The 70,041-nt window shown below is 44.3% G+C and overlaps 6 protein-coding genes across 9 annotated transcripts; all 6 read left to right on the forward strand.

The window, feature by feature from the left end:
- The first annotated feature begins 1,201 nt into the window (after positions 1–1,201).
- On the forward strand, positions 1,202–7,109 carry acaa2 (acetyl-CoA acyltransferase 2). Its single transcript, XM_018728661.2, has 11 exons — positions 1,202–1,296; positions 1,888–1,988; positions 2,604–2,770; positions 3,243–3,371; positions 3,616–3,732; positions 4,117–4,264; positions 4,379–4,554; positions 5,171–5,300; positions 5,533–5,603; positions 6,326–6,480; positions 6,718–7,109. Coding segments are annotated over exons 1-11 (1,281 nt in total). The 5' UTR covers positions 1,202–1,294; the 3' UTR covers positions 6,803–7,109.
- A 5,919-nt stretch (positions 7,110–13,028) lies between these two features.
- On the forward strand, positions 13,029–16,866 carry rpl6 (ribosomal protein L6). The gene is made up of 6 exons (XM_029247587.1): positions 13,029–13,407; positions 13,790–13,888; positions 14,031–14,174; positions 14,699–14,747; positions 15,807–15,991; positions 16,682–16,866. Exons 1-6 carry the CDS (start codon positions 13,045–13,047, stop codon positions 16,832–16,834), a joined length of 993 nt encoding a protein of 330 aa, XP_029103420.1. The 5' UTR covers positions 13,029–13,044; the 3' UTR covers positions 16,835–16,866.
- A 2,686-nt stretch (positions 16,867–19,552) lies between these two features.
- On the forward strand, positions 19,553–33,750 carry wdr31 (WD repeat domain 31). 2 transcript variants are annotated; one of them, XM_018728761.2, is made up of 10 exons: positions 19,553–19,743; positions 23,089–23,239; positions 26,023–26,155; positions 26,257–26,331; positions 26,613–26,757; positions 27,012–27,112; positions 27,379–27,446; positions 30,906–31,047; positions 31,197–31,359; positions 32,749–33,750. In XM_018728761.2, exons 2-10 carry the CDS (start codon positions 23,193–23,195, stop codon positions 32,907–32,909), a joined length of 1,035 nt encoding a protein of 344 aa, XP_018584277.1. In that variant the 5' UTR covers positions 19,553–19,743; positions 23,089–23,192; the 3' UTR covers positions 32,910–33,750. The 2 variants fall into 2 exon arrangements, with proteins under 2 accessions (XP_018584277.1, XP_018584278.1); XM_018728762.2 differs by lacking the exon at positions 19,553–19,743 and having other exon boundaries at positions 22,859–23,239.
- Positions 33,751–35,674: 1,924 nt separating this feature from the next.
- Positions 35,675–38,513, forward strand: LOC108920152 (RING finger protein 225). The gene is made up of 2 exons (XM_018728688.2): positions 35,675–36,368; positions 37,578–38,513. The coding sequence occupies exon 2, from the start codon at positions 37,689–37,691 to the stop codon at positions 38,238–38,240; it is 552 nt and encodes a 183-aa protein (XP_018584204.1). The 5' UTR covers positions 35,675–36,368; positions 37,578–37,688; the 3' UTR covers positions 38,241–38,513.
- A 15,239-nt stretch (positions 38,514–53,752) lies between these two features.
- Positions 53,753–60,873, forward strand: tor4ab (torsin family 4, member Ab). 3 transcript variants are annotated; one of them, XM_018728662.2, is made up of 4 exons: positions 53,753–54,314; positions 54,949–55,179; positions 55,309–55,495; positions 58,030–60,873. In XM_018728662.2, the coding sequence occupies exon 4, from the start codon at positions 58,030–58,032 to the stop codon at positions 59,263–59,265; it is 1,236 nt and encodes a 411-aa protein (XP_018584178.2). In that variant the 5' UTR covers positions 53,753–54,314; positions 54,949–55,179; positions 55,309–55,495; the 3' UTR covers positions 59,266–60,873. The 3 variants fall into 3 exon arrangements, with proteins under 3 accessions (XP_018584178.2, XP_018584180.2, XP_018584179.2); XM_018728664.2 differs by lacking the exon at positions 55,309–55,495 and having other exon boundaries at positions 54,949–55,133; XM_018728663.2 differs by lacking the exons at positions 54,949–55,179; positions 55,309–55,495.
- Positions 60,874–68,532: 7,659 nt separating this feature from the next.
- On the forward strand, positions 68,533–69,830 carry ier3 (immediate early response 3). Its single transcript, XM_029247413.1, has one exon. It carries the CDS (start codon positions 68,612–68,614, stop codon positions 69,266–69,268), a length of 657 nt encoding a protein of 218 aa, XP_029103246.1. The 5' UTR covers positions 68,533–68,611; the 3' UTR covers positions 69,269–69,830.
- Positions 69,831–70,041: the final 211 nt, after the last annotated feature.

The following is a 70,041-nucleotide window of genomic DNA, read 5'->3' on the forward strand; positions in this document are numbered from 1 at the left end:
AGCAACAGCCCCTGAATAATTTTTAGGACTTATGCAGGGAAATGGGATGCTAAGGATGAAGTCTTGAGTGTTATTCTGCGACTGTAGAGACATGCCTGATTTTGTTCTGATTTTGTTAAACCAACCACAGTCAGCTTTAAATTCAGTGTCTTTTCCTTTCTTATCACGTTCTTCTACGGCCTTTTTCTTCAAGTGCTCAGAAATGACTGTTGGATAAGAAGAAAACTTTACACAAACAAATGTTTTCGTTGGGTCTGGTCCTATAGCCACTACAGTGTTTGTCAGTTTCTTTAAAAAGATACCTCAGTTGTGTGTTGCACCTCAAAATAAAGATGAGTTGCTGTTGTCGTCGTCGTTTTTTTCCCCTGTTCTTGAAGACACCTTGAGCGTAAGACTGGTAAGACCTTCCTCCTCCTTTTGGGTTCGCTCTCCGCTTGAAAACTGCTCCAACAACACAGATGAGCGAGAACATGCACAGCAACACTCAACACAAATCTAGAGCGTACAGAAGACTCGCGTGTTCGATAACGGTAATATCGGCGAAAGATGCTGTTGTGTCTGTTCTGACATAACACTCAGCAGCGTCACTGTGTATTCCTGTTTTATGAAGGAGTGTGTTTTTCTCGGTCGTTTCTTGTTTTCTCTAACTTCAGGGTACTCACCTTGTTTAATACATTACATTTACAGCACAGATGCTTTTCTCCAAAGCGACTTCCAGCGGATACTATCGTAGCGTTATGAGCCCACACGCCTTATTCACCGCGGTGACTTACGCTGCTAGATACACTACTTACACTCACTGGGTCACTCATCCGTACATCAGTGGAACACACACATTCGATTCTCTCTCGCTCTACTGATATATTGCTTATTATAACGCCATGCCTTGTTGTGTCCTCCAAGAGAACTTACTTGGAATGATTTACCCATTTAGAAGGCAGGGTACTTCACTGGACCAACTGAGCGCAACACAGCCAGGGTCCAGCCAGCCAGGGAAGGAAAAGCGCACACTGACTACCTGCCGCTGCAGTATGAACACTGTTCAACTGGAATTACAATTAGTCACTAGAATAGTAGAAAGTGCGCTTCAGTTCGTCAGTTGTTCGTCAGTTGTTCGTCAGTTGTTCGTCAGATGTTCGTCAGTCAGTCCGACGCCGGCGCGAGGCGACGATTGGATTGGCGCGCGAGAGCGTCAGCTTCTCCGCTTCTCCGCGAGCGCGCGCACCGATCATTGATTGATGGCTGCTTCGTGATCATGGAGCGCGACGCGATCCTACTGACACTCTGTCACTGAATGTATCTGCTACAGGTCTAATCTTACGCAGTTTGTAGTTATGAAAATAATGAAATGTGTTGGGCTAAGAAAAAACACGAACATATTTAATTTATTTAGCGAAGTTACAGACTAGCGAACCGAACGTGAGGTGATATCTAGTTTGCTGTAGAAAAAAAATCAACATGATGATAAGAATGTGCATGAAGGCTGCAGAGTAGCTCACGATCACCTCATTTTTCTAGTCACTTTGGAGACAAGATGAAAACGGGAAAAGCCCCAGTCCAGTCATGTAAGGAAAATAAATACGAGATCACGTCGGGACAGGAAGTTCAACACAGCACTTTCGACAATATCGTAAATTCGCAGAAATACGAGCTGAATTGGCGTCTGACAGCCTGAACTTTTCCTTTAGTATTTTTTAGGACATATTATAATTATAATATGTGTAAAAACGGAGGGTACAGCACTTTGCTGATGTCTCTCTCTCTCTCTCTCTCTCTCTCTCTCTCTCTCTCTCTCTCTCTCTTCCTTGACGAATGTTCGACTCCCAATGACGAGCTGCTGTGGAATGAATGTAGGTGAAAGGTGGCGCTTGTTGTGTCGGTCAATAGGCGCGAGGACACGGCCGCCCGGCGCTGCACTCCACTCGGACCTCGGACTTCGGCCACCGCTGGAACCTGCAGCTTCGTCGTCGTCATGTCTTTCCTCCGAGGTGAATAAAGCGACGTCGTGTTGCATTTTTTTAAAATAATTTATTAATTATGGGAAACGAATGCGACACACAGAGGACACACAATGACACATAGTTGTGTCATTCATGCAGGAGAAGAAGTGTAACACTTCTTAGTGTTGATGATGAAACGTGAAGCTGTTTGTTACGAACTAAAAAAAAGTGTAGCACCAACAGCCTCGGCTCTTTTTTAAGAAAAAAAAGTACAATTTCCAGGCTGTGTCTCTCTCTCTGTGACTTGTTCTAGTAGTAATGAGGGACCTGCCTGCTGAACTTTCTCGCTGTGTTGTTTGCCCTCCTGACTGGAGTTCGAGCAGAAGATTATTTGAGGCGCGCGCTCCTTGGTGTTTCTCACTCAACGTCGTTTAGGGTCACCTGGCCCGTGCAGCTTTGTGCTCCCTTTACAGAAGGAGAGGGGAAAAAGTGAGGGTAAGGGCCTCGATGATCGATCAGGAGTACTGCGGCACAAGCTGCGTTTCAACCAGGGACCTTCAGATTGCGGGAGAGCGGCGCGACGCACGGCGCGAAGCACCACCACGCACCGCCACTCCACTTGTTACCCCTGTAAGTCTTCCGTCTCGTGTGCCAATGCTCCAGGTGTGTTCATCGTGTCTGCGAAGCGCACTCCCTTTGGCACCTATGGGGGTCTCCTGAAGGACCGCAGCGCCACCGACCTGGCGGAGCATGCTGCCAAAGCCGCGCTTGCCGCAGGAAATGTGGCTCCCGAGCTGGTCAACAGTGTCATCGTGGGCAACGTTATGCAGGTGAGACCCAAGCGCTGCTGGTGTGGACACCGTGGTAAAGCTGTGTGCTGGTCAAGAATGAAGGCAATATTTCTTTGTGTTTTCTTTGTAGTCTCATAGCGTCTGTCTGTATTGCCCACCTCTGTGTTTGCTATTATTTTCATATGGAAGCAAGACTAAACTCTAGTAAATATCGGTATTGCTTTCGTTGCCCCTACAGAATGGTGTGTATAGCAAGACCTTCACTCAGGAGTGTGGCTTCTAAAGCAGTAACTTATTCAAATTCTCTCCTTTGAACTTGGTCAGAATTACACAGGACCCAGTGGGATGGTTCCACTCTAAATGAAAGGTAGTGATTCAGTTCATGGCGGTGTTGATGTCAGTGAATCGCTCAGGTGTTGTACGCAGCTGCTGGTTTGTCCTGCCGTTTCACTGGGACTGTTGTTATTGCACCAGCAGTTACCAGTTCACTACTCTCTCTTTCCCATCTCAGAGCTCTGCTGATGCTCCCTACATTGCCCGCCATGTGGGCCTGCGGTGTGGGGTGCCCATTTCTGTCCCAGCTCTCACCGTTAACCGGCTCTGTGGTTCCGGATTCCAGTCCATTGTCAATGGTGCTCAGGTAATGGAGAAACAACGTACTTGCATCCCTTCTCATTCTAGAGCACAAGCTGAACCATACTGCACCATGTTTTTGCGTAAGTGTCCATTTTTCTTTCCCCCTCACCCTCCATAACCTTTACTGCTATGAAACTACAAAAACCTGGCTTTTTTTTTTTTTTAATGGAAGTAAGGGAGGTTTTGAAATGTGTCTTGTTGTGTAAGTGCACTGTCTTAATAGAGGTTGACCATCTATCCGTCCTCAGGAGATCTGCTTGAAGGAGTCAGAGGTGGTTCTTTGTGGTGGGTCAGAGAGTATGAGTCAGGCACCATATGCTGTACGCAATATCCGCTTTGGGACGACGTTTGGGCTGGATCTTAAGGTGTGTGATGCTGAGCCCTAACCCTAAAAAGAGAAAATGCTGTATAGGCCAAGCTTGGTTATGTAAAACATAGAGCATATTTTCACTTTGTATAATCACTTGTAATGGGTGGAAAACAATGAGAATGGAATTGAATTACGGTACAGTGGAGCCCATCAAAGAAATTTGACCTAAAAAAACAACTAAATGTAAAATACCAAATATGACAGGCAGTGTCTGTCACTTCTGTTATCTTTTTCGTGACCTATAGTGTTCTGAATGTTTATAGGTATTTTGAAAAGTAATGATAAATATGGACCTGGGTCCATATTTTATGTAATTGATATTTAAATATGTCTTTTATTATTGACTGAATGACTGTCACATGAGATCTGTGTTTTCTAGCTGGAGGACACCCTTTGGGCAGGGCTTACAGACTTGCATGTGAAGACCCCCATGGGGATAACAGCTGAGAACCTGGCTGAAAAGTATGAGATAACCAGGGAAGAATGTGATGCGTATGCCTGCCAGACTCAGCAGAGGTGGAAGGCGGGTGGGTCTCCTTGTTTAGCCAAGCGGATGTAAATGGCTTTGGAGAAAAGCGTCAGCTAAATGAATTAAGGTAGACTGTATACAAAGCTGAGTTATCCTTGTGTTTTGTCCTCAGCACATGATGCCGGGTGCTTCAATGCAGAGATCGAGCCCGTTGAAGTGAAGACGAAGAAAAGCAAGGTGTCCATGACCCAAGATGAACACCCCCGCCCCCAGACCACCCTGGAGCAGATGGCTAAGCTGCCGCCTGTCTTCAAGAAAGGTGGCACTGTTACAGCTGCCAACGCTTCTGTGAGTGAGCCAGAATGGTGGCATTGCACTCCTTGGAGGGACCTTTCAAACTCTCTTCCTGAAGTGCCCGTTTGATTTGCTGGTTCTTGCTCCAGCCAGCTGCTTTATTTGAATACGGTTGTACTTATTCTCCAGTACGTGTCAATGATGATATTTGCCAATGGGGGAGGGGGGCAAGGAAAACGAACCCATTGTGAAAGTACTTGGTGAGAATGTTTTTGTAGAAGCACAAACATGGCAGCAAATAACTCATGCAGGGGTTTCCAAAAAATAACGAAAAGGGAAATCTGCATGAAAGACACAGTAGCAGCAGTTTGAAAGTCTGTTAAGTATCGCTTAGGTACTTGATATTTACATGTGGTTTAATCTTTCTGTTTTCCCTTTCTCCCTGTATGTGAACAGCTTGGACCAACTAAAGCAAGTTAACTGTAGGAAATCTATGTATTTAGCAATAAATTCTCCCTATAATCTGAAAATTAACTAAAATGTATCCTTTATAGTTTTCATAACAAATGATTGTGTACTGTTGTGCTGTGCAAATAGTAAAAATGTGAAACTGCTGTGAGGTCTTCTGAGTTGTGGCTTACTGTGTTAACTGCAAGTTCTGCCTTCCCAGGGTGTCTCTGATGGTGCTGCTGCTGTAGTGATAGCCAGTGAAGATGCCCTGAAGCAGCACAAATTGACTCCACTGGCCAGGATTGTAGCTTATCATGTGTGTGGCTGTGATCCCAGCATAATGGGAATTGGTAAGTTGCCTGTTGCAACATCTGCATATTTATTTTCCTTTGTATATTAGTAAAATATTGGTATAAAAAAGAACCATGCTGTGTGTGTGTATTTGAATGATTAATGTACTTGTGTGTCCATGTAACCGTAGCTCACTTTGGCAGAGTCTTCTGAAACATTCATAAATGTAAATGACTCTGGCAGCATACCAGGCTTCAGCCTCTCCAAAAATTAAAAATGATTTTGCCCCAGGTCCTGTACCAGCAATCACTGAAGCCCTTAAAAAAGCAGGCCTCTCTCTAAAGGATATGGATCTCGTGGAGGTAAGGAGACAGTATAGAGCCAGTCAGTGCACATCTTTTCTCCTTTGACCAGCCTCATGCTGCTTTGCTTCTCAGGGCATCACCTACTGCTGTTGGCATAGCTTTACTTGCTTATCTGCACTACTGAATTATGTAGGAACTGTACATATTGTCATTTGTGTTTCATTTTTCACTTTAATACAGTTAATTATTGTTTGAGGAAAGTGGAAAGATAAAGAAATTAGTTCTTTCAGATGAACAAAAACTTGAAGCCTCACAGACACTAGTGAAAGGCTTGTCACTTTCCAACATGTTCAGTTTTCCAAACACCTGTAGGTCCCTTTTAGGTTGAATAATAGAAGCTATACTGTATTAGTAATAGTATTTCATTTTGATGCTGAGGTGTCAATCCCAATCCCTACTGTCTTTGGATCCAAAGGTTGTGGGTTCAAGCCCCACTTCTGCCCATAGCACTCTTGAGCAAGGTACTTACTCTAAATTGCTCCAGTAAAATTATCCAGCTGCATGAATGGGCGAATAATTGTAACCTTAACATTGTAAGTCGCTTTGGAGAAAAGCATCAGCTAAATGGATAATTTTAGACTTTTAAGTAGTAATATTTAGGTTTAATGTCTTTGTTGTTTTGTTACCCTTATACTACCTTACATAGATCATAAATAATAAGTAATTTGGAGCCTTGGGGACTTGTTTAAATCCTGAGTCTGTTCCCAACTGTCCACCAGGTGAACGAGGCCTTTGCCCCTCAATACCTGTCCGTAGCCAAGAGTTTAGGATTGGACCCTGAGAAGAGCAACGTGAATGGTGGGGCCATCGCCTTGGGTCACCCTCTTGGGGCCTCTGGCACACGCATCACCGCACACCTGGTTCATGAACTTCGGTAACTCTCCCGCCGTAGTTTTCCTTCACAGAATCTTTTTGATCAATTGCTCTGCACTTCTCTCGTGACAGAGTGCACAAAGTCTGCTGAAAAATATCAGAGGTGAGATGTTCAGAGGTGTATGGCTTAAAATTATTACAACACACAGGGAGAAACACACCCTGAAATTGTGTCCCTTATATTTTCTTTGTGCGGTTCACTGCCGCTTTAAAGTAAGCTTGTGTTTGTTTTTCACAGACGCCGCAGTGGGAAGTATGCTGTTGGGTCTGCCTGTATAGGCGGAGGTCAGGGAATCGCTCTAATCCTGGAAAACACGCAATGAAGAGACAGACCCTCTCCTTGCTGACTGGATTGTCAGACAACTGTTTTTCCTTAAATTGTGAGAACATCTGACACCATGTCATTTAATTTTTCTTTGCAATGTTTTCTGTTGATAATTTTGAATTACGATCTGTGCCTTAAGGATGTACTGATTTCAAAAAGGGGGTGAATTTCAGTTTACAATAGTCAGTATGCAGTTGTCCTGTTCTGTGCCTCACTGAACTGTATACATTATAATTTACACATCAGTACTTGCTTGGAAACATGACAATCATAACTAGTATATTAAAATTGTAATGTAGAATTTTTTCCTCTGTTAAATTTGTTTTGTTAAAGAAAAATTCAGCGTTGCACTATTATGAGATAGCTGTATGGTGCAAAGACAAAGTTTCATTGTTTTAAATGTTACGGTGTAAAAAATTTTCAGGTGCATAGCTTTACTATGCTGCATATCTTTACGTAGAACTATGTGTGGGTGGTGCGAGAAATGAAACCAGGTTGTGTATGCAATCATCATTTATTGGGCGACAAATCACGGCACTCTGCAGATTCAATGGAATCATACAAGGCAAGAATAGGGCGATGATATGAGAAGTATATCATCTGGTTGCTGCATCGCAAGCTGTCCAAACTTCTTATGAAGACTGCGTCGATGCACGAGCCACTCAGTGTCGCATGCTGCTCACGCTTTCGCAGAGCCGGTGTCTTGGCTGGTGTCTTTCGAATCCCAGAGGCCTCGGCTTGCTCCCTAAGTACAGTTTGTCGGTCGCGATAGTACTTTGCGTCATGTTTCTTGGGCATCTTTAAAATTTTTAATTCGATGATCTGCCTTCAGGCGCTCTACCTCAGTCTAAATTTAGGGTTTCCTAATGGCACAATACGTGTCTGATAGCGTGGCTCTCTAGCTACAAACTGAGGTGCTGACGTCAGCGCTATGACATGTGGTGACATCTAACGCAACGCACGGCAACTTGATAACAATCCAAATGTGGGACATTTTTTGCAACATTGCCAGCTCGCTCAGGCTCAGCTGGCAGTGGCTGTTCATATATCGTTTGATGCGGTGTTCCTTCCTCTGTCCAATGGTATATGCACTATCTCTCTGTGTCTTTTCATTTGCGAGCAGTAGTGGCGAGAGGGGGTTGCATTTTTATGTGACGGTCAATTCCCAAGTTACCCCCCCATACCTAGTGAGGTGAAAACGTAGTTCTGTGTCAAAATTTGTCAACCAAGAGGCACTTAGAGAAAGACCAAGCCAAAGATGATCATATCATCTTAAAGTGACATTGTGTCAGCTGTTACACTCCATCCATTTCTTGTTCCTGTTGGCTGGTCAAACCTCATGCAGCTATGAGGATGTGCAGATGAACAGGGTGCGGTAGACTGTCTCTTTATATTGGGGACCAGTACTTTGGAAAAGCTGATCCACCTTTGGGAAAAGTATACCCTTTTTTATGAGATACGTTCATTCTTCAGCACAATGGCATTTTTGCTCATTAAGTGGTCATTTTACTCAGTAGCAGCTGTTTTATTTTGTGCAGCAGTCTATTGGATGGTTCGGGGACAAAGGGACATGCGTGGTGTCCCAAACTTAAAGGGACTCTATCATTAATGTAGCTGTAGTTCAAAACAAGTTTGGCTAAACCTGTCAGTTCAGGGGTTTAGCACACAGTGGTGTGTTAAATTAAACACAATTGCTCTGTCTGATCCACAGCTAATTCACAGCTAAACTTCCAAGTGCTAGCATGTTGGGGACAGGTGGTTGTGTAGTAGTTGGAGCTGCTGTCTGTGAACCCAAAGGTTCCAGAGTCAATTCCCACCTCCAGTTGTAGTGCCCTTGAGCAAGGTATTTACCATAAATTGCTCCAGTAAAATTATCCAGCTTTATAAATGGGTAAATACTTATAGGTAGCTTAACATTGTATGTTGCTTTGGAGAAAAGCATCAGTTAAATGAATGTAAGACGACACTGCATAATATTGGCATTTTATTCACAGGCTACCTCAGTGTACCTTCCGTTTTGCAAATTTGTTGTGTATATATTAATATGTTGATTAATTAGCAGTTTTATTGATATTTTAATTTAATCATATAAATTATATGAATATATTAGTCTATTGATATACTAATTTTAATCCAAATTAGCTTTGCTTTCTTGTATGATTGTGAGATTTCTCTACACTAAAATTCAATTAAATTTATTTTTATAGAGCACTCTTCTCACAGAGAGCTTTAACACAGGCATAATGCAAGAAAAACGGATACAAACAGACAGTTGACTAATGACTACCATAATACAGTACTTTTATAGAGCTATAAATATGCTTACTGACCACCGGAGAAAGGAACAAAAACTCCCAACTGAAGGCTGAGGGAGAAAAAAACCTCTGGGGGTCCACGGGCCAGTGGTTGCCCACCCCTCCTGGACTAAGTGCATTATTTTCGTGCGTTTGTGTCAATACCCGTCACTGTGCCAGTGTTCCAACAAATGATTAATCTTAAGTAACAATTGTAAGCCAGTTTAACAAGTAATAATGATATTGTCGCCAAATGGTATCTTGGATCCCCAGCTCAGCATGGAACATCTCGTTCATCATGTCAGTTGGTCATCATCCTTAGTTAACGTGGGATTTGTCTGTCATCACCGGCCGGCCTCCTTAAGTCTTATGTAGCAAGGCAATGCTCAACAAGAAGAAAGAACAGAGTTAGTAATTTGTTACTTAATTTATTATGCATTTTTATAATGGTGGTAAAAAACAACCAAGACAAGTGGAATTACATTTCAAGGTGGAATACCTGAATGAACATGTAAGTCTTTAATCGGGATTTGAAAACAGAAACAGACGGGGCATTTCTGACAGTAACTGGTCGCCTATTCCACAGTTTAGGTGCTCTATAACTAAAGATGTAGTCTCCTGCTGAGGTCTTATTGATGACAGGTACTTTAAGGTAACCTGCATCCAATGAATGAAGATATCATCCTGGGATACACAAATCAAAAATCTCACAAAGGTAAGCTGGAGTAATGCCATGTACTGCCTTATAGGTCAAAAGAATGATTTTATAGTCAACTCTAAATGTGACTGGGAGCCAATGTAATGATTTAAGTACTGGTGTTATATGGTCATACTTCCTACTTCTAGTGACAGTTCTTGCAGCAGCATTTTGTACCAACTTGTTTTGTACAAAACAGAAGACGGTCTTCTGAGGAAGGGACTTGCAACAGAGTGCTTCTCAGTGAGCGTGGCTACCCCCTGCTGTAAGGCAGATACCTCATGTAACCCCTGCAAAGGCCCCTTTGACACACGGAGGTTTGGTTTATAAAAGCTACTTCACTGAGAAGACATTTGGGGTGTTGAAGAGCGAGTTTACTATCTGTCCACCTCACAGAGCACAAGCAGCACCACTGTAGCTTGTGCAGTCCTCCATAATTTAGCCATCAGTTGGGAAGGGCCCTGTCTCCTTTACCAGTGAGGATCTCCACAACTGGCCAGCAGCTGGTGGATTTCATCATTGCAGCCTGACCTGATGCTGGTCACATTGTGGGTAATGTATTCCTCTTGGCAATCGTTTGTACTAGGTTGCGTCTGATAATATTCTTAGTTAACTTAAGGGCACATGGGGCTCAATGGATTGGTTGGGTCTCAACACCACTCAGCCCCATATGCACTTTACGGTTAATTTAGGCTTCCAGGGTTAATTGGTATGTATGCAGATTTATGTCATGTCATTTTATTTTAGGGGGTATTCCACTCAGTAGAGAACACCCATGATATCTGGATTAGCTATCTGATGGCTGCTGTACAGGCCTATTTGGTTTCTCCAAACTCTGCACACAGAGCTTAAAGAACAAGAATCAACAACAGTACAATATAGTAGCATGCTTTGCTGTAGTGTGGATGGGGCAAAGAAAGTTGCACAGACAGCTTTCATTACAAACATTTGTTGAAACGCCGGCACACAGTGACAGGTATTGACACCAACGCACGAAAATAACGCACTTAGTCCAAGGACCCCTTTTCCTCACAGACCTGCACCTCAAGCCACCCTCAGGCTTTCCTTTTTTATACTGCCCAACCAACACACTCACCCCCTTATCTTCCCCGTAAGTCCCCCAGCGGGTGAACAATTAATTCCATTTTCTCCATAATTCAACTGTTTCCAATAAGCCCATTTTCCTGCTCGAAGTCCCAGTAATGCGGGTCGTTACAAATTTCACAGCACCTGCCTCAATTTTTCAAGCCAAACAATGTGTCATATTGTAATACAGGTATAGTACCCTGCTATATGGACTCCCGGGTCAGAGATGGAGGTTGAGCGCTGTGCTGTCCGTATGATGAGGCACACTTTCCCCCATGACATGAAGGTCATGAGCCAATCAGGCACAGAGTGACAGACAATTCAACAACATATGAGAACCTTTTCTTAATTTTGCCTTCTTTTTCAGAAATGTTTTCCTTTGTTTCAGTGTTTTTTCAGTCACGTATCACTTTACATTGTAGAGGGGTCTCAAAAGTCACCTCTTTCTGACTCACTTCTGCCCTGATCCGGTAAATCCTCGATAAACATGAAGGCCTACGTGTTTGTTATGCTTCATCAGTTTTAAGAATCTCTTCTGTGATGGAAAAGCCCGTATCATATGCAGCTCCTCGTGCAATATACGCTGGGTCATAGTGTGGTAGGCCATGTGACAAATTCACCGTACTCCATCCAAATGTCTGCTTCTGTCAGTGTTGCACTTTAATGCACTTTTTATACTCTTTTCGTAGATATACGTCGCTTGGGAGGAAAGCATCTGTTAAATGAATACGTGCAAAATGTGAATAAATGCAAACCTCACAGTATCTCTCTGGAATATTTTCAGGAAAGAACTAGGTTTGTATCACGAGGGATACCTGCATTCCCTTTGTTTCGAAGAAATCACAGCTGTCTACTCAGCACCAAACAAAACATGCTAAAGTTTCAAATGTATTACATGTATTTGAGCTAGAGACCTGTTTAAGTTACTTACTGTAAACTTCAGCTAAACTGCATTCATCAGGTTTAGGATAAACCTCAGGAAAAACTAAGTGCCTCTAGTAGCAATTGGGAGACTTCTGAATGATACTAAATGACATTTGGGATTAATTGAAAACGTAGTTCACAGTCTCGGCCAATCACAACCATTAATTAATGATTAATGTAGGTATTTTTTGTCCCTAGCAGGGTGTACACACACGGCAATTCGGTGTTATCAATCCACCTGAACTGCCTCTCTTTGGGTGGATTATTTTAATAACACAAGGGAAAAAGGAATTCAGCATTTCCTGGAATGATTAGACTATAGTTATGTTTAGTAAAATTGTTAACGAAAAGCTCAACACTAACTCATCCGTACCGAAGTACGGGTGTTTTGCTAAAAAACTACACTTCCCAGCAGGCGCGAGTGCGTGTGACGTTGCCTGTGACTTTATATACGTCACTGACCCGTATGTCTGTCTTTTTTTCTGAGTGAAGGTAAGAATGGAGGTCTTTGGCTTACATTTAAGAAGGAACATCGCCTGTCATCCTTACGAAATCATAAAAATATACTCACAGTTTTAGATATAGAGACGGTTCAGTGTTGTTACTCTCATTTAATATGCGGTTTGTTACGTTTTCCGTAAATTGGTACTGGATAAATGTGTACGGTTTTTACGAGTAGGCCTGGTACTTTGTTGAAACCACGACGTTCACAAGTTGATGGCTCACAGTTGAGACCGTAAGCGTCGGCCCTTCAGTTTATGTTTCATTCAGTTTTTTTTTTTTATTCATTTTTTTTTTTTGCCGAACTGTGGTATTTACTGTATTATGGGGGGAAATGGTTGTTAGTGCTTGCTCTTCCTTTGTCGGAGGTGGGGCTATAACTTCAAACTTGTACAGTTTTGGTGTCCAAAGTTACTCTGTTACGTTTTGCTGAGACGAGACGGTGATCCGCTGTAGTCGTGGCGGATCCTGACGACACTTCACTTGTGCTCCTCGCTCGTGCATATCGGCGATAACTGTGTTCCTTCGTGAGAAAATGGAGCTCGACTTGTGCCGCGCCGCACCGCATGCGTGTCGCTTCCTAAACTTGCGTGATCATGTCTGAGGCCGGCGGCGAGTGCCGTTGCGTTGCCAAGGCTTGGACGGCTGGAAGAAGCGGCCTTGTTTCCCCACTCTGTCTGTGCTGCGGTTCGCGTGGCCGTCATTCATTGTGTCCCTGGCCTGTTTCTCGTGTGTTAGATGGCAGAGGGCGACAAGAAGACGGCGCCGGCGAAGCCGGGGAAGGCGGCTGCGAAGGCGGCGGCGGCGGCGGCGGTGAAGGCTGCGAAGCCGGGGAAGGCGACCGCGAAGGCGCCTACGAAGGCTACAAAGCCAAAGGCTGCGAAGCCGGGGAAGGCGACCGCGAAGGCGGCGGTGAAGGCTGCGAAGCCGGGGAAGGCGCCGGCGGCGGCTGCGGCGGCGAAGCTGAAGAAGAAGGCGGTGAAGAGGAGGCACACGAGCCGCAACCCCATGCTCGCCCGGGGGCTCGGGCGCTACTCCCGCTCCGCCATGTACGCCCGCAAGGCCCTCTACAAGAGGAAGAGCAAGACCACGGTGACAAAGGTGCCTTTTCTCTCCCAGTGCGGCCTGCTTGTGATCCACGCCCCCGGTGTTGGCAAAAAGGCTTTAGTTCAGCTTTGGTCCTTTGCTTTGCTTCGGCGCATTTTCCCTACACTGAACAAGAACAAGTTATTTTTTGTTTAAAAGTTACTGCTCGCTGAGATTAGGAATAGTGAGCAGATGACTGACGGAGGCTGTCCGTCCTGCAGTACATGTGAAAGTTCTGCACTTAAGCCTGTCCTTATTCACTAGAGCTCTGATTTAGTCAAAACTGCACTTTTGAGGTCTGTTTGTGTTCATTATAGTCATGCTTGTGATTCCTCACATGGCTTCAGTAATACTCTGTGTAGCACTGTGCTTAAAAATTATATTCCTTGCTTTGCAGGTTGAAAAGAAGCTGAAAGAGAAAGTGCCGGCAACAGTTACAAAGACTGTTGGGGGAGACAAGAATGGTGGCACTCGTGTGGTCAAACTCCGCAAGATGGTGAGGGCTGATGATATTCTTAGTTAACTTAAATGCATGTGGGGCTCAATGTTTTACTTTTTTGCACTGTTCTGAATTCTGATTTATATCCAATACATATATGCAAGTTTAACTCGGTATTCTGTCCCCATCACCCCCAAAGCCCCGCTACTACCCCACAGAAGATGTTCCTCGCAAGCTTCTGAGTCATGGCAAGAAGCCCTTCAGTCAGCACAAGAGGAACCTTCGTGCCACCATCACCCCAGGGACTGTCCTGATCCTGCTTACAGGCAGGCACCGTGGCAAGGTGAGGTGGCAAACCCAATACCAGCAAGTTCTTTTCCAAACATACTGTAGCATGTCTTTTTTTCCCTTTTCTTTTTTTAAAAAGTGTCTTGGTTAAAGCTCTGGTCTGACAGCCAAATGTTTTTGCTTGTAAACTATAAAACCTGTTTTGGGTTATGAGGTGGAAATTTAGCTTGGACTGGAAGCGCTTTTCTTAAAAAAAAAAAAAAAAAAAAAAAAAAACTAGAAATGACTGAGGTTAAAGTGCAAAAACTCATCATGGTAATCCAGATGTCTGTAGCTATGCTGAGATGCTTATTGATTTTGACTCATTAGTAAAGCTTAGCATCCACTTTTGGTACCACATGTTTTACTGGCAAAGCGTATTGGTAGGCATCAAGACCATGAAGTCAAGGTATGCAAAACTTGTTAAACTGGAAAAGAATGTTCAGTTCTCACATGTAATATCACATGTTGATGCTTCAGATCCTGAAAGGTAGTATTAGAGCATTGCCAGGATGAATAATTGTATGTTTTCATTTTCAGCGTGTAGTGTTCCTGAAGCAGCTGTCCAGTGGTCTTCTGCTTGTTACTGGTAAGAACATGACTTGTGGGAAAGCCAGCGTCTGTCTTCTGCAATGTTTGTGGTTACTTTGGCAAGATAGTTGGATGAGAACATAACCAAGGCTAAACCAACCATTTACCTAGATCAAGTTCATAATGTCCACTCTGGTAATTAGATTGAAATTAAGTGGTGCACACGCTGTAGTGCTGGACGTTGACACTGGAGGCCGATCTCTCTTTACTCACAGAACCTGAGGTAGGCAGTATAATCGATGCTTTAATATTCTCCAGTTTATTTTTGTAAAAGATCGGTTATTTTTAAGAGTAGTATGAAATGTCCTTTCCAAAATTCTGCTGCTCAAACTCATGACTATTTCATTAAAAAGTATGTAAATTATTAGCACTTAGCTGTAAAGTTATAGTTAACTATAAGTTGACAAGTTGTCTTAATCTAGAATACCCAGGAGGGGGGTGGGCAACTACTGGTATTTGGACCCCCAGTTTTTTAAAACCCCCATCCCTTTTGCCTGGGAGTTTTTGTTCCTTCAGTGGCCAGTAGGCTTCCTTTCAGCTTTAATAATTACATAGTTATTGTAGTGTAATGTATAGCCAGCTGTTTAATTGTATTGTCTTTAATTCTTTGTTCAATGCTTTGTGTCACTGAGAACAGCGCTCTACAAAAATTGAATTATACCAGTGAAAACACCTCCATTAGTGGGTAAATTAATTTTTAGTATACAAACATTGTATGTAACTGGAGAAAAGCTTCCACTACATGATGACATTAAGTTTTTAGTTGAATCAGATGAGTAAACCTAATTTTGGAAACTAATGTAGTTAAGGACAGAACTTGATTGATCAATGTTTTGAGGTAAGGTTTTTATAGTACCCTTGAGCAGGGTGTTGAAAATGAATTGCCCCAGTGAAATATGGCTGTATTGCCTGGTAAAAAGTAGTGGTTTTGGATTGATCATTTGTGCAGAAATCGCAGCAATTTGCTTCTGCATTTGTGTTTTACACGCTGCCCTTCTCAGTTGGCTACTTGGGTGTTTTCTAATATTTTTCGAAATCTCACTCCGTTTTCCCATAGGCCCTCTGTGTCTCAACCGTGTGCCTCTTCGTAGAGCACACCAGAAGTTTGTCATTGCCACCAACACCAAGGTTGACATCTCTGGTGTGAAAATTCCCAAGAACCTGACGGATGCCTACTTCAAGAAGAAAAGGCTGAGGAAACCTAGACATCAGGAGGGAGAGATCTTTGACGTAGAGAAAGAGGTGATGTCCTTGACTGCAAAGAGTCCTTGTCCAGTGGCGATGGGGCATGAGGGATTTCAGTTCATCACAATGCAGTCAGTCACTCACTCAATTCTCTCACTACCAGCAATTTAGTCACCAGTTTATTTGAAACAAGTCTTTGGATTGTGGGAGGAAATTGGAGAAAAACAAAACTTCACGCACACTGAGTGTAAATGGAGCACACTCCAGGGGCTCTGAAGAGCCAGCACTACTTGGATACTGTGATTCCTTTGTACAGGCAGTGTTACATTTCATCCTCCAAGCTTACTTTTTCATGTGAAATGTAAACTAACACAGTTGATGTTGGTAGCTCAAAAGGCAAAACACTTGAAGCAATAAAAGAAAACGGATGATTTGACAAACAAGGTCAACATGACAGACTGCTTTCACAGTAATTACCTCTTTTTAGGGAGATCTTTCAGCCAGCTCATACACAAAATGCAGAGATCATGGCCTGTGAGAATGGGGTGTTTAAAACAGACACGTTTCTGTTTTTATTTTTCATTAAACTGAGTTAACCAAGTTTGAGGTTCACATAGTTTATGGAAATCCGTTGTTCTAAAGTTTGTGTAAAGTGTTTTAACTGTAGTGCTAATTGATATCTTGTAATAAACTTAAAATCAGTGTGGGTCCATGCATTTAATGTAGTTCTGTTTTGTTTTTGTGTAGAAATACCAGTTGACTGAGCAGCGGAAAGCAGACCAGAAGGCAGTTGACTCTCAGCTAATGCCTCTTATCAAGAAGGTTCCACAGCTGAAGGGCTACCTGCATGCCACTTTCAGCCTTTCCAATGGCATGTACCCACACAAGCTTGTCTTCTAAACAAATTATAATAAATTACCATGATTTGTCAATCACGTTTGTTTTCATCCTGTTTCCAACAGATTTTGGTAACAGTTGTTTCATTGTTGCAAGGTTTATTCCCACATCGATGCTGCAGGCTTTGGTTAGTTGGCACAGTGATAAGCACCTGAGCATTCCATAACCTTGATGCAGTCATGCACTGCAGGAGCCAGGTGCCTCCACCCCTATAGGTACTTGTCCGAAGCCCATGTAGTAGTCATTTAGCAGGGTCTTGGATTTTCTGTCAGTCTAGAACCTTCCATCAGGTATTCTCTCCAGCCAAGGGCATCAAATACAGGCACACAGCCAGCATTTGTAGTATAATGCATTTTTTAATCCATTAATGTAACATTCCACATCTCTGCATGTTTTAACATTTATAAGTTTATACTTTTTGTCATTTCTTGTAACTGAAGTGTTGAAGCATACTTCACAACTCAGAAGCTAGAAAGAACAGAATCTATACTCTGAGGTTTTAGTTTTGAGACGATGGTAGTTGTCATTTCCACAAACTTCAGGCCTGCTATAATGACAAAGGATGTCTGAAGATAATCCATTTAAATCGAAGTACCATATCTGCAATAATGCTTAACTTTTTAAGGTTAAAATGGATGCTTTGTCACTTAAGATTTCTTTTAAAATGTTAGTGATGCACATGCTGCAAATCTAGTTTTGTTTTACTGGCTGTAAATTTTTAAATCAGTTCCAACTAAAAGCAGGTATCTTTTTTCAGTTTGTTACCTTCTGCCTAGTTATGTTTCTATGAATAGTTAAGGGAATGTGCACAAACCGATTATATACAGTGCCTTCAGAAACTAGATGTTTTACTCACTTTACTGACACTTCTCCAAAGTGACATTTTACAAGTATTTCATCCATTTATACAGGTAGGTACCTTGCTTAAGGGTACTACAGCTGTAGATGGGGTTTGAACCTGTGAGTCTAAAATGGTAACTCTCGCCACTGCACTACCAACTGTCCCAGTAGACCCACCTCCCTTTGTGTTGTAGACTTACTCAGAATGGACTGACTTTTACAATCAAGGGACATGCTACTACATAATGACAGAAGTAAAAAATGTTTTTAGGAAATTTTGGAAGCACATTTAAGAATAAACTGAAATCTCCAGTTTACATAAATATTCAGAGCCTTTACTACTTATGAAACCATGTGGGGAAAAAGTAGAGGGTGCAGTCCTTTCTGCAGGGACTGTACATTCAACCCTCAATAATACTTCCACATGGACTTCATTTACTGGTTGTCTCCAGTTGCGTAACTAAGCTGCAGGTTCTCGGGTGAAGTCACAAAACGGCACACTGAAGCCCAAGCATCCCTATTGTTTGGCTGGAAAGGGTACCACGGTGATGTACTACAAATCTAGGGTAGTACACAGTGAAACAATAAGGCTGATTTCCCACAGTCAAAACTCTTGCTTGTAGAGGAGCCAAAATTGGAAGTCGGAGGTATGTTCTAATTAAATATAAAATGTCTGGCGCAAAACTTAGCTTGAGTATTAAAAAAAAAAAATTGGAGTGTTGCAGCATGTTTCTCTTTCTTCCTCCAGCCTTCCTGATGGAGGGCCAGTGTCTCCGCACCAAGGTGAATGACAACCCTGAGCTCATCAACTGAGCTCAGCAGGTCAACAGGTCCAACTCCACAATGCAGGGATCCTGGATGTCAGTGATCTGAAATTCATGCATTGCTTCTTTCCTGCTGGCGCCCCCATGCAGGAGCTCCTCTCTTCTCATCTCGATTTTCTCACCTCTCACCATCTCAACCTGTACCGTAGTAAGCGTCCAGCCAGCTCCGTCGTCAACAGGTGCTGGGGCCAGGTAGGAGCAGCTGTGGGGGTCGACGTAATGGACTATTTAGCAGCGCCAGCGTTGGAGGGTCCCGCTCGGCTTGCGCTTCTGCTCAAAGAGGATTCTCGCTCCTGAGGTCACGAGGACACGGATTGGACTTTTCAAGAGTCTGGAGGAAGAAGAGGCACAGTCAGCCGTACTACATTGGGGATACCTTTTTTCTCAGAAGAGTCAATAAGACTGACCTTCCTCTTTGGGGGGTGCAAGTCACCCAGGTGTGTTGCTTAGTGATTTAGCCCAGGTGAGGGTCTTCTCCCACATCCTGTTTGCACTTTCAGTTTTTCACTCTCTAGTGATGAGTGGAGGGGGACTGTTGTTTGGAAAAATTGTTTAACTTGGTTTTCATCGGATTTTACTCTGAATTTAACACGTTGATATGTAATACTTTTACAGTGTTGTTCGTTTTCAGATTTTGTTCTTACTTTTACTTAATTTAAATCTGTCTTTGGTTTTAGTGTATGTGGTACCACGGTAATGTAGCATCGTTGGAAGATAAATAAAACATGTGAACTAGTCTGACAGTGTTCATTTACACTCATCATATGGTTTGTGATTTTATAGTCTGTCAGACCATTGTTGAGTGCATGAGTGGTGTCTTTTCTTCTTTTGACGTGTCTATCATTTCTTTGTTTTAACTTAAGCGTGTTGCGGTTGGTTTTGTGGTGCTTAATTTTTTTTGAGACATTGATTGGAGTGTGTAATCACTGCTGAATACGTGCCGAAAAAAGCGACGGAACGCGCGCTGCTCGCTGGAGGCGGAGCGCAGTCGCCAGTCACGTGACGCGAAGCCCGCGCGCGCGGCCTTGTGGGACGCGTCGCCAAGGAAACGCGGAGGCTCAACGCGCGGAGCTCAGCGCTTTTCCGGCGAGCAGCAACACTTGGCTTTTTGGGAACATTTCAGGGTTTTGGACGGGCCCCCCCGGAGCATCGCCTGATTCCGGCTCGTCACGAACGTTGTGCGGTTTCGAGGTCATGATTCAGTGACTTTTATTCGCTTCGGGAGACAAACTAGTGTCCAGGTTTTGGGTGAGTCGTGTGAGTGAGTGAGTGAGTGAGTGAGTGAGTGAGCAGTCTGTGTCTGTGTGTTATGATTGATCATCATCATGATGATCATGCTGTGCTGCGTTTATTTCTCTCCATACCAATTATTATAGACTAGCTGCTCAGAGTCTATTATTTGACAAACAAGCATCGCTCACACTTGTCTTGCGTTGCGGTTGAAATTAATTAACTTAAGTGCGCGCGCGCTGTCTGACTTTTTTTCAACGACGGACGGATCGTCCGAAAAGAGTACTATTTTTTTTTTCACTTGTTCACTTGGTTGAGAAACAAACGCGAACTTCTTCTGTGCGAATCGATGTGTAGCTGCCGCTTAATTCCGCTCTAAAGTCTAATGATGATGATGATGATCGTGTGGCCCAGCAGCGCTGTCGATCCTCCTAGTTGTGTGAAGTGAACTAACTAACTAAGCAGGTTAACCTGACTTATCTCGAGGTGACTCACGTGCTGTAGGACCTTTTTCCACGAGACTCTCTTGATGCAATGTGGATTGATTGAATTCTCTCCAAATGATGATGTGTGTCCTATTTATTCTATTATCACCATCTTTTTATTCTTACAGAAAGCAGGCAGCAAAAATGCCAGAAATGAGCGGTGCCCTTTGCCTCGGCTCTTCGAATGACCGCAGATTTACTCATCATCGTGCGTGTTCCAATGAGAAGAGTTAACGCTTCCTATTGGAATGGCATTCGGCAACCTCAAATATGGACTAAAATACTATATTTTGCTGTATAACGTGATTCGTATACAGCAGTAAATGCTCAAGCACCACATGCTGTCTTTCTCTATCCTGTCTAATGTGCTGTGGCACTAATTCACCTTAATAGGATTCCGGGGCCCGGTTGTGTTGACCAGAATCCCATAGCTTGGTCCTGTGCTTATATTGAGTAATGACCAGAACCCCATGGCTTTGTTGTCTAATTTTATTGCTAATAACGAGAAACCTGTCGCCCTTGTTCTCTACTTTTGAATATAGAACAATTCAATTGTCTAGTTATTTTGTCAGAGCAGCAGCAGGCCTTTGGTAGTCATCTTTCATACATCTCCCACCGCCTGCCCAGGGTTAGGCCTTCCACTAGCTCGAAACTTTTATTGTCTCTAGTTCTTGGAACCCCATAGCTTTTTTTCTGTACTTTTATTGACCCAAATGCATAGAATCCCATGGCATTGTTTTATTCTTTTATTAAGGTTCATTTGATTTTGTAGATGATAAAGATGGTTCAAGGTTGCCAAAAACTGACAAAACACGGGAATGCTTTTTTGAAATCCCTGGAATTGAATGGTATATTGTGGAGATGATAATTTTAAAAATTATTCATTTTCAGTTTTCAGTAATTTTAAATTGGTGTTGATGTTTAATTTGAAGTAAATTGAGGCATTACACTCCCATGTAAGTGTTGTCCCAAATGTGTTTGGAAGTTGGGAACCCATTGTATCTTTCTTCGTTATGGTAGAGCACTTTGTTCCAGTAACATAATTATTGTCATTTCTTTCAATGCTTGTAACCCCTGTTTGCTGAACTGTTCCTAAAGAATCATAGTACTAAAGTAAATCTCATGAAGTTCAAGAGAATGTAGTGTGTTTTATCACTTCAAGTGATGGGTAAGGCTTTACTTTGCATTTTTAACTTGTTGTTTTAGTGTTTTCCTTAACATTTTTTTTGCTGCTGGGTCACATGATCTCTGCTGGTTAAATAGTGATAAAATTTTGTAATATATCAGAGTTGCTTTCAACTGAACTGGTCACACATCTGCAAGACAGCTGAAATACATGGGGGTAGAAGCCGTTTGCCTTTTGTGGTGCTTGGCATCACCAAAGGTGCTTTGGATTTTGATATTTTATGTGGTTTTCTTTGGGGCACAATTTTTTTGGCACTAACTACATGCGCTACTAATAGAAGCGCTCGTTATTTGAGGGAAGCCGGCCCTTATTACTGCTTATGTGTGGAACTTTATGGCATTGCAACATACTCCTGTTGGTTCTCATCTAGATGTCCGTGGCTTTATGCCGTATTCTTGTTACCTCTGATACCTGGAATTCCATGGCTTCACACAGTGCTCCACCTATCTGTTGTCCTGCCCCGAAACCCATAGCCTTGTGCAATGCTTGCTTTGCCTCTTGTGCCTGAAATCCCATAGGATTGTGCATTTTTCCTGTTGCCTCTTGTGTGATGCTGCTATCATCTGCCATACCTGGGACTTGTTCACAGTTATTCATATCAGTTCTCTTGCTGGAACCCTATGGTCTTGCACAGTGCTTCTGTTCATTCTCATACCTGGAATCCCATCCCTTTAAGCAGTGCTTATGTTGGTTCTCGTGCCCAGAATCAAATGGCTTTATGCAGTAGCCCTGTCACTTTCTGGGCACTGAATCCCATGGCTGAATGCATTACTCTGTTTCTAATCCCATGGCCTTATGCTGTGCTCCTATCTGTTCTCTTGCCTGGAACTCCATAGTCTTGCATGATACTGCTAAATCCTGTCGTGCCTGCATGGGATTGTGCAGCATACCTATCACCTGTTGTGCCTGGAAGCCAGAAGCCTTGTGAAATGATTTCTTTTGCTTGAATTTTCAGGGCCTTGTACAATACTCATATTGCCTCTTGCACCTGGGAGCCCATGGCCATACACAGGACCTCGGGTGGTTCTCATACCTGGAACCCCAGAGCCCTGCACAAGGGGTCTTATAGGTCATCATGCATGTAACTCATAGCACTCTGCAATACTCTGTTTCTCATGCCTGAGATCCAGTGGTGTTGTATGCATCACCTCTCATACTAGGAACCTCACAAACTTTGGATTCCTCCAGTGCTCACTGGTCCCATGAACTTCTTTGCATTGTTGATGTTACCTAATGCAGCCATAGGGGTTGTTTACCTTTTGGACGGACGGACGGACGCACACACACATTTTCTGAACTGCTTGTCCCAAACGGGGTCGCGGGGAACCGGAGCCTACCCGGCAACGCAGGGCGCAGGGCCGGAGGGGGAGGGGACACACCCAGGACAGGACGCCAGTCCACCGCAAGGCATCCCAAGCGGGACTTGAACCCCAGACCCACTAGAGAGCAGGACCCGGTTCAATCCACTGCACCACCACATCCCCCTCCTTTTGGGCATCATTTTCTTTCTTATCCATGATGCATGTATGATATTTTTTTTGTTGAAATGGAAGCCCCTGTACTGTATGTATTGCTACAAAGTGGTCATCGTTTCGTAATTGGTCAATATCGGGCTCTCTGAGGGCTGAGGCATTCATGGGTGTTGGTTTCCTGGCCTGTATGGTGTTTCCTCTCATGTATTTCTGTTCGCAGTGAGTTGCCTCCGCTGGAGAGAATGTTGAAAAGTGCGTCAGAGGCTCCGGGATGTGTCCTCTAGCGGCAGTTCCATGTCTTGCCAGGATCAGTGAGAAGGAAACATGGGGAAGTTGCAGAGTAAGATCCGGCGTCGTTCCGACTTGTACAGGTGAGAAACCCGTCCCTCTTGGCTGTGATGTTCTAGATGGCCACGTGTGTATTGGCCAAGCGATGGATAATGTGCAGGAACGTTGGTTTGTCAGCATAATATATTTATCTGCAATTTCTTGTTTGGGGGAAAAATATTTCACCTGTAAATTTTAACGGGTGACACTCGTACATCCGATGCCTCACAATTGTTACATTTCATGCAAAAAGGTTGATATTGTGATGTTCTGAAGGAACTGATACTCTAATTTTAATATGTGAAACCATGAAGATCGGTGGAAAGATGATCTTATACAACAATTTGTTTTAAACTCCATTCTAATTAAATTTTTTTCATACATTTACATATTTAGTAGACATTTTTGTTCAAAGCAACTCCTAATGAACTCTATGTAGTGTTACTAGCCCACACACCCTATTCACCGTGGTGACTTGCACTGCTAGATAACTACTTACAATGGGTCACTCATCCATACATCAGTGGAACACGCTCTATGGGAGAACCTGAACAGCAGGACTTTGGACTGCGAGAGGAAACCGGAGCACACCAATAGAGACACGGAGAACATGCAAACTCCACACAGACTGAGTGGGGATTGAACCCATGTCCTCTCACAGCTACGTTAGTCGTTGTGCCACCATACTGCCTGTATATCCAAAATACCTGAAGTCTCAAATTTTTCAACACAGTGGGAAACACACAAGAAAATAATTCCAGAAAGGCTCTGAATTGTTCTGATGCCCTTTGATAGTTTCCCGTGTATTTTCATGAGGGCAACGCTCGAAGAGTGAGTTAGGTGGCGTCCAAGAGCTGCACACCTACTGTATGCTTTTGCACTTCCGGCAGTGACGTCATTCTAAAGAGGTGCCACTAGTATGCAGCTTTTTAAATTTAAAAAAAAAAAAAAGCTAGATGGTTTTTTTTTTTTTTTTTTTTTTTCTGGAAAAGGCAGGGATGAGTGGAATTTTTTTAAAAAAAAAATTAGCCTTAATTTTTCTGATCCCTTTAGTCCCATTCTGTTGACCATGTTAACTAATCATTTGTACAATAATTTTCTATTTTCAATGGGTGCAGTTTGGGGGCAGGTATTACAGCAAGAGAAGGAGGTAAAGCGGCGACCTTCACACAGGGAGGCAATGACCCCAAGTGCTGTACTTGCCTGGGTACAATAAAAACCTGTAAATCTTGTGGATTCTATAGGGCAGCAGTGGGCGGAGAAACCTGGAATATTCCAGCACTGTATACAGCCTTTAAAATCCACGGAAATTGATACTTATCCATATGATCACACTCGTACGCTAATTATTTCACTGTATACACACTGTATTCGAGGTTGTTTGGTACATGTTGGGGCAACAAACTTCACTGGTAACGCATCTAAAATACATCATCTGGCACAAATACTTTTGCATAGTGCATGTCTGACATATGGTGAGAAAATGTGTAAAAAGCTATCCGTTTAACTAAATGTTCAGTGAAAAAGACTTGATCCTTGTTCGCTGTTAAACTGATATTGTGTGCAAAGCAGTCCATCCAGTTTCAGCTGCACCCAAATGCAAAGGAAAGTCTGTGTGTGGGCTCTGCTGTCCAGTTCATTTTTTAAGTGTGAACATCTCGAGAGTCACTATGGCGCATTTGGACGCAATAAATAGTTGTTTGAAAGGGATTACGTTTGACCCCCACCGGCACCAGCCGCCACTGTTCTGTCAATGCGACACACTCTGCTTTTTGCGATACTTGCAGGAAATGGATGTGGTGTTTTTCAATGCATTTTTTACTCAGTATTTCATTATTATATGACCCATGATGATGTGTAAAGTAATTTGATACAAATTAACACAAAATTTGTGAAGTTATATGCTTGAAATCATAGTAATTTTCCTACAGTAAAGATTCTCAAATGTGAGAATTGCTTTTCAGTCTACAGTGTTTTTCGTTCCAGCTGAGCTCTTAATTACATTTTGCTGAGTTGATGATTTGAATTAAAATAATAGAAAAATTACATTGAGTTCTGTAGCTGATTACTATAAATTTTAGTTTTATCAAACCAAATGTTTTTTGGGAATAAAAGTTAACTCATCCACAATTTTTAAAATGATCAAACTGATTTAATGTAAAAGAGGTTAAGCACTGCTTTTATTTTACTGCTCTAGAATTCCAGGATTGATTAAATAAATATTTCGACACGAGTTCCCCTCATACAATTTTTGTAATCGCAGATGTCATAAGAATGAAAATACTGGCGACGGCTGATCAGGAAGCCCAGAGTCCAACTGTAGACGTCCGACACCCCATCTGCCGACATCCGGTTTTTCCCCACATGTTCGGTCCAACATATAAATACCTCTCATCTTTAATCGGTCCACATTTTCATTTACCCGCTCCAAGATGCGATGTATGCAGTCTCATCATTCTTTGCAATCAAACCATTGACTGTGGTTTCATCTGCGAACTTCACGATGGTGTTCGTTGCGTGGGCAGGCAGACAGTCATGGGCGAAGAGAGCACAGAGCTGAGGGCTCGACGCACGTTGCTGCGGGACGCCAGTGTTCAGGGTGAGAGTGGAGCAGAGTAACTTGCACCATTAAGCTGCTTGTAGTGACTTACCCTTTTATACAGATGGGCAGTTTTTGCAAGAGCAGTTTAGGGTTAGTACGTTGTGCAGACCCCTGTCAAAGATAAGAGCTCAGCTGCAACAGAAAAACAGGAGACTGGTTTTAAAAAAAAAAAAAAATAAAAAAATAAATGCTGTGGAGGGTTGCACTGGGTCATTTCCACTACAGGGCCACCAAGGGGGAAGCTTTGGAATGTGGCCCTGTCACTCAAGTCATTGAGTACGATCCCGCCCACACCGATGCCATCAACTGCGTTACCACCTTGAACTCTGACCTCTGCGTCTCCGGGGGAAGTGACCAGGTGAGTGTGTTCGCTAGGTGACCGGTCGGCGCTGCGAACATCGGGGCTCCGGGGCTCTCTGCCACTGCCACTGAGGCTACTGTGCTCTCTGACACGCGCAGGCTGTGGTCGTGTACGACTGGAGAGCTGGCAAGCTGGCCCAAGCTTTCCACGGTCACAACAGAGAAGTGACGAAGGTAAAGTTTTGCACGGGACTCTATGGGTGTGCGGGACGTTAGGTAGCGAGAGAGTCGAGTGGCCTCGGGAAGCTCTGGGTTTACAGCGAGCGTCGAGTGGTCAGAATCGTAGTACGTTACGCCGAGTTCTCGTTTCAATGGGCTCTTTCCCAGCGAGATAACGGGTGTAGCACGAATACAGTCCGGTCGATGTAACGAGTGTCGCTCCCAGCGTTTTCGTGAATAATGGCGAAGCGGTTAGTCGAGGTGACGTGTCCTTGCGCGTTCTGTCTCCTCTCTAGGTGAAGTGTATCCCTGGCGGCACTCGGATATTAAGCGCATCCAGAGATAAGACTGTGCTGATGTGGGACGTGAACCGTGGTGCTGAAGCCGTGCAGGAGTTCTGTGGGCACGAGCTGGTTGTCAATGGACTTGCCATTAGTCCAGGTGAGCTCCGGAACCCACTGACGCCCTCTCGCTTGTGCCCCGGCCTTTGGACTCTTGCAGAGTTTATAAATGCACTTCCTTGTATTGCCACCATTCTTCTGCTCAAATTGGTCTGAGCCCTCGCGTACGGAAAGCTTGAGTACTGGTCACGTGACTTGCGGCCTCACGTAATTCTGAGCAATCGAGTCCCCTCAGAGCTGACGGTGTGTGGATGGTAGGATGGTGCCATGCGACTGACCCGCTCCCTGCTGCAGATGGTTTGCAGGTGTGCACAGGTTCCCGGGACAACTCCATGTGCTTGTGGGACATCGAGTCTGGGGAATGCCTTCAGAGGAAGACCATCTCGCGTAACCTGGTGAGAGACTGCATAGAGTCTGTGGGCAAAGGTCTTCACCCTGAAGGTGAGAGGCTCCACGGATGCTCCACGGATGCTCCACGGATGCTCCACGGATGCTCCACGGATGCTCCACGTTTCCATAGAGGGGCCAAATGGCTGTTTCTGACAATGAGACTTTGAGTAATTGTTAACTGTTGCTTATACAACAGGCAAGATTATCCTGAGATGTTCTACCTGAGCACTGTATTCACGTACTGTGTGGCCTGATCTACCTTTTCCCTCAGGTCACTCATGTTTGTTGGGTACCAGGGACTCACTCTATTGTCCAGACATCCGAAGACAAAGCCATCAGGTGAGATAATTAACATAAGTGATTAAATTTAATTTTCACTGGCACTTAATGAACTAATTGTGACTTGGTAGTTATTAGAAAACATGTGAAGAAGAGGAACAGGCAGTGTTGTACAAGAAGCGAGACCCTGTAAGGAAGATGTTAGCTTTGAGTGAATAGACACACACATTGGAGAGCTATGGAAAAGGCAGGAATTGGTCCCAAAGCAGGAACTTGGAGCACTTTGTACCGTTGTGGCACTACAGAGTGACAGGAGGGGACAGGAGATTTGGATCTTGTTTCTCTGAGGGGTGTCGATCTGATGATCGAGGAAGAGTCTCTTCCACAGACATCTCTCATAGTCCCATAGACGCAGAGGCTGAGATTGATGACTTTGCCTCCGTGCTTCATGAAACACGTCTTGATGGCTCATCTGTCCCACATTGTGTGGAAGATGAATGTCACCATGCTGATGGTGTGGGAGATGCTGACAGCTTTGATACAGTCCCCACACACACACACACACACACACACGTTCTGGGACATTCGTTCCTATGTCACTGACTCGCATTCGTAAGAAACCGTCCAAAATGTAGGCTGTGGCACATGGGGGGGGGTGCCAGGCTTAAGGACTACCCAGGCAGGGAAGGGTGGTGGCTGGATTTTTGTCAATGTTTATTTTTCTTCATAATTTATATTCACTAAACGCACAACCAAAACTGTGTACTCAAAATTATGGTAAAATGGAAGTGGCCCTTTGGCTCAAAGTGGGCAACAAACTAAACTCCCAGTAAATTTGCAGTAAAGTCCTTAAAGTACAGTAAGAATCAACTCAAAGTTGAGCTTCAAAATTGTTTGAACACAGCTATGTTCATACTCAGCAGGCCCTCTAAAAACACTACAAGGTTGAGTCTCTGACTGAAGTTGTTTGCCTTTTGTCCAGTTTTTCATACCTGTCACTTGTGTTTGTAAACAAGGCCTTCCCAGGGGTGGCTGTCACTTTGACCGTGACGAAACCACTGTGACGAAACCACGGCCTGCCGCACTCCTCCTATCGCAGACAGGGACCCGGGCTTCTCCGGGCTGCTTTCTGGCCCCCTCGCCCTCAGCCCGGGTGACGGCAGGTAGCCAGGGTGGCGGCTAGCGGGGAGACCCCAGCCCCTCACGAACAGCCGTAGTTCAGGAATGGCACAAGGGCGGCAGAGGAGGCAGCTGAAGCCGAGGGAGGCATCACCTGCTCGGGTGCAGCAGCAGAAGCCCAGGGTGGCATCTTGTAGGACCCAGGCAGGGTGATGCAGGCAGGAGCACCAGGGACCCTCGTAGTGTCGAGAAGGTCAGTAATGTCACCGCACTCAGGGGCAGCAAGGAATGTTGAAGGATTGGGGAAGAATGACTGGCCCAGTTTGAGCCAAAAGGCCTCTTTGGCAGGAGACCAGTTCCTATCCATCCAACAGTATTAGTGAAACTGCAGGAGCAATAATGGCTTCGCTACGACACCGTGGATATTGTCCTGGAGAGATGTGCAAAGAATTTAAATGTCTGTAGCGCTTTTCATTCCATCAGCAGTGATGATATACCGTCATTCTCTTGGGTCTTTTATGTAACTGCATGGTTTGAAATTTATGGGTCTACATTTGTCAGTGTGTTGAAAGATTTTATTCTACTGTTAAGGTTTGTGGGGGACTGTTTGTGCAACTGGACTTGTGGAGGAATCAAGTTTTTTTTTTTAAACATTCTGTTTGACTGCTTCTTCTACTACAATTTCTATGTTTATCAGAACATTTTAAAAACTCAAGTTACTAAAATGACTTTTTTTTAAAAAAAAAAAAAAAAATAAAATCAGTGTATAAAATGTGCCCTACCCTACATAGAAGCTACTGCAGTACCAGACTGCTTTGAGTGAGGTGTCACTGCGCTGTAGCTGTATTGCAATATTATTATTGTTGTTGTTGTTATGAAATGCCAGATGTCAAAGGCAGCTGAAGCATTTTGCTTGCTTTTCAAAGTGATTCAGTAGCACAGATCACGGCCTTTTATTAGCTCCTTCCATTTTGTAAATGTTGTTGTAACGACATGGGACAAAAAAGTCGGATCCAGCAGCACAGCGCTAATCCAAAGTCAAGGTCGGTGTTCTGGTAGCGGTAGCAGGAGCTACTGGAGTACAGACAGCCCTCGACTTACGCAAATAGACCGTCCTTCAACCCCTTACGTAAGTCAAAAGTTACGTATGTCAGATTCCCCCTCCTCCCCACCATTCAACATAATAACATTAATAATTTCTCCATCTCAGTTGTTGCACCTTGACCTTTCTTTATTGTTGTTTTCGTGCCGCATGTTCTTTTTACGTGCTCCTTTATACGTGCAGCATCCTTCCCTGTTGTGTTCAGTCGATACGGATAAGCCTGGTTCCCGCACTATAGACCATAATTTTTGTCCACCTTCATACTTCGTTATTTTAATTTCATCTCCAAATTGACCGCTGTACGTTAGCGAGACGCTTCTCGTTTTCCATCAAGTGCGCGTTTAGCATCAGGAACTGCGAGTATTGAAAAGGGTAAAAAAATATGGGGAAAAAAGCACTACGCCAACGAGAGAAGATGAGTTCACGGCTCAAAATGCACAGGAACTGGGAAGATGCAGCTTCTACGCTGACTTGCGCTTAACGCATCTCAGATGTTTTGCGTAAAATAAAAGTGCTTTCCGTAAATAATGTGCATGCCGGGAATTTTTTCCGTAAGTAGGGGGGTGTCTGTATTGTGCAGTAGGGAGGCTTGGCGTCAAAGACAGAAATAATGATGATAACAAGACTTTATTAGTCCCAGTGGGCAAATCGAACTAGTTGGATGCAGGAAATGAGGCTTCCAGCAAAACACGACTCGGCGCGTGCACGTAGCCCCTCGCCGATCCTGCTGAGGCTCCAAAAGCCTCAGCTCCTCCGGGATCGCCCTGGGCGACTTCCGGAAGCGCCTCCCCAACTCTGTTCCGATGCCGTCTTCGGGCCCGGTTGCAAATGCGGCGAATGCCAATGGACTGAAAGAAAATTCCAAACGCCGTCCGTTTCTCGGGAAGCGGTTTAGGAGGCCTCCCTTATTCATGACTGTTCGCTATAAGCAACACCTTCTGTAAGCAAGGTGACACAAATGAGAGGAATGGAAATGGCCGTTTGTTTGGTTGAAATGAAGCAACAAGGAACGCAGCCAAGAATGTAACAGTAAAATGCAACAGTGAACTTCTCTGAGCACAGAAGAAAAAAAAAAAAATTAACCCCAGTCTCTTGTTCTTCTCAAGTCAGCTGCATCTGTTGTCCGTTTCTTGTTAATGAATCTTTACCAGGTGTTCATGCGAGTTCGGCTCTGGGCTGGGCCAGAAATGTGTTCTTTTCTGTGGCTAAAGCAATTTTTATTGGTCACGAGGAACTGGTTAAAAGTGGATAGTCCACGTGGACATGAGCTGTCGATAAAGGATTCTGGTTCTTCGCAGGGTTTGGGACAGTCGCACCTGGCAGGTCACCAACACCTTCCCTGCAAAGCAGTACATTCAGACCTACTGCGACGTGAGCGCCAGCTCCAACTACCTCCTGTCTAGCAGCAATGGCTTTGGAGGCCAGGGCTGCGAAGCCACGGTACGGTAAAGCAGCACGCTTCTCCGCATCTTCTTCGCCGTTCTACTAAGAGAAGTTTGCGAAAAACATCGCGCCCATTCGCACGCGGTAGTTGCGTTTGTACCGTTCTTTCGTTCTGTTCTTGTCTTGGTCCGGTTCTGCGGATGCAGCTGTGGGACCTCAGGCAGCCAGGCTGTAAGGTGGTTGAATATCGGGGTCACCTGCAGACCACGGCCTGCTGCGTTTTCCTGCCTCCCTCACCTGGGGCTCAGCCTACGGTGGCCACCTCGTCTCATGACGGTTCCGTCAAGATCTGGGACCAGAACACCGCAGGTACTGGAGCGTATTGGCGCTCCTGTTCCGACTCGTCTCGGTGCCCCTGCTGCGTGTTCAGCGCCGCAGGCTCTCCGGACGCCCTCTTGTGCGCGCGCGCACACACACACACACACACACACACACACACACACACTGGGACGTGTTTAGCGGCGTTAACGTTGACACTGCGTTGTATTTGCCTTCTAGTAAATCAGGAAGTGTACTGTTGCAAATTTATAAGAAGAATTTACGTTTGCATTCCAAAGAAAGAAAACGAATGCATCGGTACGTGTCGCTGTACATCCGTAGGCAAATTAGCAGCCGAGAGAAATAAATGGTCTTTGTTACCGATCCTCATTCTGTTCCCAGTGCCGTTGAGACATTTGTTGAGGGCATGACTTCAAGTTAATGCCTGAAATGCTTGTGGAGCGTGAATCACTCTTCGGGTACCTGCCTCTTTGAGGGGGTAGAGAACCTGCCTTTGTCCTGGTTAAAACTCGGAAACGGTGACTAGGGCGAAAGATATCGGCTGCGTTTCGAGGCGTGCCTTCGTTCGCCGCGTTTCGTATCCGGCTGACTCGTAGACAACCGTCCCCACCCCGACTTTATTCTTTCAGCAACCCAATAGCTCGCATGCCATACAGTTTGTCAGCAACGTGCCGAATTTCGTAACGACGCAGCGGAAAGTCAACATCGCCGTAGCGCACGTGAAAATGCCGGCGATGCAATCGCAGTCTCGCTAATTTTAACTTCTGTGGCCGCAGTGCAGAAGGAAAGACTTGTTATGCTGGTTTTCGTGCACTTTCCCGCTCCAGCGATACAATGACGCTTTCTTGACAGCATCGCAACGAGGGCCCCGAGTCTTCACGTCTTTGACCGGATGCTACCCGCATGGACGGAGAGGACGGTGCAGCTCGTTATTTACCAGAGAACTCGACTTCTTTCAGTTTCTGCCACCCCCTCCCCCCCCCCTTTTTTTTTCTGATGCCGCTTAAATAGGTTCTTTAGACTTGTCAAGTGTTCAGCTCTACCTGTTGTCAACCTCAGCCACTGCGAACATGAACCAAAGAAGTGCCTTTGTTTGATGTTCAGATCTGCTCAACATAGTTTTGTATTGAAAATAGCTTCAAATAGTGCTTTTTAATGGGGTTCGAGAGTGTTCAAGCATTGAACTGCATCTGGGTTGTGTGTGTGTGTATATAATATATATAAAATTTATTTATTTTATTTTTTTTTTTAACGTGTCATTTTATTACGTTTCGTTCTACAAATTTATTTGGGGATTTCAGTCTAAACACGAGCATAATGAGTGAATGAGTAGGATTTAATAAGTAGGGTCACAGTGGGACACTCTCGTAGAAAATGTTTCCGCAACCTAGAGGCTGACCGTTTTGTGTCTGTTTGCAGCTTGCTTGTGTACGCTGACTCTGGACGGCTCAGGACCACTGGTTTCGCTGGCCCCGTGTGATGTCGACAGTCTGCTGTGTGCCAGCTTCAAAACGGGGATGCATGTGCTGAATTTGGCCCACGGAGCTCAAGTAGAGCTCAAAGAGGTGGCTAGATTCTGAAACGCTGCAAAAAAGCTTCATCTGCATCAGGGTAGGCCAAGATTGCAGGATGAACTCGCTGGGCAATAATCCTCCAACAGGTTTGGACTTGACCCGCATGGGACTTCAGCAGTTGCTGCAAACGTGACCAGAGGCAACCACTGTGCTTTCAGTATAGCTGTGCACTCGGTCCCTGTCGGCACCGCCAGGAAGTTCCGACCTCACGCTTTAGGCAAGAACAGCAAGATCGCTCTGGACAATGCATGAGCTGCACTTGGGTGGTGCAGCGTCGACTATGCAAAGCTGTTGTGCGAAGACACATGAACAACATCCAAAGAAACGATTTAGATTTTGCAGGGACTGGTGTGGGAGTTGTCCATACATGGATGTGATAAAGTAAATAAACAAGGAATGAATTACTCACTCAGGGATACCCCAAGAAGCTGTATTCTGTCTGAGCAAAGTCATCTTGTCAGTTAGCAGAGCACTAATTGTCTGAGGTCAGTATGAAAATAACGATTAATAACGATTGGCTTTTTACAGAAAAGAACTTGAAGAAATCATTTCAGCGGATGCTTTCTGAAGCAGTTTTGCATCGCCCCCTCTACTTGTGAATTTGCAAAACTTCAGATTCTGTACCTTTCTTGGGGGTGAAGCAGCACAACTCAGCCTAGGCTTTATTTCATAAGTGTAGATGTTTAACCACCGTCCTATGCGGTACGTCTGGAGTGAGGTTAATTTTGAAAGTCCACATACTGTTGTGAATACCGCTGTAAGGCAGTTTTCATGTTTCACACACAATTTATTATGTAGCAAGTAATGTGGTTTGTTTATTCATTTAGCATCAGCTAAAGTATGCAAGTACTTTTCTCAGGGGTACTAGAGCAGGACCCCTCCATTACATTTACATTTATTCAGTTAGCAGACGCTTTTGTCCAAAGCGACATGTATCTCAGCAAAAGTACAACTTATGCATTACATTAAGAGAAAGAGACATAGCTGTAGATGTGATTCTTAAGTAAACCTAGTTTCTTACCTTTTACTTGATGCACTGATGTTCCTCGCTCGAGTAGATGCATAAAACGCAGGATAGATGAATCCTGATAACTTCCTACGGATTATTATTACAATTTTATATAAGCTACACAAACATTTACATACAATGCAGGAGTAGTGGCTGTTTAAAGGGTTATCTGGGGATGATCATGAACTTACCATACATGAACATTTACACCATACATGAGCTTGAGAGGTCTTGGGTGAATTGAATCTGAATAAGGTGAGTTTTCAGTCCCTTCTTGAATGTACACAAAGTTTCAGCAGTTCTGAGTGAGAGGGGAAGGTCGTTCCACCACACCGGAACCGAGAACCTACGTGCTTTACCATTGTCGCTGCAGATACAAAAGTCACTCTTTTAATTGGTTTTGTGAATAGTTATGCAGCTTACTGGAAGTGACTGTTTGACCTCTGCTTTGGAGGAGATGGATGAAGCACAAACTGAATCGTCACTACCTGTACTTGAGCAAAAAGTTGTTGGCATATCATGCAAAACTGAACAAAAGTGGAATATAAAAACCATTTTAACAATCTGAAGATTATAGGAAGCGTCGCTCTCACTGCCTGGCTTCGCACCTCACCTCGATGACGCTCTCTCTGGCAACATCGAAATAGCTGCAGTGATGAAATTAAACGTAATATTTAAAGATTCCTGTCTGATTCGACACTAGTCTGCAGCCTCAAGTCATACAGAGAAGACAGGAGTTCGCAGAGGTTGCCAGAGCTGTAAAATTGTAGACGACGTGCCGGGATTTCTCTTGCTGGCCCAGTTGATGTGTTTGGGCGAAGAGGGGATCCTCTGCTTTCTCCACTGCGTTTCTGGCTAATTGGGAAGTCTGAGGCTGACTGATACGAGTGTTTTGTAGAACTCCGTTCTTTGTGCTCTGTTTCGCTTTGGATTGGGACGTCATGGTCACTACTACTGCCCTTGGACTCAAAGGATGTAGGTTTGAATCGGACCCCCAAGTATGGTACCCTTGAGCAAGGTGCTTCCCCCAAATTGTTCCGGGGGAAAAAAAAAATGGGGTGACCTAGTGGGTTTTTTTTTTTTTCTTTGCTCTCTGTTTACGGCTTGGGTTTGGATTTCAGGTTTAGGATTCGCTCTGTCTCTCTCTGCTTTCTTCACTGAGTCATGCTTTTTAGTTTTTGTTTTGATGGTATAATAGACTATATTACTGAGATCACATTCTTGTTTTACCATTTTACGGTTAAATTATTTGCATTCCGTATATTCGTTTAGCAGATGCTTTTCTCCGGAGCACAACGTGCATTTCGGCAAACGGTACAAAAATACATTACACCAGCAGAAGGAGAGAGTCCTTTGAAAACGACTACCTGGGATGTTAACTAAAGTCGAAGGTTTTTAACATGCTCAGATGGAGTGGAAATATTCTTGAAAACACAGTATCTGGAACTTAGTGGGATTTGTGTTCTTATTTCCTTTAGCCTTCAGTAGTAACGCTCTGCCATTGTGGTCCGTGTCTCAGTGTTCTTCCGTCAAACTATTTGCACTGGTCAAGACATTAATTTTCTTTGCTATCATAATGAATAATTATCTGCTTCTTTTAATCCGTATCAATGCTGGACTCCTCTATGGATGGTGCACTTGATGTCCTTGTCTTATGTACACATGCCAATGCACTCAAAACATGTTGCCATTTGTGTTTTTACTTTGCTGTGTCCCAATGTTGCAAACAAAAGTTTAAAAATAAATAAACGTATTAAATGTAGATACGATTAAGAGAAATCATCTTTTGCAAGAAATGGTCATTGTGGAAGTTGACCTGTTGTGGTTCAAGGTAGATGATGAACCTCGTAGGAATACAGTGTGGACAAAGGCACAAGTTGAAACGCAACATTGTTTGTTTCAGCACAGCTAAAGCTTATGTGGTAATTAGTTTGAAAGTCCCTTGATGACTCCGTGTCCAAAGGTATTAAATTGTGCAGGTATTTCTAGAGTTTTGCTGAAAAAAGGACACTTGCCTGTTGGGAGACCTGGATGTGATCACCACCCCTTATGTGTTAAATGTGCAGTCGCTCACAGCTCCTGCATCAAACAGTTTCCTCCATCGGTGCAACTCATCAACAGGGCAGAACTGTGGCACTGATACCGGTTTGCTTTACCGTACCTACCATACCATAGCTGCTGTTGGACAGTAGGCAGCAACCCTTAATGCAGGACATTCGCAGTTGACTTTGCGCACGGCTTTGGGGATGTTTACACACGGAGATCCTGCCGGCCTTTCATTTGACTATATTCCATTTATGTTTCCTCATAATATCCCGGTATTCAAATGAGTTTGGCATGGAAACGAGGTGCAGCAGGCAAAGGAGACTCCAAGCTTTGACTCCCGTGTCAGAAAGCGGTAGGACGTTGACAGTCGTACTCTACTCTACTCTACTTACCGGCTCTCTGGAAAACAGGTGAGAGAACAACATGGGAAACCACGATAACTTGTTGTCACTGACTGAAAGAAACCGAATCCGTCCGTTTCCTGCGTTGTGGAATGAATGGAATGTCTCGGGTTATTGCTGTGAAAATATCTCACTGAAAGTGTTTCTCACCGACTCATGAATGTTACGAATCTATGGCTTTATATTATAAGCAGTCTGTCTGTACCGTGTTACTTTTTCCTAATGAACTTTTCCATCTTGCTCACATAAACAAGCTCTTGTGCTTGATGTTAATATAAAGGGCAGCGTTTCACCAAAATGTTCGCAGTATGAATTGAATGTACAAGTGTAAGTACTGCTGTAGCCAGCACGGTACAGTTTTTGTAAGGCTGCTGTGGACTGCAGCTGAACCACAAAGAAATGCACAGATAATAGAACTCACGACATCTGAGTCTGCTTTTCTGGGAACGGCCCTTCGTGGCAGCGTGGTTTTTATTAAATCTTTATTATAGGGCTGTTTTGTTGCTTACCCACACGTTACTTTCTGTAGGGCTCAATCCTGCTTTCATTGGGACCCAGGAAAAACTCAAGTATGGAAAACAGGCGAGAGAATAACATGGGAAGCCATGGTAAAAATGACATCACTTCCTCCTGCCAGACTTCTGTAGCGATGGATACCTTTAGCTCACCATTAAGACTAAATGAGGAGCGCAAATAACTGACTAAACTTTCGCAAGTGTTCATGTGCGTTATTGTTCAGCTCAGTGTTGCACACAGTCCCACTGAAATGCAGAAGAGCCGGAACTCGGCGTCTGGTCGCGTGTCGGAGTTTGTGGGCCGAGTGCTGCCCCCGTCCGTTTACTCTGCTGCAGAAAACAATGATCATTCTCACTGAATAAATATCCCCCGTAAAGAGTTACAGCTACTGCAGCAAGAGGCCGCAGGAAGACCAAGCTACATGCTGTAAGTTTATATGTATGCAAATTGCTCTCTGTTCTTTTTCAGTGAAGTTCTTCCTCTCACCTTTCATCCATGAGGTTTTTTTTTTTTTTATTTTATTATAAAATACCTTAAATGAGCTTTTTCTGCGGTTAGATAATGAACATCGAGACTCGAGCAGATATTCTTGCAGTGCTGGAAAGACGGCACGTTTCCGCCGAAAGGTTTGTAACGCAGCGTCGCGGTTGGGAATGGCCTCAAGTCTGTGTTTGTAATACAGCCCCTCTGTGACTTTCTCAGCGTCCTTCACGGAACGTGGACGCATCCCCACGCAGGTTCTCAACGGAACATGTCGTCTGCCGACCGACATAGCGCTTGAAGTCCCCATCGCCCCGACGGAGCAGTACCGGCATGGAGCAGGAGCAGGAGCTGGAACTGGGCTCTCTCCCCGCGCCGCACGACGGGGCCCCGGACCTGGAGTGCGCGGTGTGCTTCAGCCACTTCAACAATGTCTTCCGCACACCTAAGATGCTGCGCTGCAAGCACACGTTCTGCCTGGAGTGCCTCGCGCGCATGAACATCAAGTCGGCCCAGCCCAACTCCGTCCGGTGCCCCCTGTGCCGCAGCCTGACGCCGCTCCCCGCCACGGGACTCCCGAAGCTGGACAATAACCCCACCATTCTGGCCTATTTTCCGGAAGCTATGCAGCGCGTGTGCAGCGTGCGCTTCATCCGGAGCAAAGGCAGGCTGCAGCTGAAGCGGCCCAAGGAGGCGCCAACGCTGTCCCACTGTACCGTGAGCCACACCCTGGACATCGGGCTTCCCGGTCCCCCCGACTCCTCTGACGGCACACAGCGGCTCTCTTGCAAGCCTGTGTGCCGTGCTGTGGCCATGGTGCTTGTCCTGCTGCTGCTTGTGGTGTTTGTTGGCATGGTTGTCTACATCAGGAACAGAACTTTCTAACAAAGGTTTATGCTGTAAAAGACAAACATGATGATGAGCCCAATTTCCTTTGCTGTGTCCCAGTGCGGTGCGATTGTTCGTGGCGCTGTTCCGCTCCTCGACTTGAGCGCCGCGCTGCGTTGTGCTGCCGAGCCGTTGTACACATGGGGAATAGGTAGTAAAAGGCATGGAAGGAAACGTTAAAATACTCTATTTAGTGGCTGTGTTTGCTTTGACGCATCAGTGGAACTGCTCCCAGGTATCTACAGGACTCGATCATTCGCTACACCCCATCCAGACCGCTACGCTCTTCCACATCTGCTTGCTGGGTGGTCCCACGCACGAAAGGTAAAGCATGGAGGTTCTCGGTTCTGGCTCCGCTGTGGTGGAACAACCTCTCCCTCTCCCTCAGCACTGCTGAATCCCTGTCTACATTCTAGAAGGGTCTTAAAACTTATCTCTTCCAAACTCACTTTGCCCATCATCTCTTAAATTCATGTAAGGTGTAAATGTTCAAAATGGGGGCGCGGTGGCGCAGTGGGTTGGTCCAGGTCCTGCTCTCCAGTGGGTCTGGGGTTCGAGTCCCGCTTGGGGTGCCTTACGTCGGACTGGCGTCCCGTCCTGGGTGCGTCCCCTCCCCCTCCGGCCTTACGCCCTGTGTTGCCGGGTTAGGTTCCGGTTCCCCGCGACCCCGTATAGGACAAGCGGTTCAGAAAATGTGTGCGCGCGCGCAAATGTTCATGATGGTGCTCGGACCAATCCTTTACAGAGCCACTCCTGCAATAGAACGTAAATGTTTATATGCATCTCAAACGGGAAGGTGATCAGTAATTGTTGATATTCGGATGATGTTTTATGCTTCGTGTGGTGAAGGAAACTAACTATACTTAAGTCACATTGGCAGCTCTGTCTTCCTCCTAATGCACAAATTGTATTTCTATGAGATGTACGTCACTTTGGAGAAAAGCATCTGCTAAATGAACACAAGTAAGAAATGTGAACGTATTGGACCATAGAGAACATGTGGAAATATTTACGAAAAACCCGATTCAGTACTGCCAGCATTTGGTTACTTACATTAGCAGTGTTTCCAAAAGCAAATCTTGTCAGCTGACACTTAGAAATAAGAAATTCTGCGATGTGAAAACCTTTGCAAATTGTAGTCTGTCATATTTGCACCCGATTTCAGAAACTTTTTTTTTTTTGGTTTTTTTCTAGACATTATTAGAAACGTTTTTGTATGAGCTCTAAAAATTTCACATTCGGTTGTTTTTCAATGAAATTGTGAAATATTCCATTGTAACTATATACTTAAGCAGTCATCCACTGGCTGAGTGAACGGACTTTGCTACTGCAGGTCACCATGGCTGTGGGTGGGAAGCACATATATTTTTCTGTTTTCTCATCACTAACCATGTGAGCAGGTAATCAGTTTTAGTAATGACATTGATAAGCATCACAAGGTCATACTTCATTTTCATCATTCGTAGTTAGTTTGCTAAGATCAACCTGGTGGTGGAATTCTACTGTGTAAAAACACCAGTTAGTCAAATGAGTTCACATGTCAGTGACAAAAGGGGATAAAATTAGTGATTATAAAGGGGTCGTTGCTGTGGTATCCGCTATGGATCATCACTCATACCCACAGCATGCTAACTGTAAGCAGTCCATTGATCATGACTTTTAGGGTCCAATCTTAGTGAGCCATTTCATTGATTATAATATGGATTGGTGTGTTTTGCAGGTGACCACTGTGCAGAGCAATTATTGTTGAAGTAAGAATTTTTTTTTTTATTTTTTATTTTATTAAAAGCATATACATTCAAGACACACGGGACAAGATGTTACACCCCATGCATATATTACAGTGGCTGTACATGTGGACCCAGTCCAACCAACATCACCATTGTAAATATGTTCAGCTCTTTTTTTAATTGGATGTATTGTATTTTACTGTGTACTGTAACTAATATATATATATATTTTTAATGATGTGATTTTAATATGATGAATATTTTATTCCATATAGTGACATATATTGGTAACTAATAAACATTTAAATTTCTCTGTTGTTCCCTACTGAACAAGTAGATGGCACTAAAAAACCATGACTAGTTTGGAACAAGAACTTTGAGAAGTAGCACAAATGTGATGACGGACAAAAGCAGGAGTTAATTAATTTGCTATAAAACAAAGGTTCCCAGGTTCAAGCTGAACATAACGACAGATGCCAAAACGGAATCTTTCCTAAACTTGGAGCATCAGGCGAACTTGACCATCAGCAAGTTTTCACAGATTTGGGCTCCTATCCGTCTTCAGTTTTGTTCATCTGCTGTAAAATCCCTGCAGTGCTTACTGATGTCAGTAATGCTGTAGGTGGTAGGATGAAAGAGCTATGTTTGTACCAGTCTACTTCCCATCCATGTGCTGGATCTGTGTGAAAGCAGGTCCTAAACCCAGATTGTTTCAGTGTCCAGATTATGTGAAGGGACACTTTGTAAGTCACGTAGGATTTGATTGTTTGGGTAAAAGCTCAACCATTGTTTACCAAGGCTCTGAGAATGGCTAGTAATGTTCCAGACGGCAGTGCCAACTTTGCTTTGTTTCCCAGTGAGTTTTTAATGATTATTTTAATGAGACCTGCCATCTCCACTCTTACAACACTGCACCAGTTTTTATCATTCAAAGTGTTTCTTCAGTCCACATCCTGTTTAATGTGACCTATGAAGAGCGGGGACACCCGATCCAAAAGTCGTCCTTCGCCGGCACAGCAAACGACGACTCGCAAACATGCCCGTGTGACTCAGGCCTGCCGGCCCGCTCCTGCCCACGGAGCGTTTGTAGCCGAGGTGCAGCCCGTGGGTGGATCGCCGTGGGGGTAACCGGCCGGGCCCCAGTTGTTGAAATGTCACCGGTGTTTGTCCACAGCTGGGCTGTTGATAGCAGGCTTGGCCTTCCGCTGGTGCAGGCACTTAAACGTGGCACGCTCTGCGGATTGCCGTTTGTTTTCTCGCGTTTCCAAGGTGTGGCTCGGCTTGCGGGTGCGAACTCGCGCTCGTTCACATGTAGCGTGTGTGCTGACTGAGGGCTTCCTTCAAGAGAAGGGGACAAACAGGTAGAGACAATTAGAAAAGTGTGTACAGTGTGCTGACAAGAAAGACATGTACCTGCTCAAGGTCTGTAGATAGGCACCTTTCTCTTCCCTCACTTTCCTTAACTTGCAAACTTTCTGTGAGTTTGAGCTAATTTCTGCCAGCATGGGGGTCGAGACGGGCCTCACTCTGGAAGGAACATCTGTCCAAGTCTCTCACACACTCACACACACACGGCAATTTAGAGAAAGAGAGTGAGTGAACAGTGTTTAGACGAAGGAGAAAAAGACAACTTGACTGATCAGCCTCTCTTGTCCACCTTCACACAGCATCAGCTTATGTGGACCAGGTGTCTCAGGTGAAACAAAGAAGGCCTACAGGTATTAATACCTCATCATTGCAGCTACACCTGGTCTTGTGATTATCACGTTTACACATAGTCCTTGTTCCTTAAAACCCAGTTGTATTTATTTACATTTAACAATCAAAAACTCAGTCCTGAAAAGTAAATGACTGACTCATTAGTATCTACGTCGATCACCTAGTAATTTAGTACAATGTCCTAATGAAAAGTGATCCTGTGCTATCTCTCTCTCTCTCTCGCACATGTGCACACGCTGCCTGAAACCACGTGTCCCAAGCAGGGTCGTGGCGAACCGGAGCATAACCTGGCAACACGGGGCATAAGGCTGGAGGGGGAGGGGACACACCCAGGACGGGATGCCAGTCCATCGCAAGGCACCCTAAGTGGGACTCGAACACCAGCCTGCTGTCTTGCACTATCAAATAATTATGAATGCAGTGTAGCCACACCTTTGTCAAGCACGAGTGCCTTACCTTTACCAAAGAGTGTTATGTTAGTTGTGGATATTTATTTTTTCATTGCAGTATAGAACACTGCTGTGCAATGCAAAAAATATACAACTATTGAAAATGTACACTTGCAATGTACACTGGTGGAACAACTTTCATACTATTCATGTGAACTATCTCAATTATCAGGTTATGATGTTATCGTGTTATTTTTCACAAGTTATTTGGATCAGGAAATCATTTAATTGTGGTACAGCAGAGTTTGTTCATATCCTACTGTATTACTAATTTCATTAGTTTGTAGATGTGAGATTTAGTATAACATACTTCATGATTAACAACAATAGTGGTATATTTGGCTGATGAAAAAGTAATTGAAAATTCAGTTTATTTCAACGTATTTTTATAGAACTCTTCTCACGCAGTGACAGAGTGCTGAACGCATGCAAAAGGGCAAAAAAACAAAAACATCAGACAAGGAAATAAAGAAACTAGAGAACTGGCATAATACATTACCAGTGCTTTTATAAAGCTGTAAGTATATCTACTGGCCACAGAGGAAAGGAACAAAAAATCCCAAGTGAAAGTCGAAAACCTCTGGGGGTCCAAGACCCTCCCCCAGGCACACATCACATCACATTTTCAGAACCGCTTGTCCCATACGGGGTCGCGGGGAACCGGAGCCTACCCGGCAACACGGGGCGTAGGGCCGGAGGGGGAGGGGACGCACCCAGGACGGGACGCCAGTCCATCACAAGGCACCCCAAGCGGGACTCGAACCCCAGATCCACTGGAGAGTAGGACCCGGGCCAACCCACTGCGCCACCGCGCCCCCCTCTCCCCCAGGCATTCTAGGTTAAATAAGACTTCTAGGTCAAATTACAGGTAACAATGGCATCGTTGCTGTATGGTACAACGAAGAAATTTCGATATGTATGACTGCTGGAGTGATGATGGAAAACACTTCAGACAGGATGATTATTGGTGTGTATGACTGCTCGCGTGATGAGTATAACTTTTACCATAGGATAGAAAACACAGCAGACTGGATGATGTCAGTACAGCTCACTAGAAAAACAGAGAGTATTAGTTATTGTATAGGGAAATACGTATCCGCTGACATTTACTGTTCTCCACACTGTGGTAGGCCTTGGTTGTCATGAGTCAACAGAGTGACGGCATAGCTGCAATCATGCACGTTTTCCGGTTTAAACAAGGTTCTGGGGCCATCTGCTGAAAGGCCGGCTGGAGACTGGTGTCCGTGTTGCAGGAAACGATGTCTGGCAATCTACTGAGGACGTGGAGCCCCAAATGTTTCCAGAGAAATGGAGATGCATCCCTGATGACAGCACACAGATATGAACACTGAGCTCTTTGTCAAACATCTGAGTGGCTGCTGGGAACTCACTGAGCTCAAGGTTTTTAGAACACCAGAGTATCTGCTCTCCCCAACTTGCCAAAACACCAAATGGCCCTTTGAAACTCAACTTTAAGAGATAAGCTGCTAAAGTTATATTGTAGCCTGTCCTTAAAAAAAAGAGATGGCATACACATGCGTTTGTGTTATAATACATCTGTAAAATGGCTATGATGAGTAACTTTGTGGATGCTTTGTATCCAGTATAAAAGTGATTTATACATGCTGCACTTGAGGGGGAAGGTTCTGCAACATTAGTTGTAATATTTCTCAGCAAAATTTCTTACAAAGAGATTGATCCTGTGCAATTTTTATTTCCTACTTAAAGAAAGACTATATGTGACCCCATCCTGAAACTTATTGCAGTCTATTCCTCTACAGTAACTCATCCTATGTGGAACCATTTCCAATGTTAAAACTGTTTCATATAATAACATACCTTTGACAGCGATTTCTTTAGCAGACAGGAAATTCTGAAGGAACTATTATTGTAAAAAAATTAATTCCCATTGGTTTTCCTTTCACCCCCAGACTGACATCCACCCTCAACCAACAAGTATGAGACTTTAAGTAACCACGGAAACAAGATGCTTCATGTAAATTCTGAGAATTGCCAGCCTACACAAGCTCCCTGGGATTTCTGTTGCATCAATAAGGCCTCCTAGAATATGGTGAGCAATATTCTTTAAGGAAAAATCTAAGTCAACTCTAATTTAATGGGACTACCTTTGGCTCACGGTATTATTTATCATGTTGAAGCCAAAGACTGAAAAGTTCAAAGAATTGGTGACCGTATAAAAAGTCAGTGAAAATATATTTCAAAATGTGTTGTATACTGTATATGATAGCATGTAAACAAATCGTTCAATATTACAGTGAGGCTGTTTATAAGGGAAAATACTGATATCATTTTCCTCAAATTCCTCAAAACAGATTCAAACTTGTCTGCTTTGTTCCTGTGAATTGTCCTCTAAGTACTACAGTCTTTGTCACCGGTCTCTGGTCTCCCCTCATCTTTCAAGTTCTCCAGGCATCTTGTCAAGCCTTCATGTGCCTTCTTGTTCACAACTCACCAAGTCGCCACAGCACTATGTCTCCATTTAGCACCAATAAACATGGCACCGGAGTCGAGGATAGCTGGTAGTGTAGTGGTTAGAGTTACTCCTTTGGATCCAAGGTTGCAGGTTTGAACCCCACCTTCTGCTGCAGAACCTTAACATTGTAAGTCACTTTGGAGAAAGGATTAGCGAAATGAATAATTGTAGTCCACACCAATTTGCATCTGTATGTGTCTGTGATAGAGGAATCTGCCTCCTCAAATATCTCAACAGACTTTGATCAGCTTAAAGATGGTCTCACTATAAATGGAGAACACCTGTGATTTCATCAGAAGGAACTTCATGCAATCACAGGCTCCATGACTGCAAATACTAGCAGGTAGAACCCTGTTTGTGGCAAGTGTTCAGCTCAGATGGGTTTTAAAGTTGGAATCTGATAGCTGGAAAGTTGAAAGCTGGTGCCAATTGACAAGGGACATCTGACCGAGATGAAAAGACAATACCGGTTCAGGGAAGATTGTTTTTTTTATGGTGGTGATTTAGCTCACCTCCAGACTTCCTGTAATGCACAACCCACTTGTGGACCTGCAACTCAGCATCTGTTGGCGAGTGGTGTTTTCAACCATGCCTCCCAGTTCTGAAATGTCTTGGTTGGGGCAAATAAGGAAAAGTTAAAGTCTTTATTGATTCAGGTGCTGCTGGAAACTTTTTAGACATAACTACAGCTAGGGACTGGGTGTGCCCCATGTGATCAGTATTTGTGGATTAGCTCTCTAGATAGTAAGCCTATTTGGCTAGTGTATTGGACAGGTAAACTGTGCCAGCCACTGTTCAGGTGGGGGTGCATCATACTGAAACTATTCACACACACACACACACACACACACACACACATTTTCAGAACCGCTCGTCCCATACGGGGTCACGGGGAACCGGAGCCTACCCGGTAACACAGGGCGTAAGGCCGGAGGGGGAGGGGACACACCCAGGACGGGACGCCAGTCCGTCGCAAGGCACCCCAAGCGGGACTCGAACCCCAGACCCACCGGAGAGCAGGACTGTGGTCCAACCCACTGCACCACCACACCCCACACTTGAAACTATTCAGTGTTATCAAATTAATTTGCCATTGGCCCAGTAATTTTAAAATATTCCCGGATGGTCGCCCATGACCCTGCACATGTGAATTGCTTTCTGAAGGGGAAAGCGATGTTCTCAGAATTGTCTCGTTTCCATGTGAAGCCAACACTGCAGAGAGCTGAAATGCTGATGGAACCCTGTGTTTTCCCCCTCAATATAGTGACCAGAGTTTAGTAAGGTCTGGGTATAAGACCATTCTGTAATCAGCCTTGGGACTCTACCATATAAAATTCCGCCAAGTAATATTGCCCACAGGGGAATGTTCTGTCCACTCTCTTGGCCAGACCAAGTGGTAATGATGACCTATATAACTGCATATATATATATACACAAATATAGGCCATATACATATAAAACTATGTAACTGAAGCCTTAAAATTGAGGATAATTTGTCCATATACCTCCCCTGCATCTGCTGACATCTTAGAGGAAAAAATGGCAAGTTGCCAATATTGATTATCAGAGGCTGAATACTATAGTAGAAAATTATCTTCACTCCCTACCTGCCATTATGTCTGCCTTACAACAAGATAGTGGAGCAAAGAGCGTCACAAAACTGGACCTCAGGAGTTAGGTTAATTGTCCAGATTAGGAAGGGGGAAGAATGTAGTAAGGCTTTTTGCACCACCCTGGATCATTATATCTCATCATGCCATTTGGACTAATCAATACAACCTCTGATTTTCAGGCATTTACGAATGAAATGCTCAGAGATATGATAAATTGATCATCTGAATGTCATTCTGACCTTCTTTCATTTGTATAAAGAACATGTCTCATGTGAGGGAAGACTGTTGGACAACAAGTTATATGTAAAGGGGAGAAATGTCAGTTTTACAAAAAACATGATGGAATTTTTAAGTTATTTTCTTGGGACCTGAACAAGATCTCTGCTGGTACTTCTTAGCTGTAACCCAAGACTATGAAAGAGATGCAAAGATTCTTAGGCTTTGCAAACTTTTACTAGTTTTCGTAATGGGTTCAGTTCTATTGCAGCTCCCTTAACAGAGCTTGTAAATGGAGCACCCACCTGAAACCCTGAGGTCCTCTGTCTCTTTGAGGACCTGAAACAGTGGTTTATGGCAGTTGCCGTTTTACATTTACTTACATTTACATTTATTCATTTAGCAGATGCTTTTGTTCAAAATGACATCTCACTGAAAATACAATGTGTGCATTACATTAGCAGAAAGAGAGACTTGGATGCAGACGTGATTCTAAAGTATAGTTTGTCTCTTACTTTCCACCATATGAAGCAAACATCCTGATCCAAAATTGCCGTTTGTGGTGGAGGTTAATGCATTGGAAGTGGGCGTGGGGGGCTGTGCTATTGCAGAGACAAGGAGACCCTCCATGTTGCATCCCAGTGCATTATTGTCAGTTTGGGATCAAAGGAGTGGCACTAAGATGGTTTGAGTCCTACCTATCTGACAGATCCTATCAAGCGGTTTGGCGGAGTTCTTGTTCTTCTCCTCTGCCTCTCACAACCGGTGTCCTGCAGGGCTCGGTTTTGGGTCCTCTTCTTTTCTCGATCTACACCTCCTCCCTCGGCGCTGTCATCACCTCGCATGGATTCAAATACCACCGTTATGCTGATGATACCCAGCTCTTCCTCTCACTCAGAACTGCTGAATCTCTGTTTACATTCAAGAAGGGTCTGAAAACTCACCTTTTCCGGACTCAATTCTCCCATGATCTCTCAAGCTCACGCATGGTGTAAATGTTCATGCTCCTTAACTTTATGATCATGCCTGGATAAACCTTTACACAGCTACTCCTGTAATGTATGTAAATGTTTGTGTATCTCCAAAAAAAATTAGTAGGAAGGTGATTAGGAATCATTAATATTCTGAGTTTTATGCAGCTACTCGTGTGATAAACATTGGTGCATATGGTGGAAACAAGCTAACTGTACTTAAGAATCACGCCTCTGCAACTATGTCTCTCTTTGTCCTAATGTAATGCACAAATTGTATTCTCTGAGATGTACATCACTTTGGGAAAAAAAAGCACCTGCTAAATGAATAAATGTAAATGCCATGGTCTGCGCCAGAAGGAAGAGGGCAGACACAAAATGCAGAGCTCCAGGCTTTATTAAAGGGGAAATCCAGAAATGTAAGTCGTCGTACAGGCCAGGTCAGTTGAGGTGAAAACAGGGTTTCCAGGACAATCCGAACTCATAGTCAAAGAGTACTAAGTGGTCAAACGCAGGAAGCAATGAAGTGTGGGTCAAAGGTACAGCAAAGGGACAGGAACGAGGAAGGGACAACAAGGGAAGGTGAGTAAGCGAGAGCACGCAGTAGCGAGTGGAAGGGCTGAACTAGGTTCTGCGTCGCTTGTTGTTCGTCTGCGTCCTCTTATGCTTCTCTCCGGGCTGGGTCCCAGGTGCTCCTCGTCAAGTCGATGGTGTGAGCGTGGCAGTAAATGTATTGTCATTCAAATAAATGAATTGAGATGTTGAAAACCAAGAGTTATAGGATATTAAATTTAGAGGAAAGGGACCATTGGTTAAAATGTGCCAGTCCCTTAGTTCTATTTAAAACAAACTATACAAACCTATAGTACCTTCATAAAGCACAGGGACTGAATTCCAGGCAGGCACAATGGGCTCTGTTCTTCATCAAGATCAACTTCACTGTCACTTACCACCCAGGGTCAAAAAAGCAGTAAAGCTGTTGCTGTCTCAATGCTGTTTGATTTCTCCTCAAGCAATGTGCTTTTTTTTCTCTTTTTCTAAAATATGTCTTTTGTGGTCTGAAGCCAACCTCCATTTGAACACTGATGCTTTTGTCGCTTAAGTGACCTCTCCAAATACAATCAATATCTACAGTCAATACGTTCAGAAATACAACAATGTAAAATTAATGTCACAGTTAAGAACCAAAGCACTGTTCCAATAACTGCGCAATTGTTGGCCATGCCCAATCTTACAAGGTGCCATGAGCGGTACTATTTTAAAGAGCTCAGAAATGCAACTTACAGTTATTTTAGTATAAATTTCTCGAAATCACACTTTGCACATTGGAAAATATGAAACCAGAGTTGCAAAATCAATTTAAAAGATATAAAATACTTGAAACATACTACAGTATGGCCATGCCCACCTCCCAGATTATCAGCCCCATTTGACCTACATCTCTTGATTTCTTTCTTTCAAAATCAGTAAAATGTTACTTCCCTATAAACTGTGCAAGAAAACTATGCAGTAGGAATGCAAATATGAATTCTAATGCTGATCGTAATGTTGGAGTTCCCCAGGATGCTATTTTAGGATCACTTCTTTTGTATATTAATGTTCTTACATTTCTGTGTCATGGACTCAGATGTGCACGTATGACACATATATTAACTTATTAATTTAAGTTAAATTCAGTATAGCTTACTTCTGTTTTCCATGAGGGAAAAAGTTCATTTTAAAGGTATACATTTTTCCACAATTCACTGTTAACGTTATCTGTATACCACTCTGTTTCCGATAAGTAAGCTTGTGTATCTTGTTGGATTTGTCCTGTCCTGTTACCACATATGTCAATTAGCTGGCTGGCCAGCCCTGGTGCAACTTAAGGTTAGTGTTGCACAATATGCCATCTCAGCAAGTAAGCAGATAAATACCATCAAATTATTCCTCATAAGAAATTTTGGTTTATTCAGTCCACTGTACAGTCTGCATTACAGCAGAAATGACTGTTTCCAAGTGTGATTATTCCTGTCACTACTTGCAGGGATTAAGCATATCCCCTCACCTGCTGTGCTTTTAGCAAAACAGTTTCTACATAAATAGATAGACTCAACACCACCATACTAACCCAGTCATGGAGCCAAGTATGGAACGTTGTCTGATGTACCACAAAAACTGTACGGACGTAGGCATTACGTCGTTGAATCAAATTTAAAAATCAATGCAAAAATAGATACACATGTTCAAATTAAATGTGCATTCAATAAACAAATTATACAGCAATGTAAAAACATTAATTTGTGTGTAAATTAAAACTTGATTTTGCTGTTTGTTTTCTTTTTTTAATTAATTGTTTACATTCTTTCTCAAATCCATTTTAACATCCCTTTTCATTGCCTATGGAAGACTGCTGGGTAAAGAGACCACTTAAAGAATTGCATGTCTATATCTGAATGTGTCTGCTGTTGATGTACTTTTGTTTACGAGGTTTATATCAATTGTATATCACTTTGGTGAGCACTGTCTGCTAAATGCATAAACATAAACGTCAGCAACCTAAACAGCTGTGTGGCCTGAGAGGGAGCAGCAAAGGTTTTGGATGGAAACACTGGAGCACCTCGGACTCTCTGTCTCTCTCTCTCACTGAGCAGCTTGCAGAAACCAAGTTGGCAGGTCGTCTCTTGCACAAATCCTGGCTGTGGCCACAGATGTTGTAGGTTGTTGAGAAATAATGTTTTGTATAGAAGCTGTACTTAAATCTCTTGCTGCGAGTATTGTTCGAGCCATCTTAATGATGGGGCCTTAATGATAATTCCAAGACATTTCTTGACTTCAAGAAATGTAATTTGATTTGATTCAGCTATGACTTCCACAAACCTAGAGGGGAGAGAAGACCCTGAATTTGGGATTTAGCCACCCAAACTCATTCCTGAAAGATGACCATATTTAAGGTAATAAAAGCAGGGATTATTTTTCCTCACTTTGAACTCAGAAAGCTTTTAATATAGAACTACAGTGGTGCAGTGGGTTGAGCCAAGTCCTGCTCTCTGGTGGGTCTGGGGTTTGAGTCCCACTTGGGGTGCCTTGTGACAGACTGGTGTCCCATCCTGGGTGTGTCCCCCCCCCAGCCTTGCGCCCTGTGTTGCCAGGATAGGCTCCGGTTCGCCGCAACACCGCTTGGGACAAGCGGTTTTGACCAGTGTGTGTGTGTGTGTGTGTGTGTACATAAACCATAAGGATATATGAACAATGAATGCACACAAATGGTGTGCAGTATAATAGCTTTATTTTTTCCCCAGTTTAACTAATCATTATTATTTTATTTATTTTTATTTTTATAGAGCGCTCTTCTCACACAGTGACACAGAACGCTTTAACACAGGCAAACAGCAAGAAAAACTGATACAAACAAAGAAGACAGTCACCTAATGGCTCCCATAATGAAAAAATTATGTTAAAACAGAACTTAAAACATAAAACAAAACATTAATGTTAAAACATGAGTAATATCAAATAATATAAATATAGTAGAGTATTATCACGCTTCATTATTCAATGTTTGTTTTACCTTTTCTTTTCAACATCTCAAGAACACTCACTTTTTAAATGGAGTCACAAACAAAAAGTTTTGTCCTTTTTTAAAAAAAAAATAAAATGCAATCACTGCTGGATGTTTACATTACTTCATTTTGCAGATGCTTTTCTCCAAAGTGACTTCCAATGAACACTGTAGTGTTATCAGCCCATGTCTTATTCACCAAGGTGACTTACACTGCTGTATACGCTACTTATAATGGGTCACTCATCCAGACATTAGTGAAACACACTTTCTACCTGTCACACACACATGCACACTATGGGTTTTTTAGTCATTAATCCACCTGAACAACATATCTTTGGACTGTGGGAGGAAACCAGAGCACAGAGTGGAAAGCCACGCAGACGCAGGAGAACATGCAAACTCCACATAGACTGAGTGGCGATCGAACCCATGTCCTCTCGCAGCACCCAGGAGCTGTGAAACAGCAGCGGTATGTGCTATGCCACCGAAACATTGACTGAGACCCAGATAGTGACAAATAACGGTGTGTTGCAGCAGCGTGGCCAGCCAGTGTTATCATACAGTTGACGGAGCGATAGCTGTTAGACGTTGCAACCAAATGCTGTGACTTGAAAATAATACATATAAGGTCAATGGGATAGCTGTAAAAAGTCCAGGTGGTCATAAGCTGCATATGTTGCAACTTCAGAACTACCTGTACTGTAAAGTGCATTAACAAAAGTATTTTTTGCAACAAATTAATATGTATATTATACTAAATGATTACGGTAAAGGCCATGTGTACATAGGGCTTACATATAATTTTACCTCAAGTTATGAACGCAATAGGGATGGAAAGTCTGTTTGCAGCTCGAATTGTTTGTTGGTCCAACCACTGTGTCACAATCTATTACAGTTTAAAAACACAGGTTAATCCTTCAGTCTCTTCATGGGTTAGGTTCTGTTAAATCATGCCCACAATCTCCTATGCAGTAAGATTCTGCTTTATACACACAAGACATACTGTATTTTCCGTATATTGTTGTTATTGTTAGGTGTCGTTGATGTTGACTCATGGCAACTGTATAGATAGTTGTCCATACACATATACATATATTCCTCATGCACACCAGAGAGCACAGCGGAATTGAAATGAATGAAAGAGTGGAGTGGTGAGAGGGAAGTAAGTTGGAGTGTAGTGGTTCATCCTAAATATTGACTGCACATCTCATTGGCGATCCCCAAAATCTGGCCAGGAGGAGGCCACTGATTCCTTACACCTACACGTCTGTCAGCATCAAACTTGAAGTTTGCAAACAAAATCCTTACAGTAGATGTGCACCTGCCTTTGTGTGTTGGGTCAGCTCTGTAAAAGTGTTGAATGCAGCAATAATAAATAAATAAGTAAGTAAATAAATATGAGAAATGAAATTGCTCCAGCCCAGCTCCGTCATGCTGCACCGTCCCTCCAGGCCACAGTACAGTTTGAGTGTGAGTGCATTTTGCTATCATGTAAGAGCAGCAAGAAGAAAACAAAAAGTCAACAAAGAAACTGAAATATTTCTGTCTTCAAAAATAAGTTACTCAGATGTTCGTAACACAGCCTACAAGTGTGTTGTGACAACTGACACCCTGGGATGCAAGGCGTGCGGTGTTCGTTTTTTACTAACAAAGAGAAAATACATAAAGCACAACGATCCTTTTTGCTCTTTTAATTATACAGCACAGACGCTAATGCGTTTCCCTCCCTTCTGGAGACACACGAGGCCGTGGAGTTCCCATGGAAAAGCAACAAAAGATGGTAGATATCCAAACGTTTCAAAAGCACATACCCAACGGATTAATGAAATATATGAGACGCCTAATAACCCTAATTAACACAACACGTACACTATGCAGCAGCAGCAGCAGCAGAGGGCGATTTGAAGGGTCCCACCATCGCACTACAATATTCTGTACTGTACTCTAGTGGATAATTCACTACGCAGTATTTACATGGTACCCTACGTATCTTACTGCATTTCTTGTTAAGGGTTCACTTTGGCACAATAGCATATTTACAAAAGCACAGGGAAAGAAGGAATCTGGAACACACAAGAGGAAGAGATTCCCTGCAAAATACAAGGGCAATATACAGCAAAAGGCAGGAAGAAAGGGAAACGGAAGCTTCCAGAAAGTACTGAACATCATGTGATGGAGTGTGAAAGAATGGTGCACCCTGGTGAAAGCACTTGTATTTCTACACTTTTGTGTGGTTGTTCGATGGCAGGATGTGGGAATGACCTTCCAGGCAGAGCGCTGGGCGATACACTCGCGTTTCTGGCACCTTCTACAAAGGCCATGTGTTCTAGACACGGTGACACAGCGATTAGCGCTGCTGTCTCACAGTGCCTGTGTGGTGTGAGAGGATATGGGTTTGATCCCTGCTCAGTCTGTGGGGAGTTTGCATGTTCTCCCTGTGTCTGTGTGGGTTTCCTCTGGATGCTCTGGTTTCCTCCCACGGTCCAAAGACATGCTGTGCAGGTTCACCCATATCGTGTGAGTGACAGAGAGAGGGTGTTTTTCACTGATATATGGGTGAGCCACCCATTGTAAGTAGTGCATCTAGCAGTGTAAGTCACTGTGGTGAATAAGGTATGTGGCCTCATAACACTACATAGAGTTCATGGGAAGTTGCTTTGGAGAAAATGTCTGATATGTAAATGTGTAGGTTTCTCAGAATGCAGTTTGCTCTACTCTTATAGTCAGTTGGTGTGGACATTCAGCACAATACAAAGACACACCACTGCTGTGACTTGTTTTATTATTTTCATGAGGAGGGGAAGCCATGCAATGATGGGAAGAACAAAACTCGGCTTGTTTCTGGCCTCTAACGAGCACCACTGTCATTGAGCACGAACTCTTCGTTTGAAGAAAAAGCTGCGCTAAAGTTCACGGGAAGCGCAGTTGAGCCTCGTCCGGTGCAACCCCCCCCCCAAGGCCTGTGGACACAAAGTAAGTGGCGGGGGGTCGGCGCTCCGTGGGGGTCAAGTTTGCTTCCACAGGAGCCGGAGGTGAAGTGAGGCTGACGGTGAGCCCGATCGTCTGATCGCCTGAACGCTGCAGGGAGGCACAAGTTCCGTTTCTGCACAGGAAAAAGAGCCACGTGAAGGAGTCAGAGAGCGAAGCGTCGCTGCACGAGAGCCGCAGCGAGACAAGCCCACAGGAAGAGGAAGAGGAGGGGGGTGCGGCTCGCGGAAGCTTCCTAGTCAGCCGTCCGAGCGGCTCTTGTGACAGGTTGTCAGGGCGCAGCGCCACGGCGGCCCCCGCGCTCCTCGCTCTAAAACCGCCGAAGCGCATTTTTCAGGCGCCGAAAGGTAAGGAGTTCCCGCACTTTCTCTCTCTCTCTCTCTCTCTCTCTCTCACTCTCACTCACACATTCCTTCCCTTCTTCGCTCTCGCCGCAACAAGTCGCGCGCACGTAACGCGCTCCGCGGTCGCCGCTGCAAGTCCGTGCAACAGCCCGACATGCGCGTCTCCATCCGCTCGTCCCCGAGACACAGAGGCGCCGAAGTGGAGTTGGGGTCGCGCCGCAGCCGCCAAAGAGCCACGTCGGTTCAGTCATGTCCGCCATGTGATCATATATGTGTACAGTTACGGTACATTTTTAAGTGTAGTAAAAAATCTGTGTGTGCATGATTTTTCACCCTGACGTATCGTATCGATGGTTGCTCTGGGCTGGGGCGCCGTTCGGCTCCGTTCGGCTCCGCTCGGCTCCACTCGTACTTTTTCTGTGAAGCGCGACGCTCCGAGTCCTGCATCTCTGGTGGGAGGCAGGAAATGAGCCCTTGTAGCTTTTCCCGTCCAACGTGTCTCTCTCTCTCCCCCCCCCCCCCCCCCCCCCAGCAATATGTAACGTGGCCGAGGCGTTTTGTGCAACATCATGGCTGATCTCGTGTCCACCATGTGCCCATGATTTACACAGCACTCTGTCTTACCCTGTTCTTACAGCATCCTTCCAGGGTACAGAGCTTCTGTCGCACTGGTGGGATTCAAACCAAGAAGCATCAGACTGCAAGGCACCAGTCCTGCTTGCCTGCTGTGAATCTGCCGAGGGACAGTTGCTGTAGAGGCAGACGAGTACAAACAAGGCGAGGGGGAAGGAGTGCTGCTCGCTTCGCGTCTGGCACAGCCGGGTTGGGCGCCGAGCACCCGCAGGACGTTTGTCCGTCTACAGCCGGGGTAAAATGGCGTGTGGGAGCTCTTTCAGCATACGTCTCAACTGCTTAATTTCCTTCTTGAAAAATCATTTATTCCGAGAAAACAACTTCCTCTGTGACCCTTGCAAATTCTCTTATCGGTTCTTAACAGCCCTCCCTTTCCTGGATGTGCAAAACGGTGTTCGCGTCGACCGCTGCACGTATCTTTGACCACTCCAGTACAGACACGTGGTCAGTCGTACCCGCGCAGACGTGCACGAGGGAGAGGACCGCTGTCCTCTGGACGAGCTGCAAGAGCTCCGAAGGGCTGAACGAAGGCAAGAGCGCACATCGTGAAGGTGACCTGTCACTTCATCGTCACTCCTCTCTGGCCCTGAGCCCAGTAATCTGTGACCTTTCTCTTCTTTTCATCGCAGCCTACGTGTCCAAGTTTCTCTCGTTGCCGGTCGTCTCTTCTGCGTCATTGTCTTCATCTCCATTCCCTACGGCCTCCCTAGGGCATCAGTGAGCTGTAAACATGAGTTTGCATACGGTGGTTTTGTCTCCTCCGAATATTGACCCCGCGAGTTCCAGTTGCGTTTCGAGCAGAGGAAACGAGTTAGTGAGAAGGGCTGAAAATGGAGAACTGTCGGAACTAACCTGCTCCCTTACGTTCGCCAGAGAGAGAGCGCCGGGGAGTTCTGCTCTTTGTCCGCAGCCTCTGCCGCACAGCATGCGGCAACTTGCCGAGGGACACGAATGCAAATGGACCAGGCTTGTTACTGCGCGCGGCACGGCGGAGCATCTAGTCTTTTTGCATTTACACTAAATGCAAAGTGCGTTACGAGCAAACGCTGCTATGCAAAGGGTTACCGTGGTAGGGAGCGGCTGGTCATTCGTGGGTTTTCCCTTCTTTAGCCGAGGAAGTGGGACAAAGAGTGGCAGACAGGAGTGCGTTTGAGGACTTTTCCCTGGAACAAGGTGATGCTTGTTCACCTTTCAGGAATAACACTGCTTTGCTCTTGGGAAGTCAACAGTTAGCTTAAGTAAAAGTAAAATACTGTTTAAAAATGTGAATTGTGTAAGTTGATGAAATGAAATATCAAGCAAACGGTATATACAACACCTTAATGTCACAGTAACACAGTAATTGTACTTGTTCATTTACATTACAGTTTTTCATTTAGCAGATGCTTTTCTCCAAAGCGACATACATCTGAGAAATACAATTTGTACATTACATTAGGAGAAACAGAAACATAGTTGCAGACATGTGACTCATAAGTAAACTTACTTTGTTTCTTTCCACTTTATGCACTGATGTTCAGCCCAAGAGTTTTAGTTAATGGCATCCTGTGTTTTTGTGTGGTTGTTCTGAAGGTCACTTTGGGATCACACAGCAAGAACATTGTGGGTTTTTGTCTCCTACTTCAGTAGTTTTTCCTTGCGAGACCATGTGAAAATATACAGTAGGTAACTGTACATTTGTATGAGGTGTGAAGAATGACTTCTTGTTGCAGTGATGTGTGTTGGAGCTGAGAAAAGTTTACTGCTGCAGCGTGAAACAATTTTCGTCCATACGGGAAATTTCTCTCTCGCTCTATCTCTCTCACACACACACACTCTCAGCAAAGTATTTTGTGAACTGTGATCATTCCGCTGTTCAAACTTATGTACAATGTAGGGATAGTTTCACAATGTCAGTGTAAAGAGTTATACTCAGTATGTTGTATGTATAATTGGCAGCAACTCGAGTCTTTCTGGGAAAATGTATTAACTTTGCACTGTGCTTTGGTGCAGTTTTTCACTGTTTGGAAAATTTCTCGAGTTTTCTCCACTTGCTCTGGCATTCTTTATGCGTGTCAGTTTTCAAGTGCTTTCGGTAACTCCCAGGTCAGCACTTTGGCTGGACAGCTCAAACACGTTGATGTTCTTGCTCTTACGCTCCTCACGTGGAGATGTGGCCTTACGTTTATAACGTTTATAACCATTCTTCAGGTGACATTTTGCTGCAGATTTTCAGCATGAGACTCAACTGGGGTTTCTGCTAGTACTTCCCTGCACTTTTCTCCATCCATTCTCCTTTCAGCCCATACCTCCTGTAAGGCTGCAGCCACCGCTCTCCTTGACAGTGCTTTGGGTTTGTGCCAGACGTTAACTCTTTATATTAAAGCTGCAGCTGAATTTCCGTCTGATCGTGATACCGTAACCGTTAAATGCTTAAGTCTGACCATTCAAATGCTTAGTTGTATGTTTCATGTGGGCTTTGAGACAGTTTTTTTTTTTTTATTTTTATTTTATTTTTATTTTTAAAAAAAAAAAAACTACAAGTGGCCTCTTCTCCTCATGCCTTGCTGCTGGACATGCTAGTTCTGTGAATAGTGCTGTGAAACTCTCTTGCACCTCACTGCAGTGTTGCACACCCGGTTCCTTTTGGCTCTTCGTCTCTGAGGTTCAGTCTGGTCCTTGTAGACTCTGGATGGTACAATATACCGTATCTTTCTTTTCTTTATAGACTGCTTAAAGGGATGTATGGAGACAGATATTTTCAGTTCTTCTCCTGATGTGTGCTTTGGCTAACCTGGTCTCTCCCATGCTTTTTGCCTGAATCTTTACATAATGAGGAGGAATCACAGACAGGTGCTGTTAACCTACAATAATAAAAACAATATATACAGTACTATAACAACATCATGGCTTAGCTTCACAAAAAGTGTCTGAGCCCTTTCCCATCTCTGCAGGGCTTGAACAACATATAGCAACATATAACAAGTTAAATATACACAACAATATAGACAAAATGGCTTTTTGTTTTAGGGAACACTGTTGAGACTTGTGCAGAATTTCATAGCCCTCTCTGGTCGTAACAACCCTGCTCTATCCTTTATGACAGATGGAAGACAAAGACACCTCTGAAAGCCCGGGAGACAGCCAGTTGGAGGAAGAGGGAACCAGCGAACCCCGTGCTTCCAGCATTTCCCCATTCTCGTCTCAGCTGAGGGCTATGATGCGCATCCGCCACAAATACCAGGCCATGAAGAAGCGTCGTGCAGAGATGAACGGCCTCAGTGCTTCTGTACGACCAGTGGTGCGCTCCACAAACCCCGAGGTCTTTACTTTTGATGAGGTAGCAACAAGTAGCACAGAATGGCACCGCAAGAGGAAGAAGAAGAGGAGGTCACGAGTTCTTTTCCCCAACGAAAGCCGAAAGTTTGTGCCCCACAAGGACCGCAGCCGAGCAAAGCCATTTTTGGTTCTTCTTAGTGTCATTGTCTTCCTCCAGGTGTACAATGCCATTGAGAACCTAGATGACCATGTGCTGATGTATGACCTAGATGGGCTGGAAAAGACACTGAAGCAGGAGGTCTTTGGCCAGAGGGAGGCCACAGAACAGCTCTTGAGGCACCTGAAGGACTACCTCTCCACGTATGTTCATAGCAGTCCCCTAGCGGTGGCCTTGCATGGTCCCAGTGGGGTTGGAAAAAGCCACATTGGACGAATCTTGGCACGCCACTTCCGCTCTGTAGTTGGAGAGCAGCTGGTGGTCCAATACTTTACACTGCACCACTGTCCCCTGGAGGAGGATTCCCAGCACTGTGCAAACACTCTGGCTTCTCGGGTGGCCGAGGTAGTGGGACAGGCAGAGACGGAAGAGAAGATCCCCATTTTCATCTTTGATGAGATGGAGTTCATGCATCGTCCCTTGCTAGACACCGTTCAGCGACTTCTTCAGCCCAACCAGAATAATGAATACCTGAATGCCATCTATGTTCTCATCAGCAGTCTTGGGGAAGCTGAGATTACACGGTATGTGCTCCAGAACTCCAGTGAGGCAGCAGCCGACCAACAGGGTGCTGGGAGGCTCGGCCGGGAGCTGGGGTCCCTGCTGCGCCGCACCCTGGAGGTTCATCACCCACTATGGAAGGAAGCAGAGGTGGTGCCACTGTCCCTGCTGGAAAAGCAGCATGTGATTGACTGTTTCCTGGATGAGATGACTCGCGAGGGCTTCTATCCTGACCGTTCCCACATTGAGCAGTTGGCCGCAGAGCTCTCTTACCACTCATCGGGGGGCCGCCAGTTCTCCCGCACTGGATGCAAGCAGGTTGTAGCCAAAGTTAACCTCCTATGAGGGGTACCCAAAGTCATTCTTGCCCCTCGAAGAGAGAACGTTTGCATGAGAAAGACACTTTGGGCTATAGGGAACCAAGGGAATGTCGCACACCACTGCCCATGCTCAAGCTTTGGTTTGTGGGCTTTGAGAATGGGAAAGCAACCATGAACAGCAAAAGTGATGATAATGGAGTGAAAAGTAACCTCTGTATCCATGGGGATGACCCACATTGGAGGCAAGAAATCGTCTCTCGTATCAGAGGCTGGATAAAACACAAAAAAAGCTGTTTCGACACATTTATTGCTGTGTCTGAGTAAATTTGGCTTTTTGCAAAGTCCCCCCTGCTTAATGTGGTTTTGACACTTAGATATGATATTTCTCCATTCGTGTTTCCAGTAAGTGACTTGAGCCTCAGGCTGATTCGGGCTAGTTTCTGATGGTAAGATGCCCAGGGTTTGTGCTGTGTTACTGTTATACCGGTTTGCTCGAGTGTTGTGTTGAGTGCATGGCGGCGCATCATAGCAGGTAGTGCACTACGTATGACCTGACCTGCATGGCAGTTGAGGGTGAGTGCATTATTATGCTTGAACTCCTAATACAACCTGAATTCCTGTGGTCTTTCAAGAGCTCAGACTTCATAATGGTTCAGCTTTCTTTGACGGTGTTGAATAACATTTCTATCACGTCCAAAATTGCCGTAAGACAAACCTTATCATCCTAACCGTGTCACGCAAATCTGTCTTTCATACAAATCATTTAGGCTGCATGAACTTGTTTTCTGAAATTGTTGGGTTTTTAATTAAGGAGCTCTTGAGGCATCCAAGAATTAAAACCTTTTTACATCAACCCATGAAGCATATTTTCCCAGTTTATCAGATTCACACATTTCATACAAGAAAGTGAGACTAAAAATAAATTGAGCGTTTTGAAAATACTGCAACAAAGAACCTCAGTGTGTGTATGTAGTTCCATAAGGTGAAGTCAAAAGCATAAAATTTTAAACAATGTTTAACAATGTTGTTAAATTAACTGCATCTATTTAAAAAAGGAGTACATTATCAAATGTATGTTCAGAATAAATGTGAAAAGACTGAAAACTTTAAAAATATGTCCTCATAGTTGCATAGTCGCTTTAAACACTTCAAGTGTAAATATATTTCTGATTTGTAATAGATTCACTATGCACAGGACTGACTTGGCGTACGTGCCTGCCGTATCTGCACACCACAGGAAGCGGGGCATATCACAGATGAATATGTGACAGATTAATGTCAGCTCTGCAAGATTCAGAATGCTTCATTTTGCTTCTTTGCAATGATCTATACTGAGAGGAGAGAGGAACTTCTTAAAGTGCAGGAACTTGCACTTGAAATTCTCACTGTCTTAATATGTCAAAAGCATTGCATTGAATGAATATAATATTGAAATCATTTTGAAATTTTTCATATCTGTAACAATGTAAATGTGGACAGTTTAATAAATCCAAAACAACATCTATAAAATTAAAGTCTTGGAGCAATGACATGTGGAACTTGCTGTCTAACTCAACAGTCACAAGTTAATTCCCCTTAACAGAGACACAGATGCCACAGCGTGTGTGCGCACATGCACGCATGCACACAGACAGACACACAGTCTGAAACCACTTGTCCCAAGGGGGGGTCGTGGTGAATCGTGAGTCTAACCCAGCAGCACAGGGTGCAGGGGGAGGAGACACACCCAGGACGGGACACTAGTCCATCGCAGGGCACTCCAAGCAGGACTCGAACCCCAGACCAGCCCGAGAGCGTGAGCCGACCAAACCCGCTGTGCTAACACGCCCACCCCCAGATGCCACAGCTTGTAGTGATAAATTATTTGAATAGCTTTGGCTATGCAGTCCCCGTTGTGACGGCTGAAGCTTAGTGAGATGTCCTGCATGTGATGTCTAATACTGTTTACCGGCGCTTGTTCACCTCTTTTGTGACTATTGCTTACTGCACTCTTACAGACAAAACATACAGATGATATTTAATGTTTATATGGTAATACAAAAAAAAAGAGTAAGCACTGAATTATGCACATTAATTTTCACTCACTGAACAAAACCTGGGCTGTGTAATTAGGTGGGTTTAGATCTCTGTGGACTCTATTCTCCCATGTTCAAATGGGCTTCCTCTGGGTGCTTGGGTTTCTTCCCACAATTCAAAGACGTCCTTCAGGCAAATTGGTGGCTCTAAATTGCTCATAATAAGTATGTATGTGTTTGTGTCACATTGCTCTGCTCTACAGATGGTTGAAAGATTGTATGGAGTTCAGTGTATCTAACAATGTAAGTCACTTTGAATGAAGGCACCAGCTAAATTCAAGTCAATAATCATTTTGAAAAGTGTCCGCTAAATGAATAAATGTAAATGTGAATGTCTCAGGACATGTGGTGAATCCAAATTTGGTCCTCGTGATTGCGAATGAATGTCTCGTAAACTGAAGTAGGATTATTAAATTAAACTCTTCATACTGTTGACTTCTCGTAACTTGAATGGCCTGGCTCAAGGAGTGACTATTGCAAAGACAGAAAATAAATAATTTTGTTGGATACCTCATAAATACGCAGTAACCCTTTAAAAATAAATCCTTAAAAAACAATTTCTTGATCTGAACTTCCCTATCTAGCTGTTCTTCAGGTTGGCCAAGACAAAATAGTTTAATTTGTTGACACTGCTATGGTTACTAGAATTGTATTACCTTACGTTAACATTACGTTATAAGCAAGTAACTTTTCACTACACAATATTAAATGCTTTTATTTTCAGATCCTTTTGTTTAGACTACTGTTATATTTTTGCCATAATATGCCATAATAGAGAGTAACTGAATTTAAATGAGTTAAAAGAGTTTGAGTAAAAGGAAGTTGGTCAGAGTTTAGATGGAAAGCAAAAAGGAGAGTGTGACGGAGAGGGCGAGAGCGGTTAACTTGAAGAGAGGGCCACGTTCTCGCTAGCTGCTTGCTTGCGTGCAGTGGGACAGTTAAAATACCTGAAGATTAAAGAAGTAAACATTCTTTGCACATTCTGTTCTGTGGTCAAACCCTCAGGTGTCACCCCTGCTCAGCAAATGAATAATGATGTTACAAAGTCACACGCTAACCAATTTTCTCATGTTTTTTGTTTTTAATAATTGCAGTTTCATAAATACACCTTTTGTCTTCAAAAACCCATTTGCTGTAAAGAAGCATACAAAGTGTCAGCACGCTCCTTTATACTTTTTATGTTTTGTATTTTTGAATTTTAAATGAAATTCCCCAAAATAGGCCATTTGAAAGAGAAATGGGAGAGAGTTCTGTGTCATGGTTACGGTTTAATCCAACTCCTTGATGGGGATTCCAAACTGTGACTAAAAACGGCAATGAAACTCCTTCCCCTGAGGGGTTTCTACAAATAAGACCGGCCGACTGGTAAAAACAAGCAGCAAACCGTGCGGAGGCTCGTGGCCTCGGATCTAAACATGTTGGCAAACATATAATAAATCCCTCTGAGTCATGGGCAAGGTTCCTCCTGGGAGACCAACACCTCCGCAAAGTGTGTGGTCTTCTTTCTGCATGAGAAGAAAAACAATGGAAACTAACTGTTCAAGACAAGGAGATGCAGGCAATTAAAGAGGTTTCTCACCCTTCAAATGATGCACATAAAAAAATATTAACCAACCCTCATAAGGGGTATACCATAACCACAGCTAATTCATTCATAGCTAATTCAGCATATTAACAAAGTAATAAATAGACAAATATTGAAGGCAAACCTTGCTCCCTTCTGCAAAGAATCCTAAATCTTGTGAGATTTATATTTCAGTGACCAATGACCCAAAGAATACAGCAAAAGCTGCATTGGAACAGCATTAAAAACAAGAAAATCAATAATAGCAGTACATGAAAAGACCTAAGTCCCTTTGAGAATCTGTGGAATTATTTGAAAACTACTGTTCACCTACTATTTCCACCCAACCTCAAGGTATGTCAGTAATATAAAGGAAATACAAAACTGTGGTGTCCAGATGTGCAAAGCTTGTAGAGACTTATCCAAATACATGACCTGCTGTTATTGCAACTGCTTCTGAAACGGGAAAATTAATACTTAAGTAATCAATTGCAGTCTCTTGATGAGCAACAACAATTTGTGTGCTGGTGTGTGGTATACCCATGGCATGGGCCAGGGCTTAAACCGATGAACAGCTTCGTGCTCCCCATCATGTGCCTCATCCCGAAGGACTAATGATGACCAGCTGCTTCCACTAGGGAGTTAATCAACCAGGGTATTTAAGGCAGCTGCTTCAAGCAACTACAAGTGTGTCTTGGGTGTCTTTTTTTTTTTTTTTTTTTTTGCTGCCCCTGTAACAGAGTCTGGCCCACAACCAGTTGAGACTAGAGTTTTTATTATTAAATAAAAAAAACCTCCCCCTGCCAGGCTGGTGTAATACTATACCCCTCCATGTTGCAAGGTGTGTTTTCAGGTAAGGATCACAATGCTTCATTCCTTACTGAAAAATCAGCAATGGCAGCTGGAGCATGTAGGTGCTACAATGAAAACACAACTCCTGTGGAATGAACAGTTTGCGGGTGTGAAAATGCCAGTTCATCAACAACATCCAAATGAAGTGAGTCTCCCTGCCCTGGAGTGAGAGAGCCACTCCCAACACAAACATATTTAAAGATGGAGACACAAGACAGGAGGTGTAAGAACGAAAGACGGCGATTAGAGAAGTGTGTAGGAACAGTCAAGAGTCCAGGGAGGCAGAGAGGAAAGCTGAGGAAGCAGAACCCGTCACCTCAACTGCCACGCCGACGAAGAGAGCAAAAAGAATCGCAAGTGAAGAGTAAGCCGTAGAGGTGGAGAGGAACAAGCAAAGCAAGGCGGATGGAGCTGAAGAACATACCAGAGAAGAGCATCTCTGCCCACTGGAAAAGGGTCACAGTTGGACACCTGGACATCTCTGTGTCCCCCACTCGACGCCGCACTCCCAAAGTCTTGTACCCGCCCCTGGTCAGGAGGCCTCGTCCGCGGGGAGAGCCGAGCGGGGCAAAACGATGGCTTCTAGCGCTGACAGCAGTGCTGTTCCTGCAAATCTACACTGAGGAGGGACCGGAAGGGCCACAGAGTTCACAGATGTACGCTGAGGATGGCTGGGAGTTGCTTTCAGGGCCACAGAGCTGCCCTGAGGTGGGGTTGAATTTGCCAAATGGGCCTGAAACCTACACTGGAAAGGGACCAGAGGGCTTAGATATGAGGCCCAGTTGCTGGGTCTTCATGGACAGTGAAGCATCCCTTGTGCAGAGGCTAAACCAGCTGCCTTTCCAAGCTAATGGACCAGTGGTATGGACCCCAAGAAAAAATAGCAGTGACTTTGTGAACTCCTTGCTGTGAAGTCAGAGGAAGAGCCCTGTAAACACAGGCTTTGTCACTCGTTAATTCCAGCTGGCTCCCTTAGCAGAAGCCCAGTGCAACTCAGACTATAATGTCTCGATTGGCTCGTGCCCAGCAGGGAAATGATGGGGTGGCCGGTTGGAATGAGTCACAGAGACTGTGCCGTGGAAAGAGTGTGAGCGAATGTCTGGCTTTGCGTGGGGTATACATCTCAGTATCGTGTCTGAGTCTCCAGTGCACATGCGTCCTTTTGAGCAATACGTGTGTGTGTGCGTGCGTGCGTGTTTGCACGTATGTGTTTGGAGTTGCCAAAGATTCACTGCAAGCTCATAACTCTGGATGCTTGTCAGTGCCAAAGAGTCATATAAGAATTTCGTTTGTCATTTTCTTGGCTTAGTGCCTGTAATTACAGCAGTCAGCCAGATGTATGGTTGAAACCTTCAGGACTGTGTCAAGTTTTTGTAAACTTTCAAAGCATTGGCCAACCTCACGCTCAGTGAAAGATGTCTCCATATATATTTGTCTTTACAGGCTGATATCATGAACTGTGATGTAAAAGTCCATAAATATTCCTGTGATGTTAGCAATTTGGTAGGGAGCGCGGTGGTGCAGTGAGTTGGACTGGGTCCTGCTCTCCATTGGGTCTGGGGTTTGAGTCCCGCTTGGGGTGCCTTGCGACGGACTGGCTTGTGTTCCCCTCCGGCCTTACGCCCTGTGTTGCTGGGTAGGCGCCGGTTCCCCGTGACCCCGTATGGGACAAGCAGTTCAGAAAGTGTGTGTGTGTGTGTGTGTGTGTGTGTGTGTGTGTGTGAGCAATTTGATTAATGAAATTCATATGGAGTGTGACTTTAAAAATATGAATTATCAGAATCAGTCCCAGGTTCCTACAGTTAATAATTAGATATTAATTATATATTGAAGAGCACTAAGTATCCCTTGTCTATTAAAAACATGTATCAAATTATATTGTATTTTAAATGTTTATAAATAGTGCCCCTGCCTCCCTTGCTATGATTGTTTGCTCTTTTCCTTGTTAGAGATGATTCATTTAAAAACTACACCACATAAAAGAAACTCATCCACATTCTAACTGTAATTTCATGTCTGCTGCAAGATAAACAGCTCACAAGGTTGCAGGGGAGCACAACCCCTAATCATTCAAAACAGACATTTTCACACAGACTGACACATTGTTCTGGTGGCACTGAAAGAATCTGGAATGAGTTCACGTTTCAGTCATTACAGACTCTTTCTGATTACCTTGGAGCACGTTTGTCTGCTGCAATCAACATTCCCAGGTGTTCTGGGTAAACAGAATGACATCACACCTGAGTTGCATGGTAATCCACCCTGTTGTGAGTCACTCCAGAAGTATACGTTCCACTGGTGGCCTTTACACCGTTGGTCATGAAGCTGTACAATTGGAGTCATTATAAGGCTACGTGGCCACCGAGGGATAACATAATGAGGAGAGCCCACAGGTCCAGTGTCTGACAAATTCCCCAAAATGGTTTTTTTTTCCCCTTTTTCAGAGAAGGCCTGTGTTTCTGCCCCATGGCCTTATTTCTCTTCTTTTGTCTGTATGACATGGATGTCTTCAGATGTGTACATCTCCTTTTGGTCACACACAATTCTGAGAAGCTATTAGATAGACGATGCTTTTAATCAGCGGTGCCAGAAGTTATATACCTTTATATAGCTCAACATCTCACTGCAGCAATTCACCATATATGAGGGTACTTGGGCAAGGTTCTGTATGTGACTTGAACCAAAGATCTGAAGGTTACAAATACTTATTTTTAGCTACGAGACTATTAGCTGCTTTGCCTCTTCCGAAAGCAGAGAAAAACATTCCCTTCCTGAAACAATGTATTTTGCAAAAATCAAATCACATGGGGAGAATGACTCTAATTTCCTGTCTTTTGGCCTGTACAAGGAAATGTCTGAAGAGGGATAGAAAAGCTGTGGGAAATCCATAACCAGGATAAAAAATTCAAGGCCAGAGATGAGACGATATGTGTCAGTATCGGTGACCTTATGGTGTGGAATGAAACTGGAATGTAGACTGTGTGATAACTGCCACTGAAAAGCTGCCTTTTTCATTAGCCTAAAGCAGAAAGTGTGACAATCAGTGTCAGTTAAGATATTTTCAGCCAATTTTATGAATTCTGAATCATTTACCCTTTTCTGTTGTGGGTTAAAGCTTTGTGTCCTTAGACTGCGCCTGGAGTTTTTACACGTCTCTTGTTTAAAGTTGTTCTCCATATTTGGTTTGCCCCGTGTGTTCATCAGCACTATCTCTTGAGAAAGGTGAGCAACACTTCCCTCTATTGGTGGTGTTACTCATTGGTAGGAAACTTTGACAGCGTGTTTTTTGTCATTTTCACAGTCACTTCAGACATTTACTTTCTCCTGAAGAGCACTCCAATTATGCGGCCCACCGTCCTTTGTGAAAATGTGGATCCATCTTCATAACACCAAGATTAACCTTTGTCTACTGTGTTGGCTTTATCTACTTCACAGACCAGGCTCACCCACTTTGTTTAGCTCACTACTCTGTTTGACGTCTCTAAAATAGTTCCATAGGCTAAAAATGCACAGCACGCTCACCCAAACAAAAGCAGGGATTAATTATCCACATAATGAACCCATAAAGAATGGAATATAAAGAAAGACTTCCTTCTCTGTGCACGTTTTTTGGTTTAAAGATGTCCTTCCTGACCAAGTCACATGTGTGGCCCCCTCTTCGATGCCTACAGGGTTTCTCCTTTCACTGTCAGGGTGGCCAAGTCATGTGAACTGATATGTGGCTTTCTTGTAAAACGGGTGGACTCCTGCCAGATAAGAAAAGCTCAAAGGCATTTTGCTGTGTAAGTTCAGAACTATGACGTACTGGTTCAGCACATGTATTGTCTGGTTAAAATGTCACCTTGTCTTTAAAAAAAAAAAAAACCTCACATTTCATTGTTGCCTCAAGATGTATTCCTCTTCTTGACTGGAATACAGGCCGGTCTTTTTTTTTAAAAAAAGAAAGAGAAAATGAGGATAAGAAAAAATAAGGATGAGGAAAGTGCAATCACATTTATTCGTTTAGCCGATGTTCTTCTCCAAAGTGACACAATGCTATGATACTGAAAATGATTTACCTGTTTATACAGCTGGAAAATTTTACTGTGCCAATTCAGGTGTGAGCAGGTAAATCAGCAAGTTTATTATCTAACACTCTGTGTCATCTTGGATAAAGGCATAAACTAAAGAACCACGGTACCAACATCTCGTTGCTTTATTCAGCCACGAAAGCTTATTTTATGTAAAACAAATTGCTGACCCTTGAAAGGAACTCTAGTTTTTGTTTGTTTTATTGTTACTAATTTTCATTTACACATTTGTGTTCAAATATTACTGTTGTTGGGGGGGTGCGGTGGCGCAGTGGGTTGGACCGCAGTCCTGCTCTCCGGTGGGTCTGGGGTTCGAGTCCCGCTTGGGGTGCCTTGTGACGGACTGGCGTCCCGTCCTGGGTGTGTCCCCTCCCCCCTCCAGCCTTGCGCCCTGAGTTGCCGGGTTAGGCTCCGGTTCCCCGTGACCCCGTATGGGACAAGCGGTTCTGAAAATGTGTGTGTGTGTGTATTACTGTTGTTCATGTATAACTCATGTAAAATTATTTCACGGGCATGATGAGTATGATGTCATACAAGGGTTAACGACCCAAACAGGACTTTTCTCTCTGGAGTCACACAAGAAGAGTGTAAATGTAAAATCTATTCTTGCTGTTGTGCTTTTCCTTTTTGTGCAATTCAGTGGAGTCACGGCCGGGTGAGAGGGAGGGGGAGGTGCTGACTCGCAGTGGGCGTGTCCTACGTTGACGAAAAAGCTATAAAGCGAGATGTGGGAAGAGCAGCGCACACAGAAACGCGTCGCTGTACAGCTGAGCCGGAGGACAGAAGCGACACAAAGTAACGCGAGCCGACATGACCGTGTTCGCCAGGTCCGACAGCCTGGTCCTTTCCATTCCGAGCAGCAGCACCAGCAGCAGCCTCTACACGGAGCACTTCGCCTTCAGCCAGATGCCCCGCAGCAGAGAGCCCGAGATCTTCACGTTCGAAGAGAGCCCCGCCGCTATTCCGCAGCCGCACAGGAGCGCGTCGCTGCGGCAGCGCAGGAAGATCACCCGGGTCATGTACCCGTCCAAGGTGCGCAAGTACCTGCCGCCCGCCGAGAAGAGCCCGGTGAAGCGCTGGCTCATCATCCTCTGCCTAGTGGTGTGCGTGCAGATCTACGCGGAGGAAGGCTACACCACGGAGAGTCCGGCCGCTGACAGCGCGGCTCCCGACACGACGAGCCCGGCCCCGGGCGAGGTGGAGCTCTCCTTCGCCGAGTACCACGTGCTCCCGTTCAGGTCCGCCGAGCTGCACGCGCGCCACATGAAAGACGCCGGCGAGTCGTCCGCAGAACAGAAGGCCGAGCGGCCCCCGCTCAACGTCATCAACAAGACGTGCCCCGGACCCGGCACCTCCTCCGGGGAGCCCGGCGCCGGAGCCGCAGTGTACGAGCAGCAGAGCAGCGGGAGCTGTTACGTGATGGCGCTCCTGTACCCTGTGTACCACCGGCTCGGCAGCGAGCAGTGAACGAGCGCGGCATGAAGCGAGCGACACGCCGCATGATGGTCGAAACGCTGGGTGGTGGGGGTCGTGCGTGACGTGAGTAGCTGGAAAGAAAGAAAGGCCTGAAGCCCCCCCAGTAAGAAACAGAAAAAAGGACTAGTGTAGTGGCGCTCGAAGCTGCTGCCCGTTTCTCCCTGAAGCGCTTGAATGAGGAGGAAACTTGAACAACTGACCTGCTCTGTTTAAACGAAGGAAGGAAACTTGAACTTGAGCGTGACCTTAACTGACCCGAAGTGTTACTTCACGGAACTGAAAAGACACCCCGCCGGAATTCCCCACCGTGCCGCGCGCGCCGGACTCTTGCGCTCACTCGGCTCTGACGTCATTCCAGTGTTGGCGGCGGAAGAGGGGCGCGAGACTTCGGCAACTCCACCTCAACTAGCACATGATGATGTACGAGTTCTTTCGCTCGATTGTTGTACAGATGTGTTTGTTTGTTTGTTTGTTTGTTTGTTTTATTTATTTATTTATTGTATTTATTTTGTAAGCTTTATTTATTAGAATTCTTAATAAACCCACAAATGAATACTGTTGCTTTTTTTGTCTCCTGCAAAACTAATTCAGTTCTAAATGAGCATATGAAAGTAAGCAAAGCAGGTCCTTCTGTTCAACTTGGAAAGATAGTCGTTCTTGATCTGAACAAGACCACTGACTTAACACTATTGGCAATTGCCCAATTTTAAGGGCAAGGAGTTCTTACTCCAGCACTTGAGTTTTTCCTCAAGATGAGGGTAGGG

Source organism: Scleropages formosus, chromosome 21, assembly GCF_900964775.1.
Source record: "Scleropages formosus chromosome 21, fSclFor1.1, whole genome shotgun sequence".
Taxonomy (NCBI): domain Eukaryota; kingdom Metazoa; phylum Chordata; class Actinopteri; order Osteoglossiformes; family Osteoglossidae; genus Scleropages; species Scleropages formosus.

Bases quoted from the DNA above. Each gene is read 5' to 3' on its own strand.
- acaa2 (XM_018728661.2), top strand. The intron at 2,771-3,242 runs GTGAGACCCAAG...TTCCCATCTCAG, and splicing joins TCGTGGGCAACGTTATGCAG to AGCTCTGCTGATGCTCCCTA. The intron at 3,733-4,116 runs GTGTGTGATGCT...TGTGTTTTCTAG, and splicing joins CGTTTGGGCTGGATCTTAAG to CTGGAGGACACCCTTTGGGC.
- LOC108920152 (XM_018728688.2), top strand. From the start codon at position 37,689: ATGGAGCAGGAGCAGGAGCTGGAACTGGGCTCTCTCCCCGCGCCGCAC.
- ier3 (XM_029247413.1), top strand. From the start codon at position 68,612: ATGACCGTGTTCGCCAGGTCCGACAGCCTGGTCCTTTCCATTCCGAGC.
- rpl6 (XM_029247587.1), top strand. From the start codon at position 13,045: ATGGCAGAGGGCGACAAGAAGACGGCGCCGGCGAAGCCGGGGAAGGCG. The intron at 13,408-13,789 runs GTGCCTTTTCTC...CTTGCTTTGCAG, and splicing joins GCAAGACCACGGTGACAAAG to GTTGAAAAGAAGCTGAAAGA. The intron at 14,175-14,698 runs GTGAGGTGGCAA...TTTCATTTTCAG, and splicing joins CAGGCAGGCACCGTGGCAAG to CGTGTAGTGTTCCTGAAGCA.
- wdr31 (XM_018728761.2), top strand. From the start codon at position 23,193: ATGGGGAAGTTGCAGAGTAAGATCCGGCGTCGTTCCGACTTGTACAG. The intron at 26,758-27,011 runs GTGAGCTCCGGA...TCCCTGCTGCAG, and splicing joins TGGACTTGCCATTAGTCCAG to ATGGTTTGCAGGTGTGCACA. The intron at 27,113-27,378 runs GTGAGAGACTGC...CTTTTCCCTCAG, and splicing joins AGACCATCTCGCGTAACCTG to GTCACTCATGTTTGTTGGGT.
- tor4ab (XM_018728662.2), top strand. From the start codon at position 58,030: ATGGAAGACAAAGACACCTCTGAAAGCCCGGGAGACAGCCAGTTGGAG.